General features: G+C 34.1%; 5 protein-coding genes across 5 annotated transcripts; 1 reads left to right on the top strand and 4 right to left on the bottom strand.

Annotated features, from left to right (window-relative positions):
* Positions 1–24147: 24147 nt before the first annotated feature.
* LOC110805233 (uncharacterized) lies at positions 24148–27690 on the bottom strand. Its single transcript, XM_056841555.1, has 5 exons — positions 25941–27690; positions 25302–25851; positions 24919–25218; positions 24738–24843; positions 24148–24657 (listed from the first exon to the last, which is right to left on the bottom strand). Exons 1-5 carry the CDS (start codon positions 27688–27690, stop codon positions 24148–24150), a joined length of 3216 nt encoding a protein of 1071 aa, XP_056697533.1.
* Positions 27691–34325: 6635 nt separating this feature from the next.
* On the bottom strand, positions 34326–34760 carry LOC110805234 (uncharacterized). The gene has a single exon (XM_022010838.1). The coding sequence runs from the start codon at positions 34758–34760 to the stop codon at positions 34326–34328; it is 435 nt and encodes a 144-aa protein (XP_021866530.1).
* A 3845-nt stretch (positions 34761–38605) lies between these two features.
* Positions 38606–42954, top strand: LOC110805231 (probable nucleolar protein 5-2). Its single transcript, XM_022010836.2, has 9 exons — positions 38606–38762; positions 38871–38973; positions 39064–39105; positions 40621–40800; positions 40892–41056; positions 41159–41359; positions 41483–41980; positions 42074–42205; positions 42322–42954. Exons 2-9 carry the CDS (start codon positions 38896–38898, stop codon positions 42691–42693), a joined length of 1668 nt encoding a protein of 555 aa, XP_021866528.2. The 5' UTR covers positions 38606–38762; positions 38871–38895; the 3' UTR covers positions 42694–42954.
* Positions 42955–53854: 10900 nt separating this feature from the next.
* Positions 53855–55894, bottom strand: LOC130471433 (protein FAR-RED IMPAIRED RESPONSE 1-like). Its single transcript, XM_056841553.1, has 4 exons — positions 55682–55894; positions 55331–55535; positions 54418–54948; positions 53855–54123 (listed from the first exon to the last, which is right to left on the bottom strand). The coding sequence occupies exons 1-4, from the start codon at positions 55892–55894 to the stop codon at positions 53855–53857; spliced, it is 1218 nt and encodes a 405-aa protein (XP_056697531.1).
* A 294-nt stretch (positions 55895–56188) lies between these two features.
* On the bottom strand, positions 56189–59034 carry LOC110805235 (protein FAR1-RELATED SEQUENCE 5-like). Its single transcript, XM_022010839.2, has 3 exons — positions 58487–59034; positions 57274–57732; positions 56189–56693 (listed from the first exon to the last, which is right to left on the bottom strand). The coding sequence occupies exons 1-3, from the start codon at positions 58674–58676 to the stop codon at positions 56200–56202; spliced, it is 1143 nt and encodes a 380-aa protein (XP_021866531.2). The 5' UTR covers positions 58677–59034; the 3' UTR covers positions 56189–56199.
* Positions 59035–72089: the final 13055 nt, after the last annotated feature.

Below are 72089 nucleotides of genomic sequence, written 5' to 3'. Positions count from 1 at the left end.
TGAGCGTTGTTCCACCATTTGGACTGCATCATTTTTTTTAATGAATTAAAATGGAGATAATTAAGGGGTTATGAATTAAAATGGAGAGAATTGAGGGGTTATGAATTGAAATGGAGATAAATAAGGGATTTTGTCCAAGTTATTAGCAATTTAACATTAACTAACATACATTATAGAGGAGAAAATTAAGGGGTAATTGATTGACATTTTGAATTTTTATTTATTTTTGTGTCATTGCGGTGGGTTAGTTTGCTGTAATTTGGAGTATTGGTAAAAAAAAAATCATTTTTTAACTTCTAGCCCTGATTTTGGTGGGTTAAGTTAGTAGTAATTAAGTAAATATTCCTTTTTAATTTTGAGTTTTTGCCATTAGTAACTTGATGTTTCATTAGTGGCGTAATTTGTGGTTAATTTTTTTTTTTTTTGTAGTTTTCTTTATTTATTTCTGACTTTTTCCCCTTATGACGTTATTTATTGTGGCTATTGACTTATTCTTTTCTTTTTATTGTATTTAATAATTATTGTTAATATAATTTATGGTCAGCAACGTCTTTTATAGGGGGACAACAAAAGTGCATTTACTAAAATAACCTCAGGTGTTCCCTTATAGAATAGAGATTCTGGTTTTTTAATTAATTACTAAGAAACTGTTTAAATCATTAAATAATAACCTTATTTATTTGAATTTAATTATTTTTATGTAGAGGGTAGTTTAGTAATCTGAGGGGGACACCGAAAGTGGATTTACTAAAATAATCTCACCTATTCACTTATATAATAGAGATAAACTCAATTAAGTAGATTCAAGAAAATAATGTTACTTAGGAGAAAGAAAATTTAAAAATGTAAAACAAATAAGAGTAATAAACTTAATTAAGTAGATTCAAAAAAAATTGTTTCATGTCAAAACCCAGGTGTGATTTGTTGGGTTGAGGTAAAGAAGTGGTGCTTGAATTATTTTAATTAGAATGAAAAAATGAGTTTATTGTTTAAAAGTTAAAACTAAACTTTCACACTAGATTAAAAAAAATTGAAAGGAAATTTCATGCTAGATTAAATATCAACATACTAACCCATGATTATAAAGTCATGAAAAAATGAATTCAGTAGGGGAATAATAAGTTTCAATTAATGGAGTCACTTATTTACAAAATTTTACTCTACACATACTGATGAACTACCTAGAGTAAAACATATAGTCCATCTCAGATTAGTTGTTACACTTTCCTTTTTCGTCCGTCCTATATTAGTTATTACACTTCTAAATTAGGAATGACACCACAATTATTATATTGTCTCTCTTTTCCCACTAATTTTTTTTGTCCTCACGCCCTCTCTCATTCAATTAAAAAAAATACCCCGCTAACTCTTATCGCATCTACTTTTTCAATAAAATAATAATTGATAACCACACAACTACTTTTCGCATTAAACTGTATGCTCAGGAGAGTATAACGACTATTCTGAGACGGAGGGAGTATGTATATCCATATAAGAATTCGAAAAATAATTAAGTTTCGAATATGAAACATATATGATACAATTTTTTTAAACCAATGTACGTGACTTTTAAACGTTTTTATGGATTTCGATTAGGGACAACCAAGAGACAAATCATAAGGATTGTCTCATACGTAGTACAAAGGCTCCCATTAATCTGTGTATAGTGATTCTAATTATCAAATTAATTATGATATAACTAACCAAGATATTATGGGGACTAGGGCACAAATCCGTTCATTAACCAAACTCGCCCGATTACGGCCTTTAATCCATTTTTCTTATTAAATACGAATTATTAGCAACTTTTTACACATTTTAAACCTTAATCAATTAAACAAATCATGTGGTCACTTCATTAGCAATCAAATCAATGAGAAACCTAAGTTTGTTATCCATAATTATCTTAGCCGTGAGAGCTGAGGTCAATCAAACCTATTGTGCCTCTTCTATCCGTTTTTGTTTGTCTTATTTTTGATAAGATTGAGATTTTAACTCTTAAAAGATCGATAATCGATACATATACGAATATATTCGTGTGTGGTTTTATAAACAAACATCGGTTTTCATGATCTAAAATAAGTTTTGGTAAACTTGATCAGTATAAGATAGGAACTAAAGTTCTAGATTAACTTAAATTACTTCATAATTTCTATTTTGTGGTGTAAAGACAAAATTACATTATGTTGAAAGTTGCAAGACCCATAGTAAATTACGAGATGAAAAAGTGGTGGTATAGTATGTAAATATTTTTATCAACAAAGATAATGAACATATAGTATGTGGAAGGGTAAATCATCCAAAAATTACGGAAAAAGTACTATGTATATTTTTAAAACACTATCAATAATTTGGTATAATTATTGATTTTATATTTATATGCGACATTTGGTTGTTTGAGTTAGGTAAGCGTTTCTGAAAGTTTTTAATTTTGAAAGAATAAAACAAATTAGATAAATACACTTTCAAGTAATTAATGATTTTTTATATTTTGAAAGATAAATTAAAGTGGCATTATACTTCAACTTATTTAAAAAATACCTATAAAAAACCAAAAGACGGGGTTAAATTAATTCATGGGACGCTAGATTGAGGGAGACACACGTGTAAAATACTCATTATATAAAAACTTATCGTATTCCCTCTATATGTTTTTGTTTATCTTATTTTTAGGATCAAGATTGAAAATTTAATCGTGAATATTCTATCTTCGATACATATAAGAATAACATATTCGTTTGTGATTTTATAAACAAATATTGGCTTTTATGATCTAAAATAAGTTTTGATAAACTTGATCCATATACAATTAGGAACTAAAGTTCTAAGTTATCTATCTATACCTAGTATTTCAAAAAGAAAACCATATACCATTAGATGACATGTGTCACCATTCTTTCATAAATCATTAGATGACATGTGTCACCCCATCTTTCATCCATAATATTCTTTTTTCAATTTTTCATTTGGTATATAAAGTATTTTACAACTTCAACACCTTTTTCCCTTCATCTTCTCCATTCAACATCAATTCACCATTTAGTTCATATATATATTCATTCAACTTCTTCCACTTCATCTACCTCTTTAACATTCAATATTAATATATCATCCACTTTATATATTTTTAAATTTTAAATTTAACTCATATATAAATATATTCCCACTAATTAAATCACACACCCGCAATAAAATTATCACTTTAAAAGATGGCTTAATAACCACTAATATAATTGCCCGTTCAAAGAACAAGCTCAAAAGCTAGTTATGTTGAGTAAAGATAAACATATAGTGCTTTGAAAGTTACAAAGCCCATAAATTAATTTGTTGCCGTATGGAACAATGATTTACTATGTAAATTTTTTTTATCAACAAAGATAATGAAGCATAAGTATGTGGAAGGGTAAATCAACCAAAAAAATACGAAGAAGTACTAATCACATTTTAAAACTCTTTTGGGATAATTAGTGATTTAATATATATATATATATATATATATATATATATATATATATATATATATATATATATATATATATATACACACACACACGTTCTTTGGTTATTTGCAGAGATGGCAAAATCTAATGCGACACAATAACACGACATGAACCGGGCACGAAAAAGCGGGTTAGTGTAAAGGGTTTACGACCTGTTTAATCAAAGGATTTACACGACATGACACATTTAATTAGATAGGTTGAGTTAGTGTTTAGATTCCCAACAATAAACTGACACAACTTGGCCACAAAATTATTATATTGTATCTCTCTTCCCACTAAAAAAAAAATTGTCCTCACACCCTCTCTTATTCAATTAAAAAAAATCTCACTAACAATTGATGACCAAACAACCACATATCACCAAAAATCTGTGCAAAGGTAAGTGTAACGAGTAATGTGGGACGGAGGGAGTAACTAATATCTAATTCTTATGACTTTACTAGTACAGAGGATACTTCAATATCTCCATATTTTAAATCACAATTCAAATTATAAAATCGGTGAAGCAGGTTTAATGAACATTCGCCTGTCTCCACCCGATTTAGACGGTAATATATAAGTTGTGATTCAATGAGTGATAGACATTTGTAGAGATAAAAATGTATTCTCGGTGGTGATGTGGTGGGTTTGGTTTTGGTTTTAAGTTTTAGTTAACATAATTTCTTTCTTTCATATATATTCTACAAAGTAGAATCAATTATTTATTTATTTATTTGTTATTTTGACCACATATATAATAAGTGAGTGGAACAAAGAAAAACGGAAGTGATTATCTCTTCACCTTATTTGAAATAAAGTATACAATATCTCTTCACCTTATTTGAAATAAAGTATTCAATATCTCTTCATCTTATTTGTAATAAAATTTTCGAGTTTATATGAACTTATCTAACCTTACTAGACTTGGATCTGATTAAATCTAATAGGGCCTAATTCAAATTTATGGATTTGACCAGACCTGATTTCAAGAGAATAGACTTGAGAAAGGGTGGGTAACAAAATGGGTACGGATAACACAATAAAAAATGAGATGACATTTGAGCTTAATATCAGATCTGAAATGGGTCGGGTTAAACATGTATAGCTGGGTTACATCGTTTTTAAGTTTATATCGGCTCGGGTTTTTATCGGTTCAGGTTCATACAAAGTGGATATATCAGTAACGGGATGAAATGGTAGAGGGTTGTACTTTGGGTCAGGTGAATTCGGTACCAAATTATAAAATCACAATTTTTAATACGTTTATAAATTCTAATATAGAGACCTTTATTAGGGACAAAGGCAATAACTAACTTTTAAAAGTGTGAAGAATTTAAGATTAGTAGCGGGATTAAACGGGTTATGGGTTATAAACGATCGAATTCAACGGGTTAAGGGTTGTAAACGGTTCAGATTAAGCGGGTTACGGGTTAAAATAGTTTTGGTTGAATTGTAGACGGGCTTTCCTCGGGTTCAAACGGTTCGAATTGAAACGGATTGGGTCATTAACGGGTTTCAGATCCATTCGGATTGAGTTGAAACAGATCGATTTGCTGCTTAACGGTTTGTTATCGGGTTTCAGATCTTAATCGGGTTAATACTTTCCGGTCGGTTCGGGTTGAATATAATCAGATCGGATTTTGGGTTCCAGCTCGCGGGTTATCAATTGTTCGGGTCTAAAGATCGGACCAACCCAGTGGGTTCCACGGTTCATGTTGAGAATTTATATCTCTCATATTATAGGATGATAACTGATATTTATACCTAACATGAAATTATGGGTGATGCAAGAAAAGGAATAAAAAATATCTTCGTGTTTTTCTATGTTTCTTTTCTAAATTAATTTAACTCTGTACTTACAGTTAAAATATTTAAACCGTGCATCACACGGGTCCTATACTAATTTCAACTAATTAGAAGGGGGGAGATCAAGCAAGGATATTTGTCTAACATCTTTTAAACATAATCTTCGCTACATGGCATGATCATTGCTTTTGTACAGCTGATAGTAGCTCGCCAATTTTTGTTTTTTTTTTTGAACTTAATGTAACTATTAATATGGAATATGTAGTTTATATTGCCTTAGGGTATTTAATAAATAACTAGTGTTATTGGCCCGAGAGATGTCCCGAGTATTTACATGAGTTTGAAATTATTTTTTTTTAAAAAATTCACTGACATATACTGTAAAATTCATTATACGGAACATTACGTATGTAGTATATTGTTTAAGAACTAAAACGGGTTAACGGACTTTTTGAGTAATTTACTTGATTTGTGTAAAACTCGATTTTTTGTTCTTCGCTTACAAGTAGGTACCTTATAAGACATTTCTTACAAATTATACATTGATTTACAAACTTACAAACCTTTTAGAGGAGAACATACTAGGCCAACTAAAAATTAAGTACAATGTTTTTTTTTTCTTATTTTCTATTATAACAATTCCATGTAAGATTTGAATAACTTTCAAAAAAATAAATAAATTATATAGGATTTGAGTATATGAAGAAAAATTAAACAAGTTTTTGTTATCATAAATGGTTACTCAAATGTTGGGCATTAAATTGTTAACATTGACAACACATATTCATTTTTTATTGATTTAATGTCATGAGTTGATGAATAGGAGTGGTGGTTAAAACTGTTGGTACCAAAAATGTTGAGTTCAAGCATCGATCCCAACATTTTTTTGTGAGGTAACAACATGTGTAATATGTGCGCGTGAAGTAATGAGACACTAGAGAGATATCATGCATTGTCTTATAGATTTAATAATATATATAGATAGATGTATGTTTAAGAGTTTTGTATGGATCTTTTTTTACTTATTCTCCAAGTTTATTCTTTCACAATTATTTTAGAAGTGCTATGCTAATTACATATTTCAAATGATCAAATATCGCAAGTCTTGGGAAATATTCTCATAAAATTGTGGTAGGAAAGGTATGTAACATAGTTGCTTAAAAAGGAAAAAGTACTTTGTGCCGATCTTCAAGGCTTAGAGTGTGTGCTCTTCAATACTTATGGTGTGTTTGGATATTGTCATTTCATTTGAAATCATGGAATTGGCCCAAATACCTTGTTTGGGAATTGAAAGGATTTGAATTTGGATTTGGCCCAAATCTAACTCTGTAAAAAATAAGCCCAACCTTTGGGATTTGAAATCCATTTGAAAGTGTCGTCATTTGAAATTCCATGAAAACCTACTGCCTCTCTTTCCCCTTTCACTCTCCTCTACGGCTTCACCCACCCAGTCACTCAAATTAGTCGACATTTTTTTCTTTTTACGTACTTTCCCTTCTTCCCTTTCTTCTTCCTTATCCAACATTGTTGAACTCTCAAGCTCCTTCATCTGATCTCCTCTCAACCTCCTTATTTTCTCTCTCCTCTTCACCCCTCGTACTTTATTTATTTTTCTTGCTACCTGCTGAATTCCTCCATTCGTTGCCTTCCACCTTGCTTTTGTTGCCTTCCACCTTGTTGGTCATTGTCGTCGACAAAAACTCATTCCAAGTTAAGAAAGATTCAAGACACCATGACAATAATGATGATGACGACAACGAGTTTTGAAGAATTAGGGTTCGGCTTTCCCCAATTCGAATGTTGTAAACAACTTAATTTATTTATTTTTTAGATCCTTGTTAATTAATACAACAATTCAATGCATAAATTCATTAAATTGTTGTTGAATTACCATATTTTCATTCAATTTTGCATATGGTTTTGAATCTTTTGTTGAATGTTATTGAACAATATTGTTCTTACCTGATATGGATGAGCTTTGAATATCATGGGAGAAGAATAAAGAATGAAAGTGGCAAATAAAGTGTTAGAAGATTAATGATGAATTTGGGATGCCTAATTTAATTTTTTTAATGTATTATGTGGAATTAATTATTATAATTGTGAAATGAAATTTTCAATTTTTTCCCAACATAAAGATTTGAAATGATGGGTTTTGAGATGTTGTTTCCCAAACAAGTGATTTGGAATTGAATGTCAGGAATTGAAATGAATAATTTGAAATGAAATGACAATATCCAAACACTACCTTAAATAATTTAAACTTATCTGAACCTATAAGACCTTATTTAACTTATAAGACCTTATTAAACCTTATTATACTTTATATAAAGTTTATTAGATTATTACTAAACTTTTAATCATTAGAATATTGATATTAGTTGATTGCAAATATTAATAAATATAAATTAATAATGTAATTATTATTTAGCTAATATATGAATAATTATGTTTTATGTTATTATTAATGATATAAATTATTACTCTGTAATAATTTCCAAAATTTATAAAATCCAAATACGAATTCGACTGGTTTGTAAAAAAATATTGAGATTAACTCTTTAATAAACCTCTTTGTATTCCGTAATGGAACTTTAGCACGGACAAAAAAATAACTCTTTGATACTCCCAACGAGTATTTCACAACTGACAAGTATAGGAACATTATGATTACCACTAAGTATGGAGTACATGTTTATTTGTTGTATGTCTTTCCAAAAAGATCATCCATAGATTTGTGTTGTACACGTAATTTTAACAGTGTTCATTAAGTTTTTCTTATAATTATATTGATAATAATTAATAATAACATATTAATTAATACTTATATATCACTGATAATTATTAACTTCAATTAGTAATTATTTTAATATAATAACATAAATATGATTTATTTAATATAACAAAGCGTATAATCATAATATTTCATATTTTATTACTTGAAACTTGACCTTGTTCAAACTTATAGGACCTTATTGAAACTTATAAGACCTTATTGAAACTTACAAGGCCTTAATTGAACTTATAAGACCTTATTTAACTTATAGAAACTTATCTAAACTTATCTGAACTTATAAGACCAGAAAATAAGGTCCTATAAGTTAAAGAGAACAAGACCTTATTATTGTTTTATATAATATATCAACTTATTAACATGACTTGCACTATTAGGGGGAGTTTTGTTCACCTTAAATTAATAAGTTTCAAGTCCAATAAATTCAGATAATTTCAATAAGTTACAATAAGTTCAGATAAGTTCCAATAAATTCCAATAAGTTTCAGTATTAGTAATTACTATTATTATTAAGGAATATTATTTTTTATTCTTATTATTCTTATTATCATTATTATTGTTATTATTATTTATTATTATTTATTATTATTGTTATTATTATATTAATTATTATTATTATTATTATTATTATTATTATCATTGTTATTTATTATTTTATTATTTATTATTATTATTTATTTATATAATTGTTATTATTATTATTTTTTATTATTTTTTATTATTATCATTATTTTTTATTATTATTTTTACTTATTATTATTATTATTATTATTATTATTTATTTTTGTTATTATTATTTATTTTTATTTTTATTTTTATTATTGTTATCATTATTTATTTTTATTATTTATTTTTATTTTATTTAGTATTATTATGATTACTATTTACTATTTTTACTTATTTTATTTATTATTATTATTATTATTATTATTATTATTAATAAGTTCCAATCAGTTCCAGTAAGTTCATATAAGTTCAGATAAGTTCAGGTCAAATAAGTTCAATAGAACGCACCTGTAGGGGGTATTTTGTGTTGTATTTTTTGTATTTCGTATTATTTGTAATTTGGACTTTATATGCAAGTTTTAAGCATTTGATGAATCTTGTTTAAGATTCACCAAAGACTCAAATTTGGTTCGATTTATCAAGAATGTGATCACTAGTTTTGACTTGATTTTTGCAATCCCACCCCGTAGAGGGGAGCCTAATTCTAAGTTCACACAAATGATGCTAATCGAATTTGAACATAGAAAATCGAAATTCAAAATATAGAAAATGCGTAAAATCCCCATACAACTTAGGAATTTTGAACTTCGATGGAATCGCCACCAAACAAGTTTATGGGTACGGTTTGGAAAGATCGTAATGACTCGGGATAAGGTATAGGACTTGAAACCGCAATAAGACTAAGGTAAGGGAACGAGGCTCTTATTTGGGTAGACTTGAAAAATTGGTTCATACAAGACAAGGATCATATTCGTGAACTCCTAATCATGGCACTAAGTTTAGGTTGGTGAGCATGCATATTTAGGACATTGATATTGATAATTTTGTATGTGATCACTTTGCTTTAAGTCAAATTTAGGGAACCTAAACCGGTTGTCCAAAAATTATCTTTGTTAAGCATGATGAGAACTTGTAGATTGTTGATTTAGCATGTTGGGTGATGAAAGCAATAACAAATAAAGCAAGCATCACAATAGAAAATGAAAGTGCAGAATTAGTAAGATTATACATTACCACTTAGAAAAAATCCTAGGTGTAAACCTCATCACCTAGAAGGACTAGGCGAGTAAAATAACATGAATAATACGTGCGAAATTGAAAGGTGCGGAATTGAAATAAGCAATAAAGTAAGTATAAAGTATTGAAATTGCAATGATAGAACTTGTATGAATGATGTTGGAAATCCAAACAAGAGGCACATGTTCAAGTATGACTTGGCCCCTCATTGATCCAACTTTGAAAGAATTTAACTTTGAAATGAGTTTGATCATTAAAAAGTATCATTGATTTTGTACTTGAATATAAAAATAAAGCTTGAATATTGAACTTGGATATTGAATATTGAAGATTGAACTTGAAATTAGGAGGCTACATTCTTAAAGATTAAGACTTTTAAGTAAAAGACTTCACCTTTAATAAGCTCCTTTTATTGAAATTGATTCTAGTTTAAAGGAAATGAATTCCACTTAAACATCATTGAATATTGAACATGGAATTTGCATTTGTACATGAAATTTTGGTAGTTCATGTGTTCTAGTTTGGAAAAGGGTTTGCACATTCCCAAACATTATGGAACTTGTATAAAGTTAAGGGTTTTTGAAGATTTGTATCATGGTTGTTGGAAGGAATACTTTCAAGAAGGAAAACTTCACTTACTAACCAAGTTTTATTGAAAATAAAGCATAAAAGATTGAAACTTGAAACATAGAAATAGAGTAGGGAAGACCATTTAAGGGGGATTCAACCATGAAACCCCTTAAAGGTTACTCATTTTTGTACAAAATCTAGTTTTTATGAGTTATGAACTCACTAAACATCATTTGTTTATTAGAAAATATTGAAGATTAATGCATAAATATGAGATTTAAGGGACTCGTGTTACCTATATTTTCTAGGTTGAAGCCTCCAAGATGATTTCCCAATTGCTTGAATATTAGAAATTGTAAGTGATTTTTGAAAGATTGAATTTTTGAGGATTTAGGAAGTGAGAATCGATTTTAGCATTTCGACATTATATTGTTTCTGATTTTTCCTCCCCCTCCATTTCTGGAAAAATGAGGGGTTTATATAGAAAAAAGGCTGGGAAGATGCCAAAAGGCTTGCACCTGGCTCAGGCCTTGTGTCTGGCGCAGCGAGTGCTGCCAAAAAAGACGAGGTGTCGCCCCTTAGGCGCGTCTTGACAACGTACTATTTATACTATTTGGACTGTAGTGGGAATATGCTTTGCTTGGGGAGGTGATTTGCATGATTTTGAACTCGTCGCTTCGCGCTTTTGTTTTGTTTTGAACTCGGTTTTATGGGTCGACGCCCGAATTTGGATTTTTTAATGTCATTTTGATTTGAGACATGATTCGGAGACTAATGGAGATATCCGTTTTGAGAGTTTGTGTTAGGATTTTAGAATTGTATTTAGAAAATTGAATTTTGTACCAAGTTCTGGGATGGGAAAGGACATGGGGATTGGATTTTGGATATTTGTACTTGGAATAATTTCATTATATTTTAGCAACTGGGACTTCCGTTCGGAGTTGCACAAACCTTGAAGCTAGGCTAATGGTTTCGTCATCGGCCTTAAGGGGAGACACAAATTAGGTGTCTACAACACCCTTAATATGCATAGACCATTTAATTTGACCAATTACACTCAATGTTGTTACTCCTAGTCTTATGTGCACAATATTTGGGATTAGTAATTACAAATGTATACAGTCTTATATCTAGCATGACAATCGCAATAAACATTTTTTCTTAACTTACACCAACAAAAAAGGTCTGCACAACATTTTTTTGATGAGAAAATGTAGCTTGTACTTCATTCAAGGTATTCCTTGTATGTGAGGACAAAGGTTAAGAAATTTGGCGGGCACTCTTCCAACCATACACTACAAAAAAAACGCGTCACTTTTCGACGCTTTTCTGGTAATATTTCGATGCAAAAAACCGTCGATATTTCACATTTCGACGGTCTGACAGACCGTCCATATATTTACAGCAGATATTTTTCGGCACATAAAAGCGTCGATAAATACAACACATATGGACTGCCTAGGTAGTCGAATTTTTTTGTCGGTTTAAAGCGTCACAATTTACACATTTTTCAACGCTTTTTTCCGTCCATATTCCGCTCATTTAGACTGATTTCCCCGTCGCAATACAAAACTACTCTTATAGGCGTCCCTATTCTTCTAGGTTCGCACCAATACTCAGCAAGTTTTGACAAAGTACTCCGTTGTTTTATGCCTTTCTACTTTCCCTCCAAAATAATATAGACTCTTTTGAGCGTCACAATTTTCCGCTTATTTTTTTTTAATTTTTTTTTAGTAAAAATAGTATTTGATCTAAACCATGATGCTATTTGTTTATATTGAATACACATGGATGCACAACCCGATTTAAATTTGAATATGTATAACATTATCATAGAATCTCAAATTAATTTATACATAAAATAAATTAGCTTACAAAAAGTGAAGCTTGGAAAAAAGTTATAATAGTATCCATGAAGGAAATAATGCCCTTGGTCCAAGTATGCATTCTATGTTAAGTCTAATAAATGCGGTTCAGTATTAATTAACAAGTTAATAATTCAGTGAGATCAAGTGAACTGAATGCCTAGCTAGAGGCCGCTTCAGTTCAAGTGGAATTAATGATATTAATCCACAGCTTACTCTTGACTGAACCCGTAGGGTCACACAAATAGTACGTAAACGGATCAAGTATTTAATGGCATTAAATACTCCATCTATGAATATTCGGAACCGACGGATCTTGGTTTCAGTGGGAGCTAAGATCGTCACAGGCAAGAAATGAATACTCCGGAAACGATGATATTGCCGGAAACGGAAATATGGATCGTATCGGAAATATGAATATTATCCAAGTCGTAGATGTTGCCGGAAACGGAAACATGGTACGTATCGGAAAATATTATTGGAAATGGAAATATTACCAGAATCGGAAATATTGCCGGAAACGGAAATATTGTCAGAATCGGAAATATTACCGGAATCGGAAAATAATTCCGGAAACGGAAATATTAAATATTTGTTCGAATCGGAAATTAATTCCGGAATCGGAAATATTAAATATTGTTCGTATCGGAAATAGATTCCGGAAATGGAAATTTAATCGGAAGCGTATCGTACGAATTAGCATCGGACGAGGCCTGCCGGACGAAGGCCCAGCACGAAGCCGGGCCATCGCCCAGCAAGCACGCACGCCACAAGCCCAGCGCGCACCAAGGCCACGGATGCGTGGGCCGCGCTGCATGGGCTGCTGCTCGCATGCGCATGGGCAGCCCTTGTGGCTGCCGTGTGTGTGTGTGAGTTTGTGCTCATGCGTGATTCCTAAAACTGCAAGAGTTAGTGTGTGATTAAATTCCTATTCCTAATTAGATAAATTAATTAAATAGAATTCATGTAGGATTCTAATTTCAATTAATTCGTATCCTACTAGGATTGCGATTCCTTTTCCATAACTCTATAAATAAAGGCCTAGGGCTCATTATTTATATACAAGTTTTTAAGTATTCAAAACTAAGATTTTTTAAGCAGAAAAATCAGCCAATATTCTTGCCTACCCAACCGAAAATATTAGAACCTTAAGGGCGATTCTAGTTGGTCAATCTTAAGGCGGATCCGGACGTGCTGTGGACTATCTACGGAGGGACGACACTTGGAGTCCTAAAGACTTGTTCTTGTTCGGTTCGGGCGCAGCTAGGGAAGGCACGCAACAAAGAGTATGCATCTAAACTATGCTAAATGATTATGTGTAAATAATATGTTTCCTGGCTTTATGGTTTTTCCGCATGATTTATGAACTGTCATATGAATCATAACCTAACAATCCATTCATTCATTTGCATTGTCCAATAAAACCAAATTAAAAACAATATTTCTAAAACAACTACAATCCTAGCGTCATTTTTCTACATTAATGAAGATAGTCCAAAGATAAAATAAAAAAATCTTAACTACGTACTAATTAAGCGAGAAAATCCTATCGACATGCTAGAGCTTATGTTGTAGACAAATTGTTGATCTCTTATCTATATTTCACCATCATCACTTGGATCATCAATAATCTGCAAAGAAAGTTTAATATGTCAAATTATCGATCCATAAACTTTACTAACACATCGATCAAATCACCTTAGCATGTGAAATTTGATAAATAAGAGGCTTCACAACAAACTAAAAGATTAGAAAGATGTAACATGAGCACTAGCATAGTCAAAGAAAAATGGACCTTCAAACAACAAAAATTCCTAGTGCATTGAAATCAAACTAAAAGAAGAAGCTATATAAAGCTAGAACATGTACTTATCATGGAAATAACTACTAATTAAGCAACAACAACACGTGTTATCCAAATCATGATTTATGGCTTCTTTTAACTGATCTCAATCACATCTATAATTAGATTGATATAAGTGTACTATAAGAACAACCTGCTTGAAACTAAACTACAAAACAACTAATTAAACTACAAAACGGGCATAAGTTGAATGGAAGAAACTAGTATGCAAGAGTAAGGAAAGTCCCAAAAGTACATTCATTGTTTGGCTGGTTGGTTGTGTAGAACTGTGAGGGGGTCGAAAAAGCACGAGGCTAATGCGTGACCTTGTCCCTCGTGGGTGTGACGTTTCTTTTTGTCAAATCAAGTGTAATTGGATTTCCTGTGAGTTTACACCCAATTGACTAGTAATATAGGAGTCGCCATTCAGTTTTTAACGACAATGAGAAAAACTGACAAAACCCGGTTATCGTGACATAAAGGGAGTGAAATTATGTTTGACCACGACGACCGTAGGTTCCCTTGTGATCCCTGGTGTGGGGATCTCTCAACATACACCCGCAAGGTAGAGATTGAGGGTTCGGGGGACAGTAACTACCGAGAGGAGTACTCGCTCTTCGATAACTCCAGAGGCAGGATATCCTTACTATCTCAGCATAAATAATTGAAGGGACATGTGTTAACTATTAAACTAATCTGAGTTGATTTTAACAATATGCAACATATAATACTAGATCGAGCGCGATTATCTGATTTAGATTGTATTAAGTGACCTAGCATGATAATCCAATTTCCCAAAAATGTTATCTTTATTAGGCGTGATAGAACAATCAGATTTAATTAGTTTAACAGTTCATAAAAAGGGCGAGGAAAGCAATTAAACCATGGAAAAGGGACACATTACGACGCACCCTTGAGAGGTGCGTCACGGTTCTCAGAAAACTAACCACTTTGACTTTGCTATTTCTCCTTTTATTTAACGAATCTCAAATTACGGGATAGGATACGTTCTGTTCGATTTTTGGATCGATTGCGACAGAACACGTGATCAATTTCGCAGCGTGAGGCTTAGGCTTAGGGGTTTAGAGTCAATACTCAGAATATAAATTGTGTGTTGTCCCTTTTGTCACGTCGAACTTGGGCTATATTTATAAAAAAGAGTTTGTGGAAAGATAGAATTGTAGAGCTCTAATCCACGAGGAATTAGGAAAGAACACGTCCCAGGTAATTTCAGCGCCCAGGCCTGGGCGCCGAAGATTTCGGCGCCCAGAGGCAGGCGTTGAAAATAGGATCTGGGCTGTTTTCTTAGTCAGATTCGGATTCCTAGAATCCGGAGTGTTTGAGACTTAATCGAGTCTTTTAGTGCGTATTAACCTTGTGACGGAATGCGTCTGGGCCCGTTACGAACTCTAGGCTCGTTAGGATTTTAATTAATACGTGACTCTTATTTTCTAATCATATTAGGAATAGGATTCTCTCGTAATCTCTATCTCATTTAGGATTTATGTTGGAGTGCAACACCTAATTCTGATAAGTTTCTATCTTTCATGACTTGCCACTTTTAATAACTACCCATTACGACAGTTACTATTTTTAGCAGGTTTCCATAAATAGCGGGTTTCGGGTGAAATGAAAAGGGGTGATCGAGATTCGTTATTTTATAGGAGATACGTTGTCAAGTGGAGATTTATGCTTTCATCATCGAACCTTCCCTTTCGGGAATGGGGACAAAAGTAGGTGTCTACAAGAACAGATCAACAACTACGAAACGGATCATAAAATGGAGAAACATTTGTTCTTTGTGATTGTTGTGTTTTCCCTTTATCTCTCACTCAGTTCAAAAATGTTGTGTTTTACAATAAGCAATTATTATAATAATTGGTGAATAACCCATCATTTCCTGAAACACTTTCATACGTATGCTTCATAACAATTTATCTACCAATCTAACACAAAACCACCTTCCTTCTTCCACATCACACTCACAATATGCCACATGATCCAACAAATAATCACTCAAATCCTCAAATTATACGAATCCAATAACTAAGACCAACCAAATGAACAATGCTCTAAGAAATTACCTTGCTTTTAATGTCCTTGTCTCATGTGTCAGCATTCTCTTCACCATTGCCACCAGAATCATCATTAATCTGCAAAAGAAATATTTTAATATGTCTATTATATGTTGCATTTCCCATTGGCCTCATTAAATATCCAAATACGAATACGAGATAATGGAGGGATTATAGTGACAATAGGAAGCTGAACATTAGAACAGAACAGTTGTGATCTGATCAGAACGGATCAGTTCTGAACAGAACAGAACATATCTGTTTGAACAGAATAGAACAGAACTGATCTGTTCTGTTCTGTTCAGAACTGATCTAATCTGTTCTGTTATGATCAGATCAGAACTGTTCAGTTCTGTTCAGAACTGATCTGTTCTGTTTGAACAGAACATATCAGTTCTGAACAGAACATAACAGAACAGATCAGTTCTGAACAGAACAGAACAGATTAGTTCTGAACAGAATAGAACAGATCAGTTTTGTTCCGATCAATTCTGCTCTTCTCTGATCAATTCAGTTCGCATCTACATTTATTAAATGCATTTGTTTTATTGGAATGCAAATTTTAGTTACTCCGAATTCAGTATATTCTAATTCAAGAATAACTAACCATATGTATTGCTGATTTCGCACCATCTAAAAGGGCGGATGAAACATTTCCTTTGCGTACTTCCTTCAAAACTTGTCCTAAAAAAGAAGCAATCATTTAAAAGGATTGTGTTGTTTCATCAAACTTGGAGTTCAGGACTTGATTTTGTTCTGCAAGGTCCGCATTTTGCTTCTTGACAATCGATAGTTCGCCTTTCATGTTCTCCATTTCCATAGCATTGTTGCTAACACAGGTTGACCCTTCTTTCCTAAGCACCCCTTCGACTCCAAATATGTCACTTTTCTTCACTCTAAAACCATCATTCAGAGGACGTTTAGGTACTTCACCTTTATATATAAGCTCAGTAAAGACCGTATTCTCAATTTCAACCCTAGACATAGATGAAGAAGAACCGGCAAGGTTTTCTTGGACCTTATTGTTTGCTTCTTCCTGTTAAATAATATGAAAAGTGTAAGCTCGAGATGATAAAATATCACAAATGCAAGCACATAAATTCATCTTAGGCCAGTAATGTTCTATTATTGGATGTTGATATGAATGCTAGATTGGGTGATTTTGGGTTAGCTAGGCTTACATTGCTCACATTCTAAACCAGAAGCAGATCTGTACTACAAGGAAATTCTACATTTGCCAAAAATTGAACTTACCTAAAATGGCATATTTTATCATTTGCCAAAAAAACAGATGATGCTTTGTGTGTTGCAGATCTATACTACAAGGAAATTGTGAGTTTGCACGGGATACCTAAAAGTACAGTTTCCGATTACAAAGTTTTTGAGCTATTTTTGGAAGAGTTTGTGGAAGCTAGTTGGTAGTAAACTACTCTTTCCTCGGTCTCTATCATCCACAAACTGAACTTACCAGTCATACATTTGGTACTCTACTTCAAGGCCTACTGAGCAAGACTACAAAGGATTGGGATACACGGCTACCACATACTGAATTTGCTTACTGTAGGACGCCTTCAAGTACTACAGGTGATTCTCTAGTTGAGATTGTTTATGGAATGAATCCATTTCTACCTATTGACTTGGCTAAACTACCTAAATAGGGACAAGCACATTTTGATGGCAAGATCGTGTAGACAGGAAGCCTATGGATTGTTTATGAAGACTTGTTGGGACTATGGAACCAATTGTTCTTGGTTTGGATTCACTTGGGTTCAAGTTACAAGAGAATGGAGTTAAGTTTGTGACTTGTCTTAATTGGATTCACCTGAAGCAATAGTCCTAAACCGTGTAGGACTAAGCTAGTTTACTAGTTATTTATTATTTACTTTATTTTATATCCTATTAGGATTTCTGGAGCAAAGTATTCCTAGTTAGAATAGAATTAGAGTAATGTATACACCTATATATATGGTGTAACTCACATAGAATTTTGTATCAGTTTTTGCTTTAAGAATTAATAAAAGAAAGAGTTATCTGACAATTCTATTCAGATATTGTAGAGAGACTCGTTGAGTTTTGCAAACTAGACATTATACTTGGTTTTCTATTCTACATTACTCTCCCAACAACCAAAGAAAAGAGCGAAAAACAAGTAAAGAAATAGAAACAGAATCAGAGAAAAGAAAAGAAAAAAAAACTTGCAAATTTGCACAAGCTTTGGTTGGTTCATGCACACATATTTGGTTGCTTTGGTTGCAAATTTAAGTAACAGTTTGTACAGCTTTGGAAAATCAATTATGAACAATATGAGTGTAGTTTGCAGAAAAGATTTGGGAAATCATAGATTGCGATGTCAATGCGTTGCTAGTTGCCTTTACAGATGAGGCCGGGATAGTTCTTTGACACAATTATTATTTGAGTTTGTTTAATTTTTTATCTATGTTCTATCTCTTGCAACTGCATTACAGCTTTTCACTCCAAGTCTCCAAGGACTCCAACTGCTCTTTTTCCATCAGTTTGGTGATTGTGTAAACAAAAATAAGATGGGTGTGATTGCAATGCACCATACCAACTCTCCCACATTGAAGGTGTACGCAAGAAGAGGAAAGAAAAAGCAACCAACAGTACAAGACAAAGAGACAGCAGAAGGGACAGAAGAAGCAGCAACAGCCAAAGGGGCAGAGGGGGCGCAACAACCCTCCTTAGAGGATGCAACCTGACTTTCATTAACATCTTTTGTCCTAGTTACTTTAGCTTAATTACTTTTGTCTTATTCTAAAAAGTTGTATTAAAAAGGGGAGAAGGGAGAGACAGATAATCATCTTGGAATTGAATGGTTAAGTGGGAGAGTTGAGAACCTCTCGAATAGTTCTCTAGTCTGTAATCAAGCCTTGAGATTTATCCTTAAATAATATAAACTACTTCCTCTATTTTCCTGTATTCTCCCTGTGGTGATATCAGTGGTTTGCTTGGAAATTCTGAGTTCCTTGCAGTGATCATAAGTGTACAAGGCATATCATTGCTCATTGCTAGGTGTCATGCTGCTATTGCTAGGATGAGTGTTGTTTGTCCTTACATTTGTTTTGCCTTATGATTGTCTGTTTATTTTAACTTGATTTGTTTTTATATATTTTTAACACCTTTTCAATTTGCTACAGCACAAAACTATTAATAGTGTCCTAGAACGTGGTGAGAGGTTGGACAGCTTGGTAGAAAAGAGTTCACATCTTAGTGTTGCATCACAGGTGATTCACAAAACTAAGATATAGCCAAAGCACCTGCCTGCTTCCATTTGAAAGATGAACCGTACTAAAAAAAACGCACCAAGCAGAATAAAAGAGCATGCCAACAATCAGGACTAAAATTACTTTAAAAGACAAGATTGTAAATATTGAATTATCTCAATGCAATGTATACCACAAATTGATGAGAGAGTGTGCCCTCTTTAAAGCTTCCATCTTCTTTGGCATAAACTGTTTTGTAAAACGCCAATTCGCTAAACTTTCCCTTCTTTTTCTGCAATGTTAGCAAAAAAAATATATCAACATACTTATGTGAACAATATTCATGTTTTAAGTTCCTATTTGATTAATACCTATAGCAACTGAAATGCAACAAATCAAATAAGGTAGAAAATCATACCAAATCTTCTCTTCGATTAGCAAAGCTTGTAGCACCACTATTGTGCTTATGTCCTTGTAATGCTCGGGCATTTTTTCCCATTTCACATTTTTCCTAATTTCATGAAACCAATGTTAACATGAATAGGCGAAACACTTGCTAAATTTAGGATCGTTCGAGGTCACAAACCTGGGTCTTTGGTAAAAGCCAATAATCGACCAAATCCGTCCAACTCCTATCGGAGACTCCATCAGGTTGTTTGGCATAGTTCTGTTCTCGAGTTCTGTTCACTGGATCGAAATAATCCTTCTTCAAAGTGTATCTATGTTGCTTCCATGGCTTGTCAATACGCATCAAAAGTGCATCGTTAACTATCTTCCCTTCGGGTATCACAAAATGATTCTTCAAAGAAAAAAGAAAAATCAAGTTACACCATATTTCATCTCCAAAACACCACATTGGTAAACGATTTTGTAGAAAGAAAAATGCATGAATCGACATATTATTATTAATGGAATGTATACTTCTGTTAGAATGGCCACTAAAGCTCTCAGCATCTTCATAGTCATATTTGAGAGCTGTTATTAATGAATTTATTAGCATTACACTTCTGATTAGTGACAAAGAACTAACATTTTATACTTAAGATGGAAGTCTTACTGTCCTAGGGAAGTAAACAAGCTAGATTAGAATGTAGACAGATCATTCCTCGTTGTATAATCACCATTCACCAAGCTTATAAAGGAGATAACTTACTATAACAGAAGAAAAATGAATTGTAATCTGCTGATTAGATTAAAAACTTGCAGTGTACTCTACATTGATCAATTCACATTAAAATATTATCATCCCTGTAAAGGCGTATCAAAAGAGACCAGTCTAACGGAACATGAGCAGAATAACAGGGTCAGAGGGAGTATAGTAGGGTTGGGGAAAAATTAGTGTGAACAGATTGGAGAAAGGACAGAAGGGTGTTAGTACAATACTGCTTTAATGCACGAGACATAAGTGTGTTTTTACCCTACATTTACTCAGAATTAAGTTCTGATCAGTTATATCGTGATCTGATCAATTCAGTTATGATCGGTTCTCATCAGTATGTTCTGATCTAATCAATTAGTTCCAACCAGAATAGACTCTGTAAAAGAAGAAGCTGAAGTCAATGATTTGCTTATTGAAGCGAAAAATGGAGATATTATTCTTATATTGAAAGAAATGGCAGAGGAAGAAGAGAAGCTGCTTGAATTGAGAATTCAGTTGCAGTGCAAATGTGGTTTGATCCTCAAGGCATATAAAACTCTCATTAAACACACATTTTTCGTTTCTGGAATCTGGAACTAGCAACTCAGTGAGTATGATTTTATTTGGTGTAAACATATTTTTTGTTCATGTTGGCTATCCAGTTTAAGTTTCATATGTGATAATCTTGTATGTTTGTGGTATAATTGTTGTGACATATTTACAGAAGAAAGCAAAAAGAGCAGCATAACCAAGAAAAGAAACCAACCAGAAAGTCTTAACCAACAAAGCAACCTACCAAAAATAAATCTACAATTATTCCAAGTGTTACGAACAATAAATACACATACCCGAATAAGTGTAATAATATTGGCTTTTAACTGCTTGTTCACCTCACGCCAACTATGTACTCCCACTGGACAAAATCTATCTATTTTTGCAATATCTCCGAGGAAACTCACAAGGATGGAACCACCTTTTCGAATAGGTTGGTTGAATTCATTGAACTTGACAATGTATTTGAATCCCTTTGCATCTTGCCAGACTTCTCGAGGTGGAACTGATCCTTTCACCAGGTATCGTATTCCATCAGCATCTGCCACAAGAGTTAAATGAGATTAAAAAATTACCAAGACATTTTATACTTTGCATATTTGATGTAGGACATGTTTACCTATAGCTATGGCCTCTTCCTTCTCATCAAACTCCCTTGAAGCTGGCCATTTTGGAATAATAATCCGACGTCGATGTTTTGATTTTTTCTCAGAAGGATCACTTCCTTCTCCTTCACCCTCAAAAGTTGATTCTTCCAAATCCATTTCTCTTTCACCATCAGAAGCTGATTCTTCCAATTCGTCCCAATTGTAATTGGGCATAACTTCACACTCAGCATGATTGGATGGAGGAGACCGCCTCCTTTGAAATGCATTTTCACTCACATGCACCTGACTAGAAGCAAGCTTCCCGACTCTCTTCTTCCCTTCCATGGTGTCTGGTGGTGTAGGAGCTCGTGTCATCACGGGTTTTGTTGCTCCCATGGGTGCAGAAAATACACTTTTCTCTAAATGTGGCTTGACATAAGGCTGTTGGGTAGCTTTGAGAGGTTGTTGGGTGGCTTTGAGAGGCTGCTGGGAAGCTTTCTGAGGCTGCTGGGAAGCTTTGTGTTGGTCCAAAGAGGGTTGCAGAGTAGCTTTGAGAGGCTGGAAAGGGTGTGGATTCGTCGTTGTTGCTTTCTGTGCTTCTCTTTCAATCAGGTTCGGAAACAAAGGTCCCCTTGACCATCTGCTTTGTGCCACTTTTGTTTGTGATTGTGATGCTCCTGTAAGAGTGGACGACATTGATCGTTGTGAGGGGTTAAAGGATGGTTTTGACGGAGTAAAGGGTGGTTTTGATGATGTCTTAAGTTGTGGCTTTGATGGCATGGTAGTAGACTGTGGCATGGATAATTGTCGTGCAACCATGGAAGGTGATGATGTAGATGATGTGGGTTTTTTAGCAGTTGTTGGTTGCTTGATAGGTTGTGATATGGTCCCAAACGACCGTGACATTCCAAGTGTTGGAGGGCTGAACGGTCCCCAGTTTTGGCTGGATGGATCAGAAGATTTGGGTGACTTTGATACAGAGCCCTCATCAGTAGCTAAAAGGGATCGTTTACTCCTGTAACTCATATTTTAGTTCCTGTTCAACAAGTAAAAAACACAATTAGTGATAAAACAAACTCAATTGTTGTAAGAATGTAACACTAAATAGGATATAGGTGTTCACTCATAATGAAAATCAGTTTAAGATTTTCAAATACACAAGATTATAATGAGCAGAAATTAGTTCAGAGTTAGGTAAACTTAAGTCATCAAACGATACATTCAGATCAAATAAAGCATATTGAGAGTGCAAAGTCAGTTTCGTATAACTGATGTATAGTCAAGTTTATGCTAATAACTTCATTCTCAGCATAATTTCAATGCACTTGAGCATAAACAATTATTTTCTACAATAAAACAAAAATCAAATGGAAGGGAGAAATGTTTCATGATTTTGTAAATGACAAAAACAGGAACGAAAAATTGTTGTACTGAAAGATCTTTCAGTCTGAAGCAAATATGGGTTCAATAGAAATAAGTTGAACAGGCAGCTCATGGACAAGATAGATATTCATGCATGTTTTCTCTTCCAATTTCCAGAGTGTACATAGGTGGATGCATATTTACAAGGCCAAATCTGGTTATGTTTCTCACAGAGAGCAATGGATTCCACAATAAAACGCTGAACACTTGTTAATTCAAAATGGGTAGAGGAATATTTATCTGGTGCAGCAAGAACTTCTGCAACACATTTACTAATCAAAGAAGCAACAAACAGGTAACAACAACATAGACTTCCATCCCAAACATTCACGAGGTGCAGCCCTCAGAATAAAAAGTCATCCATCTTTTGTACATCAATTCAATATTCAGTCACTCAATATTACGTTTTTGGCAAAATTAAGCTGATTGTCTTTTGTATTATATTTATGCTCTGGCAAGCCAAAAATTACAAGAAACTACAGTATGCTACTCGTAAAATATTGCATAACACGCTCTAAGACTTATTGAGTTCAAAATTCAATAATTCGCAAATATCAAACAGAGACCATATGCATCACGCTCAAAGCACAACTGAAATCAATATTTGATAATGCAGAAAATTCATCACAGAATCATCAATCCGGTGTCAACTCCTACATCCAAAAACACTAATCATATTGTATAACAATTCCAACAACACACCAAATATAAAATTCAGATTAGAGTGCCGAAACGGATGCACGGCAAGAAACCAACACAAAAGCTAAACAACAACAACAAATGTAAAAGCCTGCATCCAACAGACATGCAAAACAGGATAGAATACAGCTATAGAGTCTGCTGCCAAATACAGCTTGTAATCAAAACAAGAAGCAACCAAAAAGACAAAAATGAAAATAATCTTCACGGTAACGGCGCCAATGTTGAAAGAAAACATAGATCGTAATTACTATATGATAAATAAAAGAAAATAAGTCATTAGATGGAATCAATACAATACAAATACAAAACAAAATCAAAAGGGTTCATTTGAAAAAAAAGCTATATGATCAATCGGCTCCACCCTCTTCCTCTACCGGTAAAGAATCACCTAAATCAAACAAGTCTCTAGGCTTATTCTTAACAACATGCCACCACCCTTTATGTATCTCATCTTCTATGTAAAAAACTTGTTTTGCTTGAGATGAGAATACAAATGGATCATCTTGCAATAATCGTCCGCTATGCATCAATTTAGAAAAATTGACACATACTCCTCCATTTGGATAGGCTCTTACACCCCTATAAATGTCTACCCAATCACAACGAAACAATACAACTTTATAATCTCCATAGTAATTTAATTCATAAATATATATCACTTTTCCATAGTACGCCTCTCCATCCGCTTCAACCATAATTCCAGAATTTTGTGTCAAAAGACGACAATTGCGATCCGTGGAAAGGAACTTATAACCATTGATCATGAATCCTTTTAATTTTCTACCATAATAATTCAAACCACCCGCCAACGCTCTTCTTAGTTTTCCATCTTCGGTGGTTACATCTATGCAATGTACCTACGATGGTACATCATTAAATCAAAATACATTTTTTCAAACAAAGAATTATTTGTTCACATTAAAAGAACTTAAGTAACCTTATTTTGCAGCCACCCTCCAAATTCATTGATGATCCAATTACTTTCATCACTCTCCGTGACGGAATTTTGTAAGTTCATTTGACGCTTCTCCATTAAAAATTCACTTCATAGAAGAAGAAAAAACTTAGAGTGGTCTTTAACAATTGATAATTCAAAAGAAAACAAACATAATAATTACTCTAATTCCCCTTTAATCTCATCACAGTGAAGTAAAACGTAGCGATGAGCTTGCTTTAAGGTTTTGTCATCAAGGCGAACGCTAACCTCCTTCCCAATAACTCGACCACCAGAATTAAACAAGTAATCATTGGGATTTGGAATGTCACCATCCATCCTTTTAGGTATGTTGAAGATAGTCTTAACACCTTGAAGATATCTCGAACAAAACCTAATTGTCTCCTCTAAAAGGAAGCCTTCAGCAATAGATCCTTCAGGTTGGGCTTTATTGGTTACATGTGATTTCAAATGGGACAAGTACCTTTTAAATAAAACATTTATACTTAAATTATAATAAAAAAGTATTTAATGAAATAATATAACTCAGACATATAAGAGATTAACCTTTCAATGGGATACATCCATCTGTATTGCACTGGTCCACCAAGTTTAACCTCCTCCACTAAGTGAATCAACAAATGGACCATGATTGTGAAAAATGAAGGCAGAAACTCCTTTTCCAACTCACAAAGACTTAAAATAATTCCATCTTGAAGACCATCTAAATCATCTAGATCAATACTGGTGGAGCACAACTTCTTGAAAAACGAAGATAATCTAGCCAACAAGTCAATCACCTTTGTAGCATTAGAAGCTCTTAAGGCGACGGGGAGGATATCTTGCATTAGAACATGGTTGTCATGACTCTTGAGGTTAATCAACTTCCTTTGCTTCATATTCACACAACTAGAAAGGTTGGATCCATATCCATCCGGAACTTTAAGTTTTTGCAAAACATTTAAGAACCTCTCTTTCTCCTCCGTAGACATAGAATAAGAAGCCGGAGGCATGTATTCGCTTCCATTATGATTGGTCTCAAGCCAAAGGTGAGGCTTTATCCTCCAATGTTTAAGGGCTACTCGATCATCCCTACTATCTCTACTCTTATCATTACCTAGAAGAGTTCCCAAAATATTCTCAGACACATTTTTCTCAATGTGCATAACGTCTAAATTATGCCTTAGAAGATTATGCTCCCAATACACCAAATCATAAAATATGCTTCTTTTTGTACCATAAGCATTTTCATCTTGGACATCATTGTTATTATTGTTATCATTATGACCTCTTTGTCTACCTCTTTTTTTTGTGGTGCCTTCGAATTTCCATAAACATACTCGACCTTTTCTTGTTCCCTCAATATATCAGTCCCGCTAGGACGAGATGGAGCTTCACCCCACTCGTTAGTTCCGAACTTCTCACAAAACATGAAACCCTGAGATCGATATGGGTGATCTGCGGGTAACCATTTTCTATACATACAATAACATATCTTGCTCCCAAATCTATCAGAAGGCGTGAAATCTATGCATACTGGACATGCATTATAACCTCTTGTGCTCAAACCAGAGAGCATTGAATAGGCAGGAAAGTCATTAATAGTCCAAAGCAAAGCCGCTCGCAAATTAAATCTCTCTCTACCAAAAGCATCAAAAGCTTCAACCCCCGTCCACAACAATTTCAATTCATGCACTAACGGTTGCAGATACACGTCAATATCAATTCCGGGACTTGTTTTTCCGGGAATAAGTGTGGATAAAATTAAAGAAGATGGTTTCATACATAACCATGGTGGAAGGTTATAAGGAATCAACATCACCGGCCACGTACTATAAGAGGTGTTCATTAAACGATAAGGATTAAACCCATCACTCGCAAGACCTAATCGAACACTGCGAGGGTCTAATGCAAAATCGCTATGACGCTCATCAAATGCTTTCCAAGATAAGGCATCCGATGGATGCCTCAAAATCTTCTTATCATGTTCACCCAATCTCTCTGTATCATGCCATCTCATTTCTTCCGCTGTTTCTGATGACATGTAGATTCTTTTTAGCCTCGGGATAAGAGGAAAATATCGCATTACCTTAGCTCGCACACTTCTCTTCAATGTATTTGTATCTTCTTCACTTACATCGCCACTCATACCCTTAGTTCTCTTCCTCCTTGATGTACCACAAACACGACACTTGTCTTTCTCTAAAAATTGCCCCCAATACAACATACAATTATTCGGACAAGCATCAATCTTTTCATACCCAAGTCCCAATTCTTTTATCATTTTCTTACTGTAATAATAAGACGAGGGAAAATCAAGTATTTGAGGAAATGCATCTAAAATTAGCTTTAACAGCATATTAAAAGATTCAATAGACCAATGATTCATACACTTCAAGTGAAACAAGTGTAAAAGAAAAGATAACTTTGAAAAATTGATACACCCCTCGTATAATCTCTCCTCAGAAGCTTCAAGTAACTTCTTATATGTCGCATCTTCTTCTATTGTAGAATCATCATATTTAACATCTGTTTCATATGTCACTGGTTCCTCAATCCATTCATCATCCTCTTGTGCTTCAAAAGTTTGGCAATTGGGAGACATATTAACACTAAAAGCTGATCTTAATAGTCCCCACATATTATCTCGACCAATAAACACACTTTGATTACCGGGAAATCCTTCACTAGTACTCCCTCCATCACTCTCAAACATACGCTGAACCATATCCCCTTTCCCATGAAAGATCCAATTCTTATAAGACTTATAAAACCCTTTAAACAAAATATGTCTCTCTACTTCATTTATCGGAAACCATTTATCCACCTTACAGTTCTTACATGGGCATCTAATTTTCCCTAGGACTAGATCTTGCTTGGCAAACTCAATGAATTGCATACATCCATCGATATATTTAGGGTGGCCAATGGGCAGATCGATCCAACTTGTATCCATATCTATATGAAATAAATTTAGTAATAAGATAAATAAGTAATAATATACTTCATGTAATAGGAAATATTTTATAAGTACTTACTAGAACGTTATGATCTTTCTTAGAACCTTCATATAGCATATAATTCAAATATGAAATAGTTAAAAATATAATTACATAGGAGATTAATTAAGTGAAATATTAAAATTAAATGACCTCCATACGGAAGTATAGGTATTAATAATATAACTTTATGTTGTCACACTTTGGTATCTAAGTTAATCTTATTAATAAAAACTTTTTCCTTCATTTCCATATGTTTTTTTTTCTTTTAGCACACAAGGTAAAACTTTTAGCTTCACATGAATTCAACAAGGAAAAAAAGCATACGAGTTTAGCACACACGGTAATACTTTCAAATTCCCATGAATTAAACAAGGAAAGTAAAGCATGTGAGTTACACAAATTAATGAGCACCCATGTTTCGACATAATAAACAAGAAGGTAAAAGCTAAAAGAAAATATCCAAGTCAAAAGTCGAATAACCAACTCAAATCCACCTAAATCATGTGGTCCTCACTTGCACCAGAAAACACCCCAAGGGTAATTGTTGATTACACTGATCTGCAAATACAAGTAGCTAAGCTTTTCCAAATTTACCGTTCTTAAATTATGTTTTACTTCCTTTTTTGTGAAATTTGATTCGTAGCAGCTTATTATGAAACTAACCCCAATTGAATATGCTTGACAGTTTCAGGATTAACACTGAAGTGACTGACCTAAATAAACGAAAATTTACTACGAGTACTTTGTAAACGAACTAGCAGGTGGGTATAAAGGAAGTATATATTTCTAAGCACCTTAGGTATTTCTCATATTATAAATAAAATGAATGCATACTTAGCACCAGCAAGCAAGTAATAAGCAGTAATAACATCAGCAAGCAAGCAGTAACATCACCATCATCAAAAAACCAAAGCGAAGAAACATCAACAAGCAGTAGCAGTAGTAGTTTAATATCACCATCAAGCAATAGAAGTTACCAACAAGTAGTACATCACATTAACTGAAACTTAGCTCAAAAAAATTAGAAGAGAAAGAGTTATGCACCTGTGAGAAGAGAATAATGAGCTTGGTCCACTAGTCCTTACAATCCTTCTGTTGAGCTACACAAACAAAAAAAAGGTTTAATACATTACAGTTAGAAATATTTACAACTTTTACATCAACATACCAAACAAATCCTAAAGCAACCTAAGGCTAAGAAACTCATCCATTACTTATAACAGGATATATATAATACGAATTAAAACGTCCAAATAACAGTAATTACTTAGCTGAACAAGTACTACTAATTCGTATTATGATCAAGTACTACTACTTTAAGTGGAAAAGTATTATGATCAACACTAAAATTTTATATAAGAATAGAGTTTAAAGGTTATCCTGATTTTAATCAATAACTCCGCATCCCGCTTATAGGAACTGATTCTGGAGCTGTTCTGAACCAAGTGTCGAGTTCAAAGAGAAAACACTATGATGCACTTAAAACAGTCAAAGTCACACGGTACAACCAAAAGAAACCAAGAAGCACAAGTTTCACAGGTAAGATCAATAATCTGTTTCTGTAAACTGAACTTGAGTTTCTTCAAGTAGAAAATACTTCAAACAAGGAGAAAAGGCACCTAATTTCAATACTTCTGGATTATTTGCAGGTTCTGTAGCTGTCTCAGAATCAAAAAGTGGTATAAAGGTTAAGAATTTTCACCAAGGCTGTGTCGAATACTTCATTTCATTTCAACATTAAAATCGATTGGGATGAATAGCAAATACTACAGTTTTTTTTTTTTTTTTGCAAATGTTATGTGTGAAACCCTTTTATTTGTTCATTGCTTGCAGCTCTTAACATCAACTCCTCGGTCGTTTACTGGTGTAACAAAAATGCGGAATTGTCAGGGTACAACCAAAACTAACCAAGAAACACAAATGCACAGCTGTTTAAAGTGGAGCAGATCAGCAGGGAATTGATTCGAGTACAGGAAACATGCTTTTATGTATGATTTACTACCCAACTATTCACTGGTGTGATAAAGCCAGTTACATGAAACATTACAAGATTTACATATAACAAGCACATCATTGCACAGCAGATTATTGCAGTTCAAGTCTTGGCTGAGTGTTGTAGAAGCACAAATTAGTTTTGTTCTGCTAAATCATTAGTTTATCTTCAAACTTCCGTGTCTTATGTAACTATGTACTCTATACTCTATAGTGTAAGCCTTTGTTTTAGAGATACTGTCATACTTACGCGTCACCTATTGTCGGCTGTACATAATTTCATGTTTTCAACGAGTGTCAAGACATTATCAACTATTGAGAAGTGATACATTGCTAAATGCTCATACCCACCCAAAAAAAAAAAATTGAATATTATATAAAGTGGCTATCTATTTCCCCTTCTTTAACAGGAATCATTTCAGTGCATTTAATCTGAAAGAAAATTGAATATTGGGATGGAGTGCAATACAAAGTACCTAGCTTTCATAAATGCAGGTTAAGAAGGGAGGAGGGCGAAACACCAACATAACTTAAGCAGCAATTCTACTAGAATACTAGACCAACATTTGGGAAATAAAGACATGCATCTTCTTATTTCTAAGTTCATTCAAAATAAGAATAAGAGTTACCTCAGCTGAGTTTGCTGTGATAGGTCCACCAAGTAGTGTCTTTAAGTTTTAGAGAAACCACAAACTATCGAAGAAGAACTTCCTGCAAGAAGCACACTTTTATAAGATTATGGAAAAGTTCAGGCTCTAACCTGTAACTACTCAAAACTGCAAAGATATGAGAAGATAATGACACCAAAATTGATGCACAATGCATATTAACGCATTTAATATTCCAGGGTTACTATTATCTGAAGGTGCCAAGACTTTCTGGCTTTAACCAGCAAACAGATACTCCTTACAAGTTTGAAATGAAATAACTCGTAAATAAACTTCTAGAGGGAAATAGAAACTAAGAAAATACAACCAAAAAACTTCATGAAAAATGAATTCACCGTTAAAGATTTAAGGATTAGCATTTAGCAGCCAATCAGCATTCACAGAAACATAACACGTACTGTATGTGTAACTTATGAGAGACCAATCCTTCAAAAACAAAAAAAATAAATCTTTCTAGACCATATATCTTCATGTTATCTGCACATCTCTATTTACACAAAAATCTATCTTTTCATATAGAGTTATGTACTGTTGAGGCTAAGATGACATAAGTTTTAAGATCTACACAAAAAATCTCTCTTTTCATATAGACTTATGTACTGTTGAGGCTAAGATGACTTAAGTTTTAAGATCTAATGTATAACACTATAACCGCCATGATTCTCTGAAACAAGCAAAAATGACCATAATAGCAGAACATAGAATTTTCAAAAGATTCTGAGCAATGATACATCAAATGAACAAAAATGCAAACACCTCAAATGTATTTACTGAAATATTTCTCCCAAACTGCGGGAAGTAACTAGTATATTCAAACTATTCTGATATGCTTGCCTTCACCAGGAAACAGCGAAATGCACAACAACAACCAACTGAAGGTGAAATTGCAACTTGTATGTATATTCAACTAGTATATTCAACCTACTCCAGTTTATCAACTTAACCGGCGGACCCCTCTCTCTGTTCTACGGTAATTACTTAGCTGAACAAGTACTACTGATTCTTTGAAAATGACGTGACTATTAAACTTCCTTCACTTGGAAATCTGAATTAGCCACAAATCTGAACAGCTACTTTTTTTTTATTTCTTTTTTTTTAGGAATTAAAAAAAAACTCTTTTCCTTTCTCTTTACTTTCTCTAATTACCGGTGTACTTACTACTCCACTATTTATTTGGAAATTGCCAAAGTTTTCATTAAATCTCCCCCTCCCGCTTCTCCAAAAAGCTCATTAACCTCCTTTTCTCAATCACTCAAATAAGACTATCCCAATTTAATCTTTCTTCACCCACATTTATCGATTTTGTTTCTCTAAGGAAAAAAAATTGAACGCAATGCACGTAATTATTATCCTTCCCAAATTTATAATAATCCGATGGGTAAAGTTTTGGGTTTCATTTGAAAACATAATAATCACAGTATGATTGGTATTACACTTAGTTGAAACATATATAATAGTCATAGTAGTAAAATTGCTCTTATTTTTCAAATTAGGAGCCTAAATTTATAAATAGCACAGGGACACCCCATGAAGTCTAAGACGGCCCTGATTCTATGATAACACAGTTACAATTATACAGATAATTACTTTTGATGATTTTGTTAAAGCATTGAAACTTAAACAACAATTAAACAGCATATCCAACATCTCTGTTCATCTCTAGACAAAACCATAAGCAGCATAAAACACTAAGATAAAAAAGAACGTTCAAACACACAAATTTCGCAACAAACGTGTAAAAAGATAACAAAAAAAAACCTTGAAGAATTTATCGGAGTTAATTGGGCGAATTTATCTCACTCACCAAATATCTACCACGAAATGGAGGGAATTCTTTTTGCAATTTCGGCAACAAAACAAATTTTGGCAACAAAAGTTTTAAAAAAAACTAACCTGGAAGATCTAATTCTGTCAAGAATTGAGCGAAATTACCCCGTACACCAAGGAAACAGCCCCAAATCAACTACAGGATGCTCGAATTTCTCCAAAAATATCTCCAATCAGAAATAACCAGAGGAAGCAACGAATTTATTTTCTAATTTGTTGGTCGAATTATGAATTCAACTGGGATTTTCCATAAATATATAGATTGAGGAGTGAGATAAAAGTGGGTGAACTGAGAGAATTGAGGGACTTTGTTGGGCTAACGTACAGATTGAAGACAAAATCCAAGGAATTCGTTAATGGCGCTGAACGTGAGGAGTGAAGACGGGAAAATCTGATGAGGGTGGTTAGGTTTCGGAGCTAGCAAAGGTCGTCGTTGAGGAGGTTGAGAGAGACGTGGGAGGTGGAGCAGTGTAAAGCGGGATTCTGCCAAATTTTAGAGACTTCAGCGGGATATTTTGGCCAAAATACAATTGGTTTCACGGACACGTGGGTTCCTCGTGTCTTCGTTTTGCAAATATCGACGGTTTATGTCGTCGAAATTTGTTTCGACAACATAAAGCGTCGCAATTTGCAAATTCTGTATTCGCGCCCCAAAACCCATTGCGACCTTTCCACGCAACGTCGAAACTAATCCGTCTAAATATGTAATGTTTTTTTGTAGTGATATTAGATCCTCCTCAAAGGCGAGGGAGTTCTTGGCCATAGTGTGCGCCGCTTTATTACAAGATCGTCTGGCAAAATTAAAGCTACAAGCATAAAAATACTTCACATGATTGCAAATATCTATCACAACCACATGGGTTACTGTCTGCTCTTTCTATCTAACTTGTAGAAGGTTGAACAGAGTGAGGTTGTCCATTTCCACCTCCATCAAACGAAAGCCCGCCTCGTAGGCCACCTGCAGCCTAAATCTCACCGCCCACGCTTCAGCCTGTAAGACTGATATATCTTCCTTCATCCCCTTGCCTGCTAGTAGTAATATATATCCTTCATGATCCCTTACCATCACTCCTAAACCCACCATAACATCCTGCCCAGCGCCACATCAGTGTTAATTTTTGCATAGCCAGCTTGTGGAGCCTTCCAGCCTTGATCTTCTAGTGCATGATATGTTGAGCGTGCTTCACATTCAGCAGCGTGTGCCGCATTGTACGTACTCATCAAGGAGGGCCATGGTACGAGTACACAAGATGCTAGGTCGACTCGCTTCTTGCAAAAAACCCACAGATTATGCGCATTTCATATTTTCCAAATGATTAACATAACCAACTCCCACGAACGCTCAATGGTGCATCTCTTCCCAAATTCTTCAACCCACTCCACCAAACCATACTACCGTTCCTTCAGCTATAACTGCACTGGTGATATGCGCCATAAAACTTGCGCATCCTTACAAAGGAGGGTCATATGAACCACTATTTCAGGTGCTTCTCCACACCTTGGGCACCTTCTATCAACATTAAGCCCCTTACTGGCCAACACATCCATCGTGGGTAGCCCCTTACTCATAGCTATCCATATCAAAAAAAATTACCTTTTGAGGTACGTGTGCTCGCTTTGGAATGCCCCTGCACAGACGAACACACAACTTCTATTCTCCTCTAGAGTTCATAATGGTGCGCACTCCGGAATGTAAACTCCCCTTTTTTGGTGAGAGGCCAAGAGAGGAAGTCTTCTTGGTCTCTCAAGGCAACATATGTAGAGTTGATTGCTTTTGTTTCAGCCTCCGTTTGGTGAGTTGTTAGAACCTGCATATCCCATTCACACCCGTTCTCAGACCTCCACTCCTCAACAAGACTCCCTGCCTTCTTACTGCTCAGGGGTGGTGATACCAAGCGTCCACAAAGAGTTCCCAAGTCCCACTCATTATTCCAGAATCTTGTTGTGCGCCCATTACCAATCACCCACCTTGCCCTTCCTTCAACCAAGTCCCTGGCAGACATAATGGACCTCCTATGTGTAACTTGCATTAGGGGGTATTTTTGCGTCCCACAAAGATGATCGTGGGAAGTACATGCATTTCAGAATTAAATGCAAATGAGTCAGGTGTAGTGATGAGTCTCCAAAATGATTTGGCCAGCAGTGCCTTGTTGAATAATCGCCAAGTCTCTCATGCCTAGTCCACCATCATCCTTCGACTTACACTGTTTTCCCAAGCCAATGAGGGAAAGCTTTCTCTCATAACCCTTTTGCCCACACCAAAAGTTCCTACATAAAGAATTCATACTATCAAGTACCCCTTTCGGAAGCTTGAAACATTGCATAGCAAAAGTGGGTATCGCCTGAGCTATGGACTTCAAAAGCACCTCCTTTCCGACTCTCAATAAACATCTCCCTTTCCATCCCTTTATCTTCCTCCACAATCGATCATGAATAACCTGGAAAACAGTTTTCTTGGATCTCCCAATGTACGTTGGGAGCCCTAGATATTTCTCGCGCTCATTAACGACCATAAAATTTAACTTCAACTGAAGCATATTCTGCGTATTAGCGCTAATGTTATGGCTGAAAGACACTTATAATTTTTCCCGATTGATTTTTTACCCCAAGTCTGCTTCGTAAGATGCCAGAATGTCTTTTAAGTTTGTACAACATCAACATGATTTCTTACTAATTATGCTTTATTGTATTGGGGCAATGCTTAATTAGAATACTGATTACTGATTACTCTTCCTTATATCATTAGAATACTGACGTTGACAATAATAATTTTTATTGTAAAATACAATAATTAGACTTTTCACAAAACATACTAATTACGACTTCTCAAATAAGGAACACAATCTAATCAACTAGTAAGGGTGCGTTCTGTTCACATTAAAAAAATTAAGTTTCAGTTCCAATAAGTTCCAATAAGTTTAGATAAGTTCAGATAAGTTCCAATAAGATTCAATAACAATAATAATAATAATAATAATAATAATAATAATAATAATAATAATAATAATAATAATAAATAATAATAATAATAATAATAATATTAATAATAAATAATAAAAATAATAATAATAAATAAATAATAACAATAATAATAATAAATAATAATAATAAATAATAATAATAATAATAATAAAAATAAAAATAATAAAAATAATAATTAAATTATTATTCTTATATTATTATTCTTCTTCTTCTTAATATTATTATTATTCTTATTATTATATTACTATTATGATTATAAATAACCCGACACGATATTAACCCGAACCGATAAGAACCCAAATTCGGCGAAAATTGACCCATTACATTCAAACCCGATTTACCCGATCTGACATGAAGATGACCAATATAATTCTCAAATTCGTTTAAACCCAACCACTTTTCAACGCGTTTCCGTTTAAACCCGTACCCGTTAATACCCGAAATCGTTTCAACCCATTCCCTTTTAATCCAGGATCTGTTAAAACCCGAACCCGTTTCAAGTTTTCAACCCATAATCCTAAACCCGTTAAAATCCGAACCCGTTTTAACCCGTACCCATTAAAACCCGAACACGTTAAAATCTGAACCCGTTTCAACCCGTACCCGTAAAAGTCTGAAAATGTTATTTATATATATATATATATATATATATATATATATATATATATATATATATATATATATATATATATATTAGTAATTAATTATTATTATTAATTATTTTTTATTATTTATTATTTTATTATTATTATTATTTATTATTTATTTTTACTTTTTTATTATTATTATTTATTTTATTTATTTTAATAATTTTTTTATTGTTATTAATAAAAATCATTATTATTATTTTTATTTATTTTAATTATTATATTTTATTTATTATTATTATCATAATAATAATAATAATAATTATTATTATTTTAATTTGTTAATGTTTATTATTATTATTGTTATTATTATTTTTATTATTATTATTATTATTATTATTATTATTATTATTATTATTATTATTACTACTACTACTACTACTACTACTACTACTACTACTACTACTACTACTACTACTACTACTATTAAATGTTCCAATAAGTACAGATAAGTTCAGATAAGTTTCAATAAGTTCAGATAAGTTCAGATCAGATAAGTTCAGATCAGATAAGTTCAGATAAGTTGAGATAAATTCAGAAAAGTTCAGATAAGTTCAGATCAAATAAGTTGAACAGAACTCACCCTAAATACAAAATCTAATCAGCTTGTATAAAAACTCGACTTCTCAATCTCTCCTTATTGTCTGGACACGCAAATTTTTGGCTGTATTCGGGTACAGCCAGAGTTGTTTGTACCCCCATTCAAAACGACGTCGTTTTATGTTGTTTAAGATGAACATTAATATACTGGTATGAAAATTAACATTTACTATTTCGGAAATGAACATTTATTTATTTATTTGGAAATGAACATTTACTATTTCAGAAATGAACATTTATTTATTTATTTGTAAATGAACATTTATCTACTCATTTGAATATGAACGTTTATCTAATTATTTGACAATCCTCATTTATTCAAGCGATTTAGAAATGCATTTATCTACTGATTGTGAAATGATTATTTACTAATTTTAAAATGAACTTAGTTATTGCATTACGATTTTATTAATTGAACATATCTCGAAATAAAATCCTTATATAACACCGTTGGATTTTGAATTTGTCCGATTGTTGGTTCTACACATTGATGCTTCTGAATTTGTTCATCTTAGTCATTAACTCAGGAAGATTGGCATTATTTCATTTCTGGACAATTAGGCTACATTTATGTGTAGTGGTGATTAAGATTAATGTGTAGAAACTTTGTGTTTTGGTTCATAAGTTTATGTGTTTTGCACCTTCTCTACATTGATCAAAAAAAATTGTAATGGTCTAAAGCTTGGATCAGTCGGCAAGCTAAACAACTTCTAAGAGAAGAGGCTTGCAGATTATCTACATTTTTCTTGTGAACAACCAACTCTATTCTTCTATAGGATGAAATACTACAAAAGGAAATGACCGCAATTGAAAATATTGATCATTCCTTCAAATTCTTCCGGTGTCAATCTGGTATTGTTTACATAAGTGGACTTTTTTTTTTTGACGGGTACATAAGTGGACTTAATTGAACAATAACGAACAAAGAATACAAAAGGTATGAACAAATAAAATAAAAAGTATGAACATGCAATTTCATTATGAACATTTACCAGATGATTATTATGAACAAAAAAAAACAAGGAACAAACAATTCAACAAAAAAGAACAAACAATATAAAAAACAACATAAAATTCCAGAAGAAAGAACAAACAATACAACAATTATGAACAATTTTATGATGAATTTAAAAAAACAATATGAAAGAACAAACAGTACAACAAGAAAGAACAAACAATACAAAAAGAAAGAATAAACAATACTGACGCTTTGAAAACATAGAAGATCAATGAAGAGTTTAATTTTATTATGAACATTAACCATATGATTATTATAAACAAACAAATAAACAAGAAAAACAAACAATATAAAAAAGAACATAAAATTCCAGAAGAAAGAACAAACAATACAACCATAAGTTTGATGAATGAATTTAAAAGACAACATGAAAGAACAAACAATACAAAAAGAAAGAACATAGAATACAAAAATAAAGAATAAACAATACTGACGCTTGTAAAAACATAAAAGATTAATGAAGAGTTTAATTTCATTATGAACATTAACCATATGATTATTATAAACAAACAAATAAACAAGAAAGAACAAACAATATAAAAAAGAACATAAAATTCCAGAAAAAAGAACAAAAAATACAACAATTATGAAAATTTGATGATGAATTTAAAAAACAACATGAAAGAACAAACAGTACAACAAGAAAAGAAAAAAACAATACAACAAGAAAGAACAAACAGTCGACAAGAAAGAACAAGCAATATACAAACTTTTCTATAAGGCGGTCTTACACAAAAGACCACCTTGGTATCATATAAGTTAAGCAATTGAGCCAATTAGTTAAACACTTGAACTAATTAGTTAAGCACTGAAACCAATTAGTTATAACGGAATTAATTAGTTAAGAAATTGAATCAATTAATTATGTAATGTAACCAATTAGTTAAGAAATTGAACCAATTAGTTAAGCAATTAAAATGGTCTTTCCGCTAAGACGATCTTACACAAAAGTTGCCGACAAACAATATAGGCGCGTCGTTTTTTTTGGTACAGCCAGAACTGGCTGTACCGTACCCGGATATAGCAGTCTGGGGTTATGTCTGGACATACTCAAATTCTCAACCTCATTTCTGGTAGGCTGGTAGCCCAATCCCAAACCCAACTTTTTCTTCTTCTTTTATTTGGCGAAAGCCCAACTTAAATTACGTCAAAACCCTAACTCCCTGACTTCAATAATAAGTCAAAACCCTAACTCTCTAAGAAAACCATCCTCCTCCTTCTCAAAACCCTTCAAGAAAAGCAGCGAGGCGCCTTTGCGAACTACCTCTCCTTCCCTGCTGCTGCTATTCTCGGTAATTATCTACAATCAAATTGTTCTGTTGATATTCTTTGTATTTTTATTGATTCAAAGATGTAATTTGTTAAATTGTAAAATATGTTTCTGTTGATTTTTGGTACAGTTTGGGAATTTTTGAGGACAGAGAAATGTTGGTATTGTTCGAAACTCCTGCGGGCTTTGCCCTTTTCAAAGTATTAGACGAAGGAAAGCTTTCTCAAGTTGAGGTATGAAAATTTTCTTTCGTTTTTTTGTTGGGTAGTATTGTTTTTTATTTTCCTTAAGTTTGAATGTACTAATGTGATTTTGTTTTGCAGGATTTATGGAAAGAGTTTGCCACTGCTGATTCTGCTAGAAAGGTTATTTGCTTTTGCCATTTGTTTGTTTTTTTGTGTGTATTGATGTATTATTTTGTTAATTGTTGCTTTAAGACAATGAACTTTTAGGGTTTTTGATAGTGTGTGAAATGGATGTTTGAATTTCTTGAAGTTTGATAGATGCATTTGGTTTTGTTAATTGTTGTATTTAGTGAAGGTGGTTGAAATTGATTTATTGGTAGTGTTTTGGGGGTTCGTTGTGCAAGGATGGTGAAAATTCGAGGTTTGAAATGGAGGTTTGGGGTTTTACTTTGTGGGGGGAGTGGGGGAAGGCGATTGGTTTGGTTGTTGGCAAGTCGTTCAGAATTGGGCTCGATGAAAATGATGAGTTCTACTTGTGCTGTTTTGTTTTAGATGATTGAAACTATAGATTGTTTTAGATGATTGAAACTATAGATAATGATTTTGAGGGGTTTTTTCATTCCCAAAAATGGGTTCTAGGATTTTTTTGAATTTTCTTGGAATAACTTACATTTGACTGTGTTATAAAACTAAAAGTGATGTCTGGTGATGGTGGTATTGTGTGTAGATAAATGAATGTTGTTGGAATGAAGCAAGGCATTCCTTGGTTCTGGGGGTGCATGAGTGATAGAATATGACAATTCAAAGTTTGGGTTTTGTTTTAGGTCTAATAAATTCAGCTACTGAGGTTTTTAGCATTTACTGGGAAGAGGAGGGGGTGATTTATTGAATTGGTTCTATTGCCTTAGTCTGCAAGGTCAAGCAAGTCGTTTAAGAATTGGGTTTAATGATAGTGAGAAAGATTCAAACTTTGGGATTGAATATAATACTTGGGGGTTGATTAATTTGATTGGTTCTATTGCTTTAATCTGCAAGGTCAAGCAAGCTGTTTTAGAATTGAGTGTAATGACAGTGAGAAAAATTCGTAATTTTGATAGACAGATTCAAATTTTGAGATTGATAATAAAGTAAATTTAAGTTCTGGATTTTTCAGAGGAGCCTCTATAATAACCCTATGCACTAGGAAGAATAGAAAAGGAAGAAAGAAAATCTTCTGTAGGATTATATTATATATTTATTTCCAGTTCAGTGGTGGGAAGGGCATGAAAAACAACATGGTTATTGTGATCCTCCATGTTAAACAAACAGGCACTGGTTGTGAAGTGCTCACCCGAGACAGATTAATTTGTATCTGTGCTTCTAGTTCATTTATCTAGCTGTCAGCTTGTTTCAAGGAAGAAGGCAATCGTAAGGAAATATAATTTTATTTTCTTTTGCCTTCTACTCTAGGAGCTTGTCCTCTGCATAGTTACTCAGTTTTATTTACAGGCTATTCATGTGATTCATGAGCTATATATTGCAAGTTTTAGGAAGTCGTTGTACCTTTTTTGCCTTATCTCATGTCAACATTGTAGCAATTATTGTCGTTCTAAACACTCTTTGTACCAGTTATTGTGCTTTGTTGTAGGTAGCCTCTTTTGTTGTTACTGTTCTTATTTTATTAACCAGTGAACTTGGCATTCCAAAATGCTTCAGGTAGTAAAGCTGAAAGCATTCGACAAATTTGAAAATACATCAGACGCTTTAGCAGCTACTACTTTATTGATCGACAGCAAACCTAGCAAAGGATTGAGAAAGTTCTTGAAAGCACACTGCTCAGGCAACACATTAGCTGTTGCAGATTCTAAACTTGGAAATGCAATCAAGGAGAAACTGGTAGGTGTACTTTTAAATTTGACATCTTTTATTTCTTAATGCCTGTGGTTTCAGCTATCTAATATAAACTGATTTATACCCTGTTTTGCAGCAAATCGACTGTGTTCACAATAATGCTGTGATGGAGCTGATGAGAGGGGTGAGAAGTCAGTTGACTGAACTCATTTCTGGCCTTGGAGCTCAAGATCTTGCACCAATGAGCTTGGGTTTATCTCACAGCTTGTCGAGATACAAGTTGAAGTTCAGTCCTGATAAGGTCAGTAATATCGTCAAATTACTCTTTCATGTTTCATATTTTGTTGGGTAGGATTTCATGTTTCATATTGCCTGTCTAATCCTGTACCCAATGTTTATGCAGGTAGACACTATGATTATTCAAGCCATTGGATTGTTGGATGATCTTGACAAAGAGCTTAATACATATGCAATGAGGGTTAGAGAATGGTATGGCTGGCATTTTCCTGAGCTTGCAAAGATTTTACAAGACAATATTGTCTATGCCAAGACTGTGAAGTTCATGTTAAATCGTGTTAATGCTGCGAAGTTGGACTTCTCTGAGGTAGACACCTCTTCATTAAGCTTTATTATCATCTTTATTTGTCAAATTGTTTTGCGTGTTTTGACGGTCCTAAGTTTAATTAAGGTAATATCGTAATAATTAAACTTCCTGTTTGTGTTGTAGATCATGCCTGAGGAGGTTGAGACAGCACTCAAAGAGGCTTCCATGATTTCCATGGGAACTGAAGTCAGCGATCTTGATCTAACAAATATCTCGGAACTCTGCGACCAAGTTTTGTCTTTAGCTGAATACAGAGCTCAGCTATATGATTATCTGAAAAGCAGAATGAACACAATCGCTCCAAATCTGACTGCTCTTGTTGGTGAGCTTGTTGGTGCTCGTCTTATTGCTCATGGTGGCAGCTTGATAAATCTTGCAAAGCAGCCAGGAAGCACAGTACAAATTCTTGGAGCAGAAAAGGCTCTTTTCAGAGCTTTGAAAACAAAGCATGCAACCCCTAAATATGGGCTTATATATCACGCTTCCTTGATTGGCCAGGCTGCCCCTAAAAACAAGGGGAAAATATCTCGTTCTCTTGCAGCAAAAACTGCACTAGCAATTCGTTATGATGCCCTTGGAGATAGCCCCGATAACACTATGGGTCTCGAAAATAGAGCCAAGGTAACAACTTCATATTCAAGTTCTCTTTTTTTTTTTAATTATTTATATTTTTGGAGATGTTCTCATGTGCCCTGTTTCCATTTCTTAAAACAGCTTGAAGCCCGTCTAAGAAATCTTGAAGGTAAAGAGTTGGGTAAGTCTGCAGGATCAGCCAAGGGTAAACCGCAAATAGAAGTCTATAACAAAGATTATAAAAAGGGAACGGCACTAATTACCCCTGCTAAGGTAATTTCTTTACAATTTACTCCCTGTTTCTGTTTCAAATCTTGCTTTGCAGTCCTTCACTTGTCTTTCTTGTGATGATTTTTTCTTAAACCTAACGTCGTACTTTCCTTTTGTAGACATATAATCCTGCAGCCGATGCTATCATTGGTAAGGACACAATTGAGAAGGAGGTTGATGTCGTGGAGGAAACAAAGAAGGCAAAGAAAGAAAAGAAGGAGAAAAAGAAGAAGGGATCCGTTTTGGAGGATGGTGTAGCTAATGGCGGAGAGGAAAATGTGGAACCAGAAGTTGAAACGAAATCCAAGAAAGATAAGAAGAAAAAGAAGCAGCATGTTGAAGAAAATGGAGAGAAAGAAGTTGAAGATGTTAAGGAGACCCCAAAAAAAGAAAAGAAAAAGAGAAAGCATGCAGAGGCTACCGAGGAAGCTGAACCTGTGAGTGAGAAGAAGGAAAAGAAAAAGAAGAAAAAGAAGAGCAGCGAGGATTAAGGTATCTCATCTTGTGGGTAAATTCGGGCAAATCAAACAGTTTTGGCCATCTTCAACAATGCTATGCTATTTTTTTCTCTGTAAAATTTGCTCTTTGTTACGGGTCATGCTATAGGAGTACTTCTTGTTAGGGTTTAGTCTAGTAACTGGTAATCAATCATCTTTTGTATGTGAGTTCCTGAATATGTTTGATCAAGGATTATAGTAGGAAAAATTGTTGAAGATATTTTATCTTTTTATTTCAGCCATTTTGATCAATTACATGGTTGAGTTCAAAGTGACAACAAAAGCTGTTTATATTTGTTGTACTTTTAATCAGTTGTTCAAGTTAAGAGGGATTGAAATATTATGATGTTTGTTAAGGTGGTAGATGTTATGTTTTAAAATTGAGCTAGTCTTGGATAAGGCAATGTTATCAATCTTGCAGGATGTTATCGTAAGATTGTTTTGTACATGATGTTGCCTTTGAGGTCACTCGTATTGTTTTTGGGTTTGTCGGTCATCTTTACGACTTTGAGGAGTTGTATCTATGGTTAACCTTGTTTAGTTGAAGAGGCTGTGTGGAAATGGGTCACGAAATTGGTCTGAAGAGGCTGCGGAAATGGTGGTGTGAAGTTGGTATATCTTTGTCAATAATACTTAGAAGTTTACTTCCATACCATTCTGTTTGTATCAATTGTATGCACAGAAAACAATGAAGTTCCTAAAGGTTAAAAACTACAATGAGTAATTGTTCTTTTGGGGCGAAATTGAGCAGCCAGCAATGGTTATACTCCCTCCGTTTCTTTTTGTTGTATCCGTTTCCATTTTAAGCGTTTCATATTGTTGTATCCATTTAGAATCTATTCTATTTTTGGATATACATTTTATCCTAAAATACCCTTACATTTCTATCTAATTACCAAAATACCTAAAGATTCTACCCATATTCCCACCTAATTTTTCCCACCCATAATATTTAATTCTTTTCCCTTCCCCACATACCCACTATCTCACCTCCTTTATTACCCATCATTATCACTCCTCTCTCTTACCTTATTTCTTTATTATTTTCTCACTCCTTTATTTATTATAATCTCTTACACCCAATCATTTCTCTTACACCAAATCATTACACTTATACCCATACAAACCAATATTCCAATTTTCTTAAAAACCACACCAGATTCCAAATGGATACATCAAAAAGAAATGGAGGGAGTATAACTTACGAATCGGGGCAAAGGATTTGAACCTTGGAACCATAACCATAGGCTAAAATCTCATTGACACTACATTGAGTAATGCTCTGTTTGGTATGGTGTAAAATATTTTCAGTATAAAATGATTTTCCAAGGAAAAATACAATTCTAAATTAGTTTTCCTTTGTTTGGTTCCTTAAAAGAAAACGAGAGAAGAACCGATGAAGGGAGAGGGAGGTAAGGTGGAAAAGTGGTTTTCCTCCCTTTCAAATGGAAAAGGTTTTTCCATAGTGGAGGGAGTTATGGAAAATTATTTTCCATCATTTGTCAAATCAAACAACGTAAAATGATTGAAAGAGGGAAAATCGTTTTCCAGAAAACGTTTTACCAAACAGAGTCTAATTGTAAAAATATTTATTTTCATTTGAGTTGACACTTTTATTTAAAAACGTTTGCTAATGCATGATTTTGTTCATTAATGTTTTCAATTATCAATAAATATACAATATAGACAATGTTGTTTTGCAAGTATATATTGAGATGAATCTTCAACATTCATATGGCGTTGTTTATTGTTATAATGTTATGTACTCACAAAAGAAGTCGAAATACCTTATATAAATTGTGTTAAGAGTGTAATATGATATCGAATAAAGTACGGAGTAATAAACCTAGGTACTGTAACCAGTTTCATACTACTCCGTTTTAAGGTTCGTTTTATTTAAAAAACAAACTCTTGTTCGTGTGTGAGATCATGTAAACCCTCAAATTACAAGCTACTGGAGATGAAATTGTAGGTAAGCCAACTACCCCGAAACTAATATAGCAAATTACAACGATTTAAATTCAATGTCATTAAATTAAGTCATACGGAGTACTGCTACAAGTTTTGAAAGCGAATAAATTACTAAAGTATGGGTATATTCTCCTCGCATCAATTAAGTGGTTCAACCTCGAGTGTGTTTGTTTAGTGATATATAGTGGATGAGAATGAAAATTTATTTCTAATTTGGTCCATTTTCTATTTTTGTTAAATGGAAATGGAAAATGAAAATAGGTTTAAGAATGAGAAATGTTAGACTTAATTTCCTTTATTTTATTCCCTAAAGAGGGGGTTCTTTAGTTGGTGAAGGGAATTAGAAATGAGTAAACTATCGAAAATGTCATTAATTGATAAGAAAAGTAAGTTATTTAAGGGCGTTTGGGTAATTTTGTAATGTAATCCCAATTTGTTTCCGTCCCTAGTCAACCGGTCAATGGGAAAACATCATGGAATTTCCACCTACAAACCGGATGAGAATTTGTATCTTCCCCGACCAAAAAAAAAAATGAAAGAATTGCTAAAACGGTTCACAAAATCTTGTTTAAAATGGGTGTACAATAAATTATTGTACACCAAGCCCATATTAGGCAACTCAAAATAATTCGCACGTGTGAAGTGAAACAAGTGAAACGCAATTTCTGGGAAAGTCAGTTGATCTTCATTCATCTTCCCAGTTCTCTCTTTTCTCTCTCCTCTCTCCCTCTTCTGCGATTTCTGCTGCGATTTCAAGCGCGATTTCTTCGCGATTTCAACCGCGATTTCTCTCTTCTGCATTTCAACCGCAACTTCTTGCAATTTCTTCGCGATTTTGCTACATTTACCTCGACAGTTCATCCAGGTTAGTTTTCTACCTATTTTCTTTGATTTTTCGTATTTTGATAATTAGGTTTAATTATTTTAGTTGTTCTACTTGAATTATTTTTCCAATTATGTTGCGTTTTGTTTGTGTTGTTTCGAATTTGTATTTGTGTGTTTTGATTTAGGTTTTTCTTCAACGATCGTTTGTTTTTGCTGCGATTTTGTTCCTTTGCACAGATAACTTCTTTGCTGCGATTTTGTTCCTTTGCTGCGATTTCAATTTTGTGCTTTAATTTCTGTTATATAAATGTTAAAGTTTATAAATCTGTTAATAAGTTAAGGTTATTCACCTAATAGTGAAGAACTTTTGTATTCAAAGTTGCAAGCAAGTGAATCATTGAATCTGTATAAAAGTTGCAAGATTTCTGATGTTAAAGTTTAGGATAATTGAGTTAAAGTTGAGGATTATAGAGATAAAGTTAGGGTTTTAGAGTTAAAGTTGAGGGTTCTAAAGTTAAAGTTTAGGATTCTGTAGTTAAAGTTTAGGATAATTGAGTTAAAGTTGAGGGTTTAGAGTTAAAGTTGAGGGTTTAGAGTTAAAGTTGAGGGTTCTAATGTTAAAGTTGAGGATTCTGTAGTTAAAGTTTAGGATAATTGACTTAAAGTTTAGGATAATTGAGTTAACTTTAACTGTGAATAACTTAACTTTAATTGGTAGTAGTCTAACTTTCACGTTTTTACCTTTCTACAACTAAATTGAGTCTTTCAGTCTGTTTTATTTCACTGTTGTACTTTGTTGTGTTAAAGTTATAGTTTTATATAATAAAGTTATGGAAATTGGCATAAAAGTTAAGACAGTTTTCAATCATTTAAGACTTAACTTTTCTATTAATATCTTAACTTTAACAGTTAAATCTATTACTTTTATATTTACAAATTTTTCATCTAATGGGAGTTTAACTTTTGCAGTGATTTTTGACATCATTCAATCATGCCGAGAACTAAAACTGTTAATGTGAAGGAGATTTTACAAGAAGATGATGACATTCAATATCCAGATTCAGAAAATATGGAATATGATGACGATGATGACGATGTTGTTTATGAAGATGATGAGGATGTTAATACTGATGAGGACGAGGACGAGAACTGGGAAGAGGACGAGAACGGGGACGAGGACGAGGATGTTAATGCTGGTTTGGTTAAACCGACAGGCAAAGGGAAGAAGAAGTCGGGAGTCATGGAGAAGAAAGTAATGGTTAAGAGTGAGTTGGTTGAAATAAAAATCAAAGGGAAGAAGGCAAGGATTAAGGCTGAGGTTGATGTTAATGTTCCTGTTGATGCTGAAAATGATGTCCAGATGTGAGTTTTACAATTTGTTTTATTTCTCAATTTGAACTTTTCTGTGTTAAAGTTGTTTTATAAAGTTAAGGACTCTGAAGTTAAAGTTGAGATTTTTGTCGTTAAAGTTAAAAATTTTGTAGTTAAAGTTAAAGTTAAGAATCCTAAAGTTAAAGTTTATGATTTTGAAATTAAAGTTTTAAGGACTCTGGACTTCAAGTTGAGGATTTTGACGTTAAAGTTAAGGATTTTGTAGTTAATGTTAAGATTTTTAAAGTTCAAAGTTAAGAATTTTGAAGTTAAAGTTAAGAATTTTAAAGTTAAAGTTAAGGAACCTAAAGTTAAAGTTTATGATTTTGAAATTAAAGTTAAGGATTCTAAATTAAAAGTTTAGGATTCTAAAGTTAAAGTTAAGATTTCTAAATTTAAAGTTTAAGGATTCTGAACTTAAAGTTGAGGATTTTGAAGTTAAAGTTGAGGATTTTGATGTTAAAGTCAAATCTTACAAACAAGATTTCTAAATATAAAGTTAAGGATTTTGACTTTTTTCTCCTAACTTTACCTGCTAAAAGTCAACTTTTTCCTTTTAAATATTAAAGTTGTACTTATGTAGGTTAAAGTTATGGTATTTGTTGTAAATATTAAGAAATTCTTCCATCATCAGAAACCTAACTTTTACTATTAATAACCAAACTTTAACTGCTAAAAGTCTAACTTTTACCTGTTTAACCTTTTTTCAGCTTGGATGGGGGTTGCAGTACTTCAAACATGACTACCCAGTGTAGACCAACTGCTTTGTTAGCTGTCATAGAAACATTCAATTCAAATCAAATTAAGGCTGTTTCAGAAATTGGATTCGATTGGTTGTTATCTTTACCTACGCAAACTTCTAAGTTAGATACAACATTATTTCCCTGGTTGATTGATCATTTTAATCCTGTTAGTTGGTTGTTTAAAATTGAAGCTGGAAAGGAATTCATATTTAGTCCATGTGATGTGCATGATGTGTTTCTTCTCCCATTACATTCTGACAATCTTATTGTAGATAGCAGCACTAGGACTAAGGATGTAGGTTTGAAAAATCAGTGGAGAGACTACTTTAAAGTTAAAAAAAATGCAACCATTCCATTGCGTCTGTTGGAGATTAAGATGGGTGAATTAGTGGAAGGTGGAGAAATGTTCAAGCGAATATTTGTGATGTTTGCATTCTCTGTTTTCTTAGCTCCTATAGCAAATAGGACTGCTGATTTGGGTTTAGTTAAAGTTCTTGAGGATGTAGATGAAATAAAGAATCTTGATTGGTGTGGATATGTCCATGAGAGACTTTGTCGAGCTATTAGGAAGCATAAAACTTCAGGCTGCCAGGGTAACGTTGGTGGTTGTTTATGGGTTTTACAAGTTGTCTATTTTCATCGCCTTCAATTTAGGGGCATTGCAGAGAGTTGTAGTCTTCCGTTGATGAAGCATTGGTCTGGTACTAAAATTCATGAAATGCTTGTTTTGGAAAAGGATTCAGCTTGCTTTGGTAGTGGTTTATTAAATACTGTGACCTACCCTGTTTGTCAGAAGTTGGATTTTGAAGAAGGTTTTGCCAAGATTTGTGGTAGGCATGATGCTGTGAACGATGATGAGAACCATATACGGTTCGTCATTCCTGATGGGCAATTGTCAAATTCAGCAATTCAATCAATTGCAACTGATGTAAGTTTCTTCTCAACATTTTTATAGTTATTTCTCTTTTATTAAATTGTTTATTCTAGTTTTGAGATTTGATTCTAAAGTTAAAGGTAAAGATTCTAAAGTTAAAGTTATGGATTATGTATTTAAAGTTAAGGACTTTGATGTTAAAGTTGAGGATTTTGAGTTAAAGTTAGGGATTCTAAAGTTAAAGTTAAGGATTATGTATTTAAAGTTAAGGACTTTAATGTTAAAGTTGAGGATTTTGAAGTTAATGTTAAGGATCCTAAAGTTAAAGTTTAGGATTCTAAAATTGTTTCAAGGATTCTAAATTTAAAGTTGAGGATTCTGAACTTAAAGTTTAGGATACTAAAGTTAAAGTTAAGGATTTTGAACCTGAAAGTTTAGGATTTTAAAGTTAAAGTTAAGGATTCTAAAGTTAAAGTTATGGTTTCTGAAGTTAAAGTTTAGGTTTCAGTAGTCTAACTTTTAAGTTCAAAAGTCTAACTTTCAATTCAAAAAGTCTAACTTTTCCCGAATCTTGAAGGAAATGCATGCGGAGTTTTTGAGAATGAAGAGGAACTTGGAAATTGTTTCAAATTTTCATTTGAAACAACTTGAAGCTGTATCAGCACTGAGGCGCCGTTCATCTCCATCGCTGCCGGATGATGATTTGGATCCAAGGTATTATGCCATGATGCAAGAATTGGCTGAGATGGTAGTTTCAGTTCAGTCTATGCCAGGAGGTTTGGAGAACATATATTGTGATGGAAAACCTAATGCTATACCTCAAGATGATAGTCCAAATCAAAAGATCCAAGGAGTTCTTCATGAAATTAATGTCAATGAAATTTCTAACAAGACTGTTGTACAGTGTGAAGAACGTTGTTTTGTTGATGCTATCCCTGATCCAGCTCAACAGACCAATGCAACTATGGAGGTTGCTGTACAGTGTGAAGAACCTCGTATTGTTGATGCTACCACTGATCCAGCTCAGCAGACCAATGAAGGTGCAACTTTACTCTATTTCAGTTTACTATATGTTCAAAACTTAGAAATATCTAAAAAAACTTTAACCTTTTCACATTAAATGATAAGAAATCATTTATTCTACTACTGGTGCAACTTTGGAGGTTGATGTACAGCCAAGCTTATCTGAGCAGCCGGTTGTACCTCTTCCAATTGTTCAACCTCTTCCAAGTGCTGAAACTGCTCCAAAAGAATTAAAAGTTTACGAGCCTACTGTCGGTTATCATTCCATTATACACTCTTCTTTCACTGATGGCAAGGCTAAAATTGGAATTCCATGTGGAAAGGTTAACACTGAACCATTCCTTGTCGGACATTTCATGCGTTTCTACAAGAGGAACATGAAACGTTTGCCCGAGTTGTATCAAGAAGTTGTTGATTATTGCCTTCTGGATGATCCTGTCGTAGTGAAGGCAGAGTAAGTCTTTTAATTGTTTTATATAATGTAACTTAATTTTGACCAAGTGAAGGGTAATACATTGTCCTAACTTTAAGTACAAAAGGTATAACTTTAACTTAATAAATCTTAACCTTTTTTTTTTTAGGGAAACTTTGGTCTGGTTAGATACCGTACATATGATTGAAAGAGAGGATATGTTGTCACTTGCTGAAGATCAAGAGATCTATTTGTCTATTATTAAGTGTTGGGCATTAATGATAAATGCAAATGAAATGCAGCATGCCTCACCGCCTTTAAAATTCTGTTTTGGTGTCCGCCAAAGTGTGAGTTTCTTAAATTGTGTAGTAGTTTAGTAAAAGTTAACGTATTTTTAGGAAATGTTTGTGTTGTACTAATTTGTTTGTTTTCCCTTGTAGGAAATTTTGGAACTTCTTTGGCAAGATTCAACTAACGAGGCTGCTATGGATCAACTTCTAACTTGTTGGCAATAGTGGACTGATATTCACAACAATGGCTTTGACATCACCTGTGTTGATCTGGTCAGTTATTACTTGGCATCACCTCAAAATTAAATTAAGGATTTTAAAGTTAAAGTTAAGGCATCTGTTGTTAAAGTTTAGGATTCTAAATTTAAAGTCAAGTTTTATGAAGTTAAAGTTTAGGATCTAAAGTTAAAGTTAAGGTTTCTGAAGTTAGAGTTTAGCATAATTGAGTTAAAGTTGAGAATTTTAGAGTTAAAGTTGAGGGTTCTAAAATTCTCAACTTTAACTCAATTATCCTTAACTTTAACTTCAGAAACCTTAACGTTAACTTTAGAATCCTAAAATTTAACTTCTAACATTAAATTTTTCCGAAGTTAAATTTTAGGATTCTAAAGTTAAAGTTAAGGTTTCTGAAGTTAAAGTTTATGATAATTGAGTTAAAGTTGAGGATTTGAGAGTTAAAGTTGAGGGTTCTAAAGTTAAAGTTTAGCATTCTGTTGTTAAAGTTTAGACCTAAAGTTAAAGTTTTGGAGTCTGAAGGTATAATTAAGGTATCTGAACTTACAGTTTAAGATTTTAAAGTTAAAGTTTAGGCATTTGAAGTTAAAGTTAAGGTATCCAAAGTTAAAGTTTAGGATTCTGAAGTTAAAGTTTACTTTCACTAGTTTAAGTTTTGTTTTTGTGTATCTATTAACATCACAATATGTTTTGTTTTTGTAGGTTTTTGTTCCTTTTTTTCGAGAACGCCACTTTTTCCTATTTGTGTTGAATTTGAAAACCAAAACGATGCAACACGTGGACAATCTTGTGTATGATGAAGCTCAAATCATTGAGTTGGAAAGTTTTTCAACAGTTCTGGTAATTACCTCTAGTCAATTTAAGAATGTTGAATTACCGGTTCAACTTTCTTTTTCCTGTTACAAACCAATAAATGTGTTTAATATTGTTTTCAGTGTGATCTCCTTGGTACTTTCCTTGATGATAGAGGCAATAATCATGAAGGTGATATTGGAACGTACCCCATGGAGGAGGTTGAGTTTGATTGGAAGACTGCAAAAGGTTCTGACCTTGACTGTGGAATTTATACGATGATTAGTATGTTGACATTTGAAGGAATCAAATGTAGCTGTCCTGATTTGAAAGAGGTTAGAATTTTTTCGAATCATAACTTTTAAGTCAAAATTCCTAACTTTTACAGCAATTTGCTTAACTTTTATTAGCCTTATTTATTTTGGAATTTAAAATGATGTTGATAATGTTATTCTTTTTTTTCCAAACAATACAGCCCCGTAAAAGGATTGATCTGTGTGCCGAAATATGTGCCACACTTGTGTTATCAGACATAAATGACAAACGGGCAGAAGTTCTCAATAATCTTGCTGATTTCAATTCCAAACGAGTAGATGTCTATCCACATGTGGTAACCAGGAGGAAGAAAAAATTGGCAGACGATAAGAAGTTGAAGAAAGAAGCTGCCAAAAAGGAGAAGGAACTTGAAAAGAAAGCAGAGGAGAATGGCAATGAGAACAAGAAACTAGAGGGTAATATTGCAGAGGAGAATGCCAATGAGAACGAGAAACCAGCGGGTAATATGGAAGAGGTGAATAACAATGTGGCAGATGTGAATGATAATGCGGCGGAGGGCAACAAACAACCGTTGAAGACTTTTACTTCAAGAAAACATCTGAAAAGGAATGTAGCAGATGCATCTGCCCCCGAAAATGTAGAACCACCAGAGAAGAAGCAAGCTCCTACCAAACGGACGGCAAAGAAACCTGCAGCATGAAATTTTAATATTAGTTTACTAAACTTTTATTACATGAAGGTTAACTTTAAGTACAATAATCTTAACATTTACATTTTCACAAAAAAATTTCTCTAGAGTATAATGCCATTTTTGTGTATATATGGCATATAATTTTGGTTTTTGGTGATGTTCAGTAGAACTTATAAACATGTATTTTTAAAGTTGTTGATTCTATGGTTAAAGTTAAGAATATTATAATTAAAGTTAGCCCTGTTATTGTTATAGTTAAGATCAACTTTAAGTATAATATTGGTTTTTGGTGATGTTCAGTTTCTGTAAAAGTTTAGGATAATTTAGTTAAAGTTGAGGGTTCTTAAGTTAAAGTTTAGGATTCTGTTGTTAAAGTTTAAGCATCTGAAGTTGAAGTTTTGGAGTCTGAAGTTATAATTAAGGTTTCTGAACTTAAAGTTTAAGATTTTAAAGTTAAAGTTTGGGCATTTGAAGTTAAAGTTAAGGAATCCAAAGTTAAAGTTTAGGGTTCTGAGTTAAAGTTGAGGATAATTGAGTTAAAGTTGAGGATTATAGAGTTAAATTTAGGGTTTTAGAGTTAAAGTTGAAGGTTCTAGAGTTAAAGTTTAGGATTCTGTAGTTAAAGTTCAGGATAATTGAGTTAAAGTTGAGGATTATAGAGTTAAAGTTAGGGTTTTAGAGTTAAAGTTGAGGGTTCTAAAGGTAAAGTTTAGGCTTAAAGTTTAGGATAATTGAGTTAAAGTTGAGGGTTCAGAGTTAAAGTTGAGGGTTCTAAAGTTAAAGTTTAGGATTCTGTAGTTAAAGTTTAGGATAATTGAGTTAAAGTTGAGGATTATAGAGTTAAAGTTAGGGTTTTAGAGTTAAAGTTGAGGGTTCTAAAGTTAAAGTTTAGGATTCTGTAGTTAAAGTTTAGGATAATTGAGTTAAAGTTGAGGGTTTAGAGTTAAAGTTGAGGGTTCTAAAGTTAAAGTTTAGGATTCTGAAACATGTATTTAAAGTTGTTGATTCTATGCTTAAAGTTAAGATTATCATAATTAAAGTTAGCCCTGTTATTGAAATAGTTAAGAAAATTTAATATTAGTTTATCTAACTTTTATTACAAAAAGGGTAACTTTAAGTACAAAACTCTCAACTTTAAGTATAATATTGGTTTTTGGTATATTACTTCAATTCTTCATTGTACGTTAAGTATCCATGTCAGACCCTCAACACTCCAACATGGTTTCAAACACTTTGAAACTTTATTTTCAACTTAAATCCGAAAAAAAAATTCACAATTTATCTAGGTTAGACACTTGGACACGTATCCAAGTCAGTCCAAGTAACATGGGTTTTGGCGATGTTTAGAAAAAGTTACGTAACATATTAGAAGTTGTTAATTTTATGCTAAAAGTTAAGCAAATATACCTCAACTTTTACTGTATCAAACCTGACTTTTAATATATAAATCTCAACTTTTACATTTTTGAACAAAAGACAGATTAAAAGATATATACACTTCAGAGAAATATTATACTTCACTAAATTTTAATGTATATATTCAAACTTTCAATGTAAAAACAAACTTTTACTAAGTTCTCAAGTCTAGTCAACTTTAACTTCAGAATGTTAAACTTTACTTTCATAAACCTTAACTTTAACTTTAATAAAAAATTAAATTCTATTTTTGATAAGAAACATTAAAAGAATCAAAATAATCTCAAATTTGGAGTTATTGTTCCAAATTAAGTCTGCTGTTGGAGGCGCTGCAGTTTTTCCCTTCTTCTTTTTGACAAATGGTCCTCGTGGTCTTTTGTTCCTTCCTTTTGTTGTGCAACGTTCAGGATCCAACACCATAGGAGGTTCAGTTGCTGTGTTTGTTGCAGGTTCAGAACTTGTTGCTTGTTGTACACTTGTATCACTTGTTGTTGTTGCATGAGTACCTACAAACATTTAACATACTGTATCATAACTTTTACTTATAAAACCCAAACTTTAACATATAAAACCCTAACTTTTACTTATAAAATTGTAACTTTTACATATTTTCCTTTTTAAGAAAATGTGAGTTCCAATCTGTTTTTATTTCACACATTATAGTTTTTTTGGTTTAAAGTTGTAGTTCTGTAGGTTAAAGTTATGAAATTTATTCTAAAGTTAAGACAGACTTTCGTCATCTCTAACTTAACTTTAACAGGGAATATCTTAACTTTAACCAAAAAATAATTAACTTTTACCGGCTGGTGCTGAGTTTGTTTCATATGCTGCTGTTGCATTTGTTTCAGGTGCTGCTGTTGCACTTGTTTCAGGTGCTGCTGTTGCACTTGTTTCTGTGGTTGAAGCGTCGTCAGTGTTTGAAACATTTAATGATGCTAGAAGTTCATCAACCAGAGACACACTAGCGGCATAACCATCCTCCATAAGGGTTCTTGTCTCCTCATTTGACTGGCTTTTCAAGATAAGGTTGTAGTATTTCCTAGCCATGGTTTGGCGCCAAGGTGTGTACTGCACCTCTTCTGGTTTTTCATTTTCTAATTTGTTCCAAACTGATGACTTGGCAGATTTTGTCCACCTCTTTTTGATGTACTGTTCTAGAATCCGGTTAACCGGATGAAGGTGCAATATCCTAATGCAGTGGTAGCACAACCATCCTGAAGCTTCAAAGTTTTTACACGTACATGATACTGTTTGGCTCTCGTGGATGTATGTTACTCTCTGTGTAGACCAAGGTTCTTCATCAATGGACACAACATAGAACTCAGTATTTTCTGCATTAGTAGTACCATGTTTTAAAGTTAGGAAAATCAATATAAAAGTTAGCCCTGGTGTACTTAAAGTTATGAAACTTAATTTTTCAGGTTACATAACTTTAAAAACAAAAAACCTAACTTTAACTTCAGAATTCTAAACTTTAACTTCAGATGCCTAAACTTTAACTTCAAAATCTTAACTTTTAAAACAAAAAACCTAACTTTAACTTTTTACTTAAAGTTATGAAAATATGTATAAAAGTTAGCCCTGGTGAAGTAAAAGTTAATAAACTTTATATTTCAGTTTATCAACTTTTAATAAAAAAAGGCATAACTTTTACAGTAAAAAGACTAACTTTATAATTTTTCAAAAATGGACACTTTAAATTCTGATATTTACCTTGTTTCCAAATTAATTTTGCTGTTGTTGCAATTGAATATCTAAATTCCTCCTCAAAGTCTCTGAATAGTGACAACGTGTAAACTTCTGATGCATGTTTCAGCAATCCAGATAGTGGTAAAGCCGAGGATGGAACCGATTTACTACAAGAGAATTCGCTTGCTTTTCTGTACTTCTCCAACGTTGTATTGTACCTTTGAACAATCTATAGAAATCAGTTAAACTTGTTGTTCTGTTTGCTCTAAATCCGATGGCGTGATTAGTGCTTTCATTTCGTTGTGAAGACAAAATCCCAGCTGAAAAGAAGTCTTTGCTTAGCGCAGGGCACCATTTTTCTCTCAAATCGTATACATTTGTAAACCACTCTTCCCCTATCAGCTCATATTGTTGCAGCATTGATCTCCAATTGGTTTCAAATTCAACTACTGTGACACACTTATACAAGCAATAGTTGAATGTCTTCTTAAAAGTTGGATCTCGTTTCAATGCCCCAAATCTGGTAATAGCATTCTGATGCAAATGCCATACACATAATCCGTGTCTTGAATCTGGAAAGACCTGCATATACAACCCAATCTTAAAAGTTGAGATTTTTGAAGTTAAAGTTAAGAATATTGAAGTTAAAGTTAAGAATTTTAAAGTTAAAGTTAAGGATCCTAAAGTTAAGGTTAAGTATTCTAAATTTAAACTTTAGGATTCTAAAATTAAAGTTAAGATTTCTAAATTTAATGTTAAGGATTCTGAACTTAAAGTTAAAGATTTGGAAGTTAAAGTTAAGGACTATGAACTTAAAGTTGAGGAATATGAAGTTAAAGTTAAGGACTCTGAAAAGGATAAATCTTGGATTTTTACCTGATTGATGGCATTGTTCATTGCTGCATCTTGATCTGTAAAGATTGATATTGGACTTTTCCCCCCATTGACTTTTTGAAAGTTTGTAGAAGCCACACAAACGACTCAATCTTTTCATCTCCTATGAATGCACAACCAAACATGCAATTGTTCCAGTGGTTGTTTATTCCAACTATTGGAGCACAAATTAGGTTATACCTGTTTGTTCTATACGTTGTGTCAAAAACCACTATATCTCCAAAAATTCCATAGTCTTCCATCATCATAGAGTCCCTCCAAAACAAACTCCTCAATTTACCTTTTTCATCCAATCTAAATCTAAAAAAGAAGTTTGGGTCACCTTCAAGCTCTAAATACATTATGTCAGTTACTGCTTGTGCATCACCTCCTTCTATTTGCTTCATTTTTAACCTCGTGCAATAATTTAGATGGTCTTTCTTCGAGTGTCCCAAATTTTCTTCACCTCCAGCTTCAATTGCCATGTAGTTAAAGGAAGCCGTGGATGACAGACCTGTCAGTTGAGCATAAAAGAATGTAAATAAAATAATAGTTTCGGCAAAATGTTTAACTTTACTCAACTTTTACTTCTTCAGACCTGACTTTTAGTACAAAAAGGCTAACTTTAACTTTTAAAACTTTAATTGTCAATAACTTAACTTTAACACCTTATAGTTAATTTTCTGTGTTAAAGTTGTTGTTATTTAGGTTAAAGTTAAGGAAATCGTTGTCAAAGTTAAAGACAGTCTTCATTCTACTCTAACCTAACTTTTACTTTAAAAAGCTTAACTTTAACTTCTAAAACTTTAATTGTCATTAACTTAACTTTAACACCTTATAGTTAATTTTTGTGTTAAAGTTGTGGTTATGTAGGTTAAAGTTAAGGAAATTGTTGTCAAAGTTAAAGACAGTTCTCATTCTACTCTAACCTAACTTTTACTTTAAAAAGCTTAACTTTAACTGAGATGAGTGTGACTTTTATATTTCCAACTTTTTTCATCTTAGAAGGCGATTGCAGTAACAAAAGGATGAGTATCAAAACAATAACTTTTACACAGAACATAAAAGTTTAACTATCAAAATGTAACTATTACCAGATTTTTGCATAGTTTCAATTGCCTCCCTCTTCTCTTCCGTTATTTGCCTTTCAGATCTATGCAAGTAGTGCCATTGACTTCTAGTTAAATCATGGTTGTGCATTATCACATGATTAACAACCTCATATCTGCCTTCAGAATTCATTTTCACTCTCAAGCAAGCCCTACATTGCGTTCTCGTGATCGAAACTTGCCTTGGTTTTCTCTCTTTTTTGGGCACTACAGGAACAACTGTTTGCACTTTTTTCTTTTTGTTCTTTCCATTGTTTGTTACTCCTGCTGCTGAACAAACATATGTCTTTTCAAGCACGATTCTTGTCCCAACTTTGAATCTCGTGTTTCCTTTCCTTATGGAAAATCCAACCTCACTAGCATGTTTTTCGTAGAAACCTAGAAGTTCCTCCACTGTTTCAGCAGTGTATCCCATCAGTGTTCCAACAATATCTTGATCCGGTTCTGTTATTGCAATTACCAAAAATCAGCAGAAATTTTTATTATTAAACCCTAACTTTTACGCATAATACTATAACTTTTATTAAAACAAGGCCAACATTTACTAAAACAAGTTTAACTTCTATGCATAGAAATTTAACTTTTACTAAAACAAGGCTAACTTTTACTAAAACAAGCCTAACTTTTACGCATAAAACTGTAACTTTTACAACAATAAGTCTAACTTTTATGGATAACACTATAACTTTTACTAAAACAAGCCTTATATCTATTTAAACAAGGCTAACTTTTATGCATCAAAGTATAACTTTTATGCATAAAACCATGTAAATTCTTTATTAAAATCATGTTAAAAATCTAAGCAAATATTCTAAACTTTACATTTTACATACTTAACTTTTACTCTGAAATCCTCAACTTTAACTTTGATATCTGTAACTTTTTCAAACACCTATTTTTCAGCCAAACCAACACATTTACATAACTTTTACAGGAATATCTCTAACTTTTTCATTCATAACTATAACTTTAACTTTGAACGTATAAACTATAACTTTTATGCATAACTATATCTTTACATTTTACATACTTAACTTTTACTCTGAAAACCTCAACTTTAACTTTGATATCTGTAACTTTTTCAAACACCAATACTTCAGGCAAACCAACACATTTACATAACTTTAACAGGAATATCCCTAACTTTTACGTTTATAACCATAACTTTAACTTCAAACATATAATTAATTATTCATACCTTCAGAATCAGAAATAATATGTTGTTCTTCAGCTTCCATTGCCTCCTCTTCTTCACGTTCCTGTGCCAAAGCATTGTTTTCGATGCAATTGTTGAGAACGTCCTCCATTGTTGCATCTTGAATATCAGGTTCAACAGGAACTTGAATTCTTTGAGTGGATTGAATCACACTCCTAATTAGGTTTTCCATTATTTATCGATTTCACAATTTCGATCTCCTTGCTGCGTTGTTCTTCCTCTTCTTCAGTTTCGATTTCAATGTCGATCTCTTCCTTCCTTCTGCGTCCTTCTTCCTTCTTCAATGTCAATCGATTTCAATGTCGATCGATTTCAATGTCGATCGTTTTTGTTCTTCCTTCTTCCTTCCTTCTCTTTCTGCGTTTTTTTTTCTCTCTCCTTTTCTGCGATTTTTTCTGCGCGATTTCTCTCTCCTCTTTCTTTCTTTCTTTGCGTGATTTTTTTTCTTTCTTTTCGTGATTTTGCTGCGCGTTCACACGTGTGACAACTTGGTGCACATTAATATTAATGTGCACCTGTTGCACACAAGACCTTTTGAAAACGGTTTAACCTTAAGCTACGAAAAACTTTGGACCCTATTGAAGTAATTCTTTCATTTCATTATAATCGTTATACTCCATTTTATTTTTAGGTTAAATTTTAAAAATTTGACACAATATTGCTACTCAAACAAACATTATTGTATGAGTATTATTATGTGAGACCGCGTTTGATTCGTCTTAAGATTTTTTTTTTTACAAAGTGTAATTTCTACTAACATGTACTCCGTAGTTAAAGATAAAAATGAAATACATGTATAGTTGTACGTTGTATTAGACCTGGTTATTGGTCGGTGCGGGTGAGAGTAGGTACATGTCAAAGTAGGTCCGGACATTAAAAGGGTTTCTTAGAATGGGGTAAAAAAAATGAGATACAAAGGGTGAATACAAAGCTAAACGTATAACTTTCAATGTTATTGGGCTATCATTTTGACCTTATAGTGACCTTGTCCAATAAAAACTATTTTAGCTAGACAGTAACCTAATACTTAGACTGTAACCCCCCGACCTCTAATTCAAGTAATTAAGCAGCGGAATTTACCTAATTCGATCGGGACATTACTGTCGTAACTCCCTTTTGGGAATTACAAGGCGAACATCATAATATAGGCTATTAAATCTCCAAATTAATATAATAATCCTTTTTATTTTCATAATAAAAGTACGTAACTTACTAAAAGTCTTTACTTAAACTACTTCCTCCGTTCCGGAAATATCGCACCATGGTTGACTTTTACTCCTCTAACTATTACTTTGACTCTTAATATCTCAAATCGTGTGCAAGTAAAAATTAGGAAATTTTGGTATTTACTACCTTTAAAATACACCATTTTTGTATTTACTACCTTATGAAATTTTTATTTTAAATTACTACCTTAAACTTCAAGATTTTATTTATTTACTACCACTTTACAGTTTTCTCATTTTAAAATTAAGATATCTCTTTCGTTTCTTAATCGTTTAAAGTGATTCGAAATTCATTATTTTCCTTTTTCTATAGGGATTTCATTGAGAACGTCATTTCAAAACTATTCGGTTGATAATTCATAAATATTTTAAAATTTTAAAAATAATATTTAATTTGTTTAAACTTTTACGAAATGTTAAAAAGTAAGATCCATATGGAATCCTTACATATAAATGAGAAGAATGAGTTTTGAATCACTTAAAATGATTAAGAAACGAAAGAGATATCTCAATTTTAAAATGAGAAAACTGTAAAATGGTAGTGAATACAAAAAAAATGAAACTTTAAGGTAGTAATTTAAAATAAAATTTTCATAAGGTAGTAAATACAAAAGTGGTGTATTTTTAAGGTAGTAAATACCAAAAAATCCTAAAAATTATAAAATATTAATATTTAGAAAATATATATCGGTACGAATCTAACATGACCTCACATGGCTAAAATTTCCTTGCGTATGAATCACAAAAAAATGGCCAAAGTCGTAGTGTGAATAGTGTAAAAACAAATGGTGCGTTATTTTCGGAACGGATGAAGTATTATAATTGAAGTGAAATTCCTCGCCACTACTCGTTTCCATCGTGCCCAGCAGTACCTAAAACAGAAAACAAAACGGTAAGCCGAAGACTCGGTAACGAACTATTCTAGTAACGTAAGTTCGTTTCAACTCGTTTTAGTTGATAAATAGTTATTGGGCCCGGGCGATGCCTCGGGTTACTACATTAATAACATTCTCATTTACTTAATTTTTTATTTTTTTGAGGGATGCTTAATTTTTTTTTTTTTTTTTTGCAATGATAACATAAGACATTTAATAGCTAAGTGGTAAAAGTTTTATTGTTTAAACTTGAGGTCAGGGGTTCAAACCTTACGCAAACCCATGTTTGACATATTTTTTAATGTATACAAAAATTACATGGAGCGAACGGTCCATAAGCAGAGCGCCACGTGTCACGTATTATTTCTTCTTTTTTTTTGCTAAGCAAGTGAGAAATATATTAATGTCAAACAAGAATACAACCTAAGCTAACTCCAAGCATTACGAACCAACTAGGTTGGACCCTAATCACAAGGAGTCAGCAAAAAACCAGCTATACAAAGCTGCAAAAACAACAAGCAACAAACATTACAAGCTCATGAACCACTCACTATTTTTCTGCTAACACTCTTAGGCATGACAGCATGAATTCTACCTCTCACCACTTGCTTCAACTTGTTCACAGTATGATGCACAGTAGGAACATAGTTTTCCCAGAAGCTAGTATTCCTACAATGCCAAATCAGATACACTGCAGCCATCAAAACTGCATAATATACCTGCTTCTTAAATTTAGACCACCTGCTATGTCCAATTTGACTAATCAAACTGGTTAGGCTGTGACTATTAATGGACATACCCAACCAGGATTTAACAGCTCTGATGCAATTGAAAAAACAGATGCTGATGAGTTTCATCTTCTTGCCCACAGATCAAACACATAGCTGACTGACTAACTCCAATTCTGGCCAGCTTTGAGGTGGTCTGGAGTCTTGATTGCATGGCTAGCCAGCCAATAAATCTATGCTTGGGGTTATTCAATCTATTCCAAACTACTTTATCCCAATGTACTCTAGGTTTAGTGCCAATTATTGTTTCATAAACCTGCTTCACAGAATAAGTTGCCATACCTCTGAAGTCAGACTGAGTGAAGAAGTGCTTCAGTTGTTCTTTTGTTTTACAGATTTGCTTCCAATACCAACTTGCAGAAACTGGAGGTTTATACTCCCACCAATCCCCATATTTGAGATACACTGAAGAGATCCACTTAATCCACACATTATCCTGCTTAATAGCCAGAGCCCAAACATATTTGCCCATTGCTGTTGTATTCCACAAATTTATATACCTAAAACCCAAACCACCAAATTGCTTCCCACAACAAGTATTATCCCAAGAAACATTACTAGGTTTCTGACTGTATGCTTGACCACTCCACAAGAAAGCCCTACAGATCCTCCCAATATCATGCAAAACACTCTTTGGCAACACATAAATTTGAGCCCAGTAGATATGCAGACTCAACAAGACAGAATTGATCAACTGCATTCTTGCAGAATAAGACATATTTTTGGAGCTCCAAATTTTGATTCTAGCTATAATTTTATCCACCAAGTGACTGCATTGAGCACCAGAGATCTTTTTAGAGCATATTGGAACCCCCAAATATTTGAAAGGAAGATAGCTTCTGGTAAAACCAGAAACATCTACCACCCTCTGAACTTCAGTATCTGTCATGCCATGACAGTAAATGGATGACTTCTGTTGATTAGCTTTGAGACCAGAAGAAACAGAAAAGATTTTAAAAGCCTTGAGCAGCAATAGAATAGAAGGATACTCACCCTTACAACATAAGATCAAATCATCAGCAAAGCACAGATGGGTGAGTTTGATCTCTCTACACCTTGGATGGAAACCAAACAGAGGCATATCACTCATCTTATGTAAGATTCTTGACAGATACTCCATGCATATGACAAATAAGAGTGGTGAAATGGGATCACCCTGCCTCAATCCCCTCTTGGATTTAAAAAACCCATGCATGGAACCATTTAACATCAGAGAGAACATGGGAGTGGAAACACATTGCATCACCAAGTTTACAAAATGCTGTGGAAACTCTAACTGCTCTAACATTTCCTGGAGAAATTGCCAATCCACAGTATCATAAGCTCTTTGTAAATCAATTTTCATGAGACAACTAGGCTTCACACCCTTCCTTCCATACTGTCTCACCAAATCCTGAACAACCATTATATTATGAACAATGAACCTACCATGCACAAAGCCCCCTTGGTTTTCTAAGATAAGATATGGTAGTACGTACCTGTTGAAGGAAATAATGCCCTTGGTCCAAGTATGCATTCTATTTTAAAGTCTAATAAATGCGGTTCAGTATTAATTAACAAGTTAATAATTCAGTGAGATCAAGTGAACTGAATGCCTAGCTAGAGGCCGCTTCAGTTCAAGTGGAATTAATGATATTAATCCACAGCTTACTCTTGACTGAACCCGTAGGGTCACACAAATAGTACGTAAACGGATCAAGTATTTAATGGCATTAGATACTCCATCTATGGATATTCGGAATCGACGGATCTTGGTTTCAGTGGGAGCTGAGATCGTCACAGACAAGAAATGAATACTCCGGAAACGATGATATTGCCGGAAACGGAAATATGGATCGTATCGGAAATATAAATATTATCCAAGTCGTAGATGTTGCCGGAAACGGAAACATGGTACGTATCGGAAAATATTATCGGAAATGGAAATATTGCCAGAATCGGAAATATTGCCGGAAACGGAAATATTGTCAGAATCGGAAATATTATCGGAATCGGAAAATAATTCCGGAAACGGAAATATTAAATATTTGTTCGAAACGGAAATTGATTCCGGAATCGGAAATATTAAATATTGTTCGTATCGGAAATGAATTCCGGAACCGGGAATTTAATCGGAAGCGTATCGTACGAATTAGCATCGGACGAGGCCTGCCGGACGAAGGCCCAGCACGAAGTCGGGCCATCGCCCAGCAAGCCAAACGCGCGCCCAGCCAAGGCAGCGCCCAGGCCCACCGCAAGGCAGGCCCAGCGCGCGCCAAGGCCATGGCCTCGCTGCGTGGGCTGCTGCTCGCACGCACACGCATGGGCGGCCCTCGTGGCTGCCGTGTGTGTGTGAGTTTGTGTTCATGCATGATTCCTAAAACTATTGGAGTTAGTATATGATTAAATTCCTATTCCTAAAAGGATAAATTAATTAATTAGAGTTCTTGTAGGATTCTAAGTTTAATTAATTCGCATCCTACTAGGATTCCAATTCCCTTTCCATAACTCTATAAATACGTGCCTAGGGTCACATATTTTCAGAGATTAATTCAAGTATTCAAAGTGAGTTTTGAGAGAAAAATTCAGTCATATTTCTTACCTAAGAGTGCCGAAAATTCTAGTACCTTAAGGGCGATTCTAGTTGGTCAATCTTAAGGCGGATCCGGACGTGCTGTGGACTATCTACGGAGGGACGACACTTGGAGTCCTAAAGACTTGTTCTTGTTCGGTTCGGGCGCAGCTAGGGAAGGCACGCAACAAAGAGTATGCATCTAAATTATGCTATATGATTATGTGTAAATAATATGTATTCCTGGCTTAATGGTTGTTTCCGCATGATTTATGTATTGTCATATGTATCATAACCTAACAGTGGTATCACGAGCCCCTTATTATTTTCATAATCTAAATTGCATGAACATGGTTAAATATTACAAATTTGCAAGAATTAAAAGGGGTGATTAATTTTCGTAATTGTTAATTAATTGCAAATTGCGTTTATTTAATTATACGTACGCAGTTTTTCGGCAGTTTCTTCGTTACTCATCCAAATCGAGTGATTTTTGTGTCAATTCCGCATGTAAAAGGCATTCTAAAATTTTGACAAAAATAAATTTTTTTCTGCCGAACCCAGAATTCTCAAATTCGAAGCCTAACTATGACTTTTCGAAGGTTTTAGTTTTTCGAATGCAAAATTTCGTAAATTTATGATGTTAAATTAAATATTTACGATTCTTGTTGATAAATCTTGAATTTTTGATTGACCTACTGTATATGTTTAACAAGTTTGAATGCCTAGCCTTGTTAATTATGCAATCTAATTTGTAATTATGATTAATTTGTTGAAAATTAGAATAATTTAGAATTAATTTGATTTTCATAATTAATTATAATTTAATTAGAAACCTATGATTAAAAACCACCATAAAAATTGTAAATTTATGATAAATTTTAAATTTTTATGACCTAGACTTGAATCCATAATAATCGGAAATCAATTGGATAATAAATTTTCGATTTTTCGCCCTAAAATTATGAAATTAATATTATTTATTAATTTGTCATTAATTTTAAATATAAATTTTAATTTTTATGCGATTCGTTCATATAACTTGCACGCACAAAGCAATGGACGCTTCGTGTTACCCTTAAGGGGTGTTGTATAGTGCGGGCATGCGACGACGAGCAAGGGAGCTCGTCGCCCGTGCGGCACGAATGCAATGAGCAAGGGCATGGTGCACGAGCACAAGGCAGCAGCCCTGCCTTGTGTCGTGGGCCACGAGCTATGAACAAATGGGCATGGGCGAAAGGCAAGCCAAGGCAGTCGCGTGTGGGCAGCAAGCGAGCTGCGCCACGACGCGCACTGCCTCGCGCAAGCGCGCGCAGCCTCGCGCGCAGCGAGCGCAAGCTCGCGTGCCACGAGCGCTGCGCCCAGCGATTGATCGCGCGCAATTGCTCGCGCGCACAGCGAGCGATGGCTCGCGCGCACAGCGAGCGATGGCTCGCGCGCACAGCGAGCGATGGCTCGCGCGCAGCGAGCGCTGGCGAGCGCGCACAGCGAGCGATGGCTCGCGTGCGTCGAGCGCTGGCGCGCGCGCAGCGAGCACCATAGCGTGCGATGGCTTGCGATGGAAGATGCAGCAGCTATGCGACGAGCGCATGGGCTGCGCGCACATGGCCAGCGATGGTTGTGTGCGTGCGGCCCATGGGCGTGCAATGCGTAGGGTGTTTGCGTTGCGATTAGATCGTTTTGAATGTTTAATTTGAAATTTTTCAGTTTACGTAATTTTAATTAATTTTAAAATTAATAATTTAAATTATTTTCTTGGATTTTAATTTTGAATATTGTAATTATAATAAATTTTATTTATTCTAATTATTTTACTAAAATTAAAATCATGAATTAATTTAAATACGACTGAAATTAAATTAAACTTTTTGGATTCAATTATAAATTTATATGAGCTTTAAATTTTAATTAAATTTGTATGTTTCCGGTTAGACTTGAAATACATTTTTATGTTTAAAATTAGTAAAGCATATGAATTTATTGGTTTAAGTGGGAGCCCTTTTAGTCATAAAACTCTTGATTAGGTCTACAAATCCTTAAGGTTAAAACAACTTGATTAGAATTAATAAGGACTGAATAATTGGTAGATTATTGGTGCCCTTGATTAATTGCTGCAAATGTTTACGTGATGCATAATGTGTTTTACTAACCAGCTATGTGGGCCATTCATGATAATGAATGGGTGAATGGTATATATTGTATATGTACTGTTTTGCAGGTTATGAAGTGACTAGTATGGCCCAAATAGGATAGAAAATATGGTCTGCGTACCATTAATTTGAATGTAATTGGTCTAAAGTACCAAAGTTATTTTTCAATTCAAATATGGTCTGCGTACCATCAAATAGTTGTAATTAGTTATAGCTTATCCTATTTGAAGAAAATGGTGCCTCCCACGGAGATTTTCAAGACGGACTTTGAAGTCAAAGCTTCAAGATGAAGTCGGGCCATACTAGATCACATTTATCTTATGCATGCTTTAAGTTATTTATTGCTTTAAATATGTCTTAATTATGCGTAAGATTGTGGCTTGATTATGTTGCATGATTAAGGATTTTAGTTCACTTAAAATCTAACCAACATAGTAAGAGCCTTAAGTTCCAAACTTAAAAATTGAGTTAAAAGGTGTCATGCCAAAATATACACTTGCTTGGATATCCTTTACATCAATCTAGTAATAGTTTTCGCTCAGCGAGGTGTTACTTATTGGTCCTAAAGGGGCAAGGTACACAAATAATTGTGAGTACATGTTAGTTTTGGTGAAACTCAACGATATAAGTAAGGAGTCCTTTTATGTCGTGGCAAAATCGATAGGTTTACCTAATAAGTTCTTAGACGTACCTATCAACCAAGAATAGTTTCTAGACTATTAGCAAAAGGCTTTTTCTTACCTGAGATGTTCTAGGATTAAGTCGACAAACTGTGCTTAGTTCTTCAATGATTTTAGGATCTTGGAATCATTTTATTCACACCTGCCGGAACACATAACTTGAATAAAATGCTTAATAAACATTGAATTATGCATGTATGCTAGATTTTAAGTTTATTAAGAGAAACTGTGAATGGTTATTTATTTGTTTATTCTTTTCAATTGTAGTTTTTAATATGGCAAACAACAATTCATTCAACATTCGATCAATTCTCGAAAAGGAGAAGTTGAACGGGAAAAACTTCCTTGACTGGCAAAGGAACTTGCAAATAGTTCTTATGCAGGAAGAAAAGGAGTATGTCCTAGATGAGGCGATGCCCGAAGCCGCAGGCGACGGGGTCACTCAGGCAGCCCTCAATCGTTGGATTGATGCCAACAAGGATGTGAAATGTCTAATGCTCGCCACCATGAGTGCGGATCTGCAGAAAACGTTCATCAACTCAGATGCTTTCACAATCATCAGTGAGTTGAAGAACATGTTCCAAGATCTGGCTCGAGTCGAAAGATTCGAGACTCATAGGCAAATTCTTGAGACCAAGCTTAAGAAAGGCGAGCCCGTAAGTCAACATGTTCTCAAAATGATTGGACTCATTGAGAATATGAGTCGGCTGGATCAGCAATTTTCTCAGGAAATGGCTATAGACACCATCCTCCATTCTCTTCATAGCGGGTATGATCAGTTCAAACTGAACTACAGTATGAATAGTCTGGACAAAACGCTCACTGAGCTTCACGGTATGCTGAAGACCGCTGAAAAGACGCTCAAAAGTGATAAGCGGGATGTGCTTATGGTGCGTGGGGGCAAGTTCAAGAAATCTGGAAAGAAGAGGAATGCTAAGAAAGGTGGCAACAAGGCCAGCCCAACTAAGCAAACTGGCGCCAAATCTGTAAAGAGGAAGGTCAGTCAACCCACTTCTGAATCCGAATGCTTCTACTGCAAGAAGAAGGGGCATTGGAAGAGAGATTGCTTGAAGCTAAAGGAAGATCAGAAGAACGGAACAGTCGTTCCATCTTCAGGTATTTTCGTTATAGACTGTATACTTGCTAATTCAACTTCTTGGGTATTAGATACAGGTTGTGGCTCACACTTATGTTCCAATCCACAGGGACTAAGAAGAAGTAGAAAGTTAAGCAAGGGTGAAGTCGACCTACGAGTGGGAAATGGAGCACGGATTGTTGCATTAGCTGTAGGAACTTACTATTTGTCGTTGCCCTCCGGGCTAGTTTTGGAACTGGAAGAATGTTTCCATGTTCCAAGTCTTACTAAAAACATCATTTCAGTTTCTTGCTTAGATGCTAAGGGATTTTCCTTTTTAATAAAAGACAATAGTTGTTCGTTTTATTTTAAAGAGATGTTTTATGGATCTGCTAGATTAGTCAATGGACTTTATTTATTAGATCACGACAAACAAGTATATAACATAAATACCAAAAAGGCCAAAAAGGATGATTCAGATCTCACCTATCTGTGGCATTGTCGATTAGGCCATATAAACTTGAAACGCTTAGAAAGACTTCAAAAAGAAGGAATTCTAGAACCATTTGACTTAGAGGATTATGGTAAATGCGAATCATGTTTACTTGGCAAAATGACAAAGCAACCTTTCTCTAAAGTTGGAGAAAGAGAAAATGAACTATTGGGTTTAATCCATACAGATGTATGTGGACCAATGAGTACAAATGCTAGAGGTGGTTTCAGCTACTTTATCACTTTCACTGATGACTTCAGTAGGTATGGTTATGTCTACCTAATGAAGCATAAGTCTGAATCCTTTGACAAATTCAAGGAATTTCAGAGTGAAGTAGAGAATCAATTAGGCAAGAAGATTAAGGCACTGCGGTCTGATAGAGGCGGTGAATATCTGAGCTATGAATTTGATGACCATCTGAAAGAATGTGGAATTCTATCAGAATTGACTCCTCCAGGAACACCACAATGGAACGGTGTGTCGGAACGGAGGAACAGAACCTTGCTAGACATGGTCAGGTCAATGATGGGTCAGGCCGAACTTCCATTAGAATTTTGGGGACATGCACTAAATACAGCTGCACTCACTATAAATAGAGCTCCGTCTATTGCTGTCGAAAAGACTCCATACGAATTATGGTTTGGAAAGCCTCCAAATGTGTCTTTTCTTAAGATTTGGGGATGTGAAGTATACGTCAAACGATTAATTTCAGACAAACTTCATCCAAAATCTGACAAATGTATCCTTGTGGGCTATCCAAAGGAAACAAAGGGGTATTACTTCTACAATACATCTGAGAACAAGGTGTTTGTTGCTCGAGATGGTGTCTTTTTGGAGAAAGATCACATTTCCAAAATGACAAGTGGGAGAAAAGTAGACCTCGAAGAAATTCGAGTCGAAAAACAAACTCTAGAGAATGCTCAAGATGACATTCAGGATGAAACTCAGAGATCTTTAGAAGAATCTGGTGAGAATCATGGTCAATCTAGAAATGTTACCCCGCGTAGATCGCAAAGATATAGATCTCAACCGGAAAGGTACTTAGGTATTTTAACGAACGAGAGCTATGACGTTCTATTACTTGAAAGTGATGAACCTGCGACTTACAAACAAGCTATGACGAGCCCTAGCTCCAAGCAATGGCATGAAGCCATGCAATCTGAATTAGACTCCATGTCTGAAAACCAAGTATGGGATTTGGTCGATTTGCCAGATGGCTACCAAGCCATTGGAAGCAAATGGGTTTTCAAACTTAAAAAGGACAAGGATGGGAAACTTGAAGTTTTCAAAGCTAGATTGGTTGCAAAAGGTTACAGGCAAGTCCACGATGTGGATTACGATGAAACCTTTTCACTAGTTGCAATGCTAAAGTCTATTCGGATCATGTTAGCAATCGCTGCATATTACGATTACGAAATATGGCAGATGGATGTCAAAACTGCTTTCTTAAACGGCGTTTTAACAGAAACTGTGTTTATGACACAACCTGAAGGTTTTGAGGATCCAAAGAATGCTAAAAAGGTATGCAAGCTAAAGAAGTCAATCTACGGATTGAAGCAGGCATCCAAGAGCTGGAATATACATTTTGATGAAGCAGTCAGTGACTTTGGTTTCATCAAGAACGCAGACGAATCTTGTGTATACAAGAAGGTCAGTGGGAGCAAAATTTCTTTCCTAGTATTATATGTCGACGACATATTACTTATCGGAAATGACATTCCTATGTTGAACTCTGTCAAGATTTGGCTTGGGAAATGTTTTTCGATGAAGGATCTAGGAGAAGCACAGTACATATTGGGCATCAAGATTTACAGAGATAGATCTAAAAGGATGATTGGACTTAGTCAAAGCACTTATATCAATAAGGTGCTTGATAGGTTCAAGATGGCGGACTCCAAGCGAGGCTACCTACCCATGTCTCATGGAATGACTCTAAGCAAGACTCAGTGCCCAAAAACACTTGATGAGCGTAGACGAATGAATGGGATTCCATATGCATCATTGATTGGTTCAATAATGTATGCTATGATATGTACACGCCCGGATGTTGCGTACGCACTCAGTGCTACGAGCAGATACCAGTTAGACCCAGGACAGGCGCATTGGACTGCTGCCAAGAACATTCTGAAGTACCTGAAAAGGCACAAAGATGACTTCCTGGTCTATGGTGGAGATGATGAATTAAGTGTTAAAGGCTATACGGACGCAAGTTTCCAAACCGACAAAGATGATTTCAGATCACAGTCTGGGTTTGTCTTCTTCCTCAACGGAGGAGCAGTAAGCTGGAAAAGTGCTAAGCAAAGCACCATTGCGGATTCTACAACTGAAGCGGAGTACATTGCTGCACATGAAGCAGCAAAGGAAGCTATATGGCTAAGGAAGTTCATAGGTGAACTTGGTGTAGTCCCCTCCATTAAAGGACCAATAGCCCTGTATTGTGACAATAACGGAGCTATTGCACAGGCAAAAGAGCCTAGACACCACCAGAGAGTCAAGCATGTACTTCGTAGATTTCACCTTCTACGAGAGTTCGTTGAAAAAAAAGGAAGTCGAGATAAGCAAAATTGGAACTGATGACAACATATCAGATCCATTAACTAAACCTCTGCCGCAGGCGAAGCACAACTCGCACACTGCAGCTATGGGAATCAAGCATATTGGAGAATGGCTTTGATGTCTCTACTTAATGTTTTAAAGTTTTAGAGTTTAAATCTTTGTAAAACATTATTGGTTAATCATTCACAATAAATGAAAAGAATTCATTTTTCCATTTAATTTGTGGTTTATTAAATGATGAGTCCCTTCAATTTGACGATATATTCAAGATAGACTGTCAGGACCAGTCCTGTGACTAAGAAATGTCTATCAAGTGAACTTGAATGTCAAAGGTTGAAAATGGTCCCTAGTCGGAGTTTTCTATAAAATTGGACGCATAGAAAACGTTAGACGATTAGAATGCAAGATGACTAGTAGTTCTGTTTCTTGAACTATGTGGACATGGCAATGTCATAATCATTTGCATAGATACTTACTTTGGGAAGACTAGTATCGGACAAGACCTATGAAACTTTACTGTAAGAGATGAAAGTCTGTCATAAGTAAATTTGATTAAATTATTAGACACTAAATCCTCAATACCTGAGTGATTTGAGATTACTTGTTTGAGAACTGGTTGCTTTGACGTTGACCAACCGTCGCACCGTAAAAGGAGGCTATAAAGGCAACGCTCAGGTAATCACCTATCAAACGAAGTCTAATCTCAAGATCGCAAGATTGGGATTGTCCTCCCATAAATCGGGATGAGATGCTTAAAAGTTGTACAAGGCCACTCGGAGAGCTAGAAACTGTGAAATGCATGGCCGTGCTCGGATGAATCATAGGCTATGATTATCTGTTTATTTGATCAGTTGAACTCTGAAACCGAGGAACACCTCTGGACATAATAAGGATGACGACTCTTACCTTATGTTCAAGAGCAAGCATCGAGCGACAAAGGAATTAGGAAATGCACACTTGTCCCTAAGGACAAGTGGGAGACTGAAGGAAATAATGCCCTTGGTCCAAGTATGCATTCTATGTTAAAGTCTAATAAATGCGGTTCAGTATTAATTAACAAGTTAATAATTCAGTGAGATCAAGTGAACTGAATGCCTAGCTAGAGGCCGCTTCAGTTCAAGTGGAATTAATGATATTAATCCACAGCTTACTCTTGACTGAACCCGTAGGGTCACACAAATAGTACGTAAA

This window comes from Spinacia oleracea, chromosome 4 (genome assembly GCF_020520425.1).
Source record: "Spinacia oleracea cultivar Varoflay chromosome 4, BTI_SOV_V1, whole genome shotgun sequence".
In the NCBI taxonomy this organism is placed as follows: domain Eukaryota; kingdom Viridiplantae; phylum Streptophyta; class Magnoliopsida; order Caryophyllales; family Amaranthaceae; genus Spinacia; species Spinacia oleracea.
Note: the sequence above shows the minus strand (reverse complement) of the source record. Positions and strands in the feature narration are given on the sequence as shown.

What these genes read in the sequence shown, in the direction of transcription:
- LOC130471433 (XM_056841553.1), bottom strand. Translation starts at nt 55,894, where the DNA reads ATGCAGGTCTTTCCAGATTCAAGACACGGATTATGTGTATGGCATTTG. An exon ending in AAAATTAATTTGGAAACAAG is followed by an intron (nt 54,949 to 55,330) that starts GTAAATATCAGA and finishes CTACTAATGCAG; the next exon opens with AAAATACTGAGTTCTATGTT. An exon ending in AACAAACTCAGCACCAGCCG is followed by an intron (nt 54,124 to 54,417) that starts GTAAAAGTTAAT and finishes AAATGTTTGTAG; the next exon opens with GTACTCATGCAACAACAACA.
- LOC110805231 (XM_022010836.2), top strand. Translation starts at nt 38,896, where the DNA reads ATGTTGGTATTGTTCGAAACTCCTGCGGGCTTTGCCCTTTTCAAAGTA. An exon ending in GAAAGCTTTCTCAAGTTGAG is followed by an intron (nt 38,974 to 39,063) that starts GTATGAAAATTT and finishes TTTGTTTTGCAG; the next exon opens with GATTTATGGAAAGAGTTTGC. An exon ending in GTCTCGAAAATAGAGCCAAG is followed by an intron (nt 41,981 to 42,073) that starts GTAACAACTTCA and finishes TTCTTAAAACAG; the next exon opens with CTTGAAGCCCGTCTAAGAAA.
- LOC110805235 (XM_022010839.2), bottom strand. Translation starts at nt 58,676, where the DNA reads ATGGAAAACCTAATTAGGAGTGTGATTCAATCCACTCAAAGAATTCAA. An exon ending in TATTATTTCTGATTCTGAAG is followed by an intron (nt 57,733 to 58,486) that starts GTATGAATAATT and finishes TTGCAATAACAG; the next exon opens with AACCGGATCAAGATATTGTT. An exon ending in TGAAACTATGCAAAAATCTG is followed by an intron (nt 56,694 to 57,273) that starts GTAATAGTTACA and finishes CTCAACTGACAG; the next exon opens with GTCTGTCATCCACGGCTTCC.
- LOC110805233 (XM_056841555.1), bottom strand. Translation starts at nt 27,690, where the DNA reads ATGGATACAAGTTGGATCGATCTGCCCATTGGCCACCCTAAATATATC. An exon ending in TGGATGTATCCCATTGAAAG is followed by an intron (nt 25,219 to 25,301) that starts GTTAATCTCTTA and finishes TTTATTTAAAAG; the next exon opens with GTACTTGTCCCATTTGAAAT. An exon ending in GAGATTAAAGGGGAATTAGA is followed by an intron (nt 24,844 to 24,918) that starts GTAATTATTATG and finishes TCTTCTATGAAG; the next exon opens with TGAATTTTTAATGGAGAAGC.
- LOC110805234 (XM_022010838.1), bottom strand. Translation starts at nt 34,760, where the DNA reads ATGCTTCAGTTGAAGTTAAATTTTATGGTCGTTAATGAGCGCGAGAAA.